The sequence below is a fragment of the Fringilla coelebs genome (genome assembly GCF_963513975.1).
Source record: "Fringilla coelebs genome assembly, chromosome: Z".
Lineage (NCBI taxonomy): Eukaryota > Metazoa > Chordata > Aves > Passeriformes > Fringillidae > Fringilla > Fringilla coelebs.
The window spans coordinates 13,189,342-13,261,201 of record NC_140031.1 but is presented as its reverse complement, the minus strand read 5'-3'; the positions used below and the strand labels follow the sequence as shown (position 1 = coordinate 13,261,201).

The following is a 71,860-nucleotide window of genomic DNA, read 5'->3' as shown; positions in this document are numbered from 1 at the left end:
CCAGCACTATCACCATCCAGGACATGCATTTTCAGATAAATCTTTGTTGGTACCTAAGGGACGCCTCAGAGAGAATGCCATGTGTGCCATATGATACCTGACTCTTTATACAGTAAAAATAATTATGGTCTTGAAATTAGGCATTACTGCCTTTTTCAACATAGCCCTGACATCAAGAGAGCTGTGTAGGTTGGGGTGCAGCTGCAGGTACCCACCATGCTGCAGGTACCCACCATGCTGCAGTCACAGGACACATTTTCCTGCCTGCCACTGCTCACAGAGGGTTGTTGCATGGGCTGTGGCACTTACAACTGCAAACCATCCAGACAGCTGGGAGATTCAGCCTTAGGTTTGCAAACTGTGGACCATGAAATACAATATCCCTACAGCTCTGCTACTCAAGGCAGAAGCCTGCTGCAAAAGCAGGTGGATTTGCAGCAATATCTAGGCTAAGGAGCTGGATTTATCATCCTTTACTGAAAGAAAAATTTTCAGAAGATCCCCAACATGCCAAAAAACCTGAATATTTGCAGCCTTTCTGTCACAGTGTTGCAAACCCCAGCTACCTGTGAAGAAGGTTCCAGGAGCTTCCAGAGGCATGCAAAGCCCAGAACGAGCCACAGGTAAGCTGGTGTCGTGCTGATACTGCTTCACTGTGGTGGTGATGGAAAAATGGGCCCAGCCCTGCTTTTGGGAGCACAGCTCAGTTAGACACACCTTCCAGCTGAGTCAGAATACAGGAGGTTCCCCTATTCTTCCCAGGCTACAGATGGCTTTAGCCCTTCCTTTAGCAAGAATGTGCCAATTTGGGTTTGGTGTTTAATCACAAAGCTTCTGTAGGGAGACACTGAAGCTGTTAAACTCTGACTCTAAAAAAACCAGAATCCATAGAGATAGCACTCTCTAAGTCTAACTTGTGCTTAAGCATTGAGAATCATCCCTGTGCTGGCAGACACCTGCAAAGGCCATAAATGGAAAACCACATCTGTCCAAACCCCATTCACTTTAGATCAGTAGGGTTTTCTTCCTTCGGTGTCATAGCACAAACCAATTAATTTTCATGAGTTCTATTTATGTGACTTCTGCATTATTTTCTACTTACATCAGATTATAGCAGGATTTCCTTGAAAATCCTGCCAATTACTCCTATGCTTGTATGATTACCTGAATGCAGATTAGATCTTCATTGTCATACAAATGAGAAATCATCCTAGCAGACAATGTTCAGGATGAATTAGATTTAAATATCTGATTAAAAGTCATAACTGTAGCTACTGATGCAATTAAATGAAAAACACTAATTAGAATGTAAATTGGTTGTTACAAAATTTCACCTCATAACTTTTGAATTTCAGTCAGTAATTAAGAACATTTGAAAAATTGCTTTCCTATTATGCAGGTAGAAGTTTCCAATTTGGAGCACTGTTTCTTGTTAAAATATACTATCAAATGTATCTTCCTTGTATATCTATACTAACTTGTCCTTTTTAATCTCTGTAGAGGTTCTCTACATACACATGAATCCATGTACACTTAATCAAATCACTTTTAGAAGTATGAGTTTACAAGCATATAGTTCCTTTCTTTTGGCCCTTTTCTCCTGTTAAGGATGCACTTTTAACACAAACAGAAAAGCAGCAGAAATGGGATTTGCAACACACTGGAAATAGCCACTCTAAAATCGATAAAGTCTATTTGCCTTGAAAGAAAAGGAGACTTTAATATATAATTTAGAGAATTAGATGATTCAAAATTCAAAACACTCAGTTCCCCATATTGCCACAGCTGTAATGTCAACATTGGCTGTTAATGAACAAATATCCTTGTGTCATCATTATCTTGCTCAGCTTTCACTTCTCCATGAGCCAACTTTAGTCTCAGTCCTGGAAGTGGTGCATGAGTCACTCTGCACTTTCCAAGGCTGGTTGCATTCATAAAACTGCAAATTTTAGTGTGGGATCTAAGTAGCCTAAACTAAAATCTGAGGTCTGTCCTCACCGGTGCAGGGAAAAATTCAAGGAAGACTTTGAATGCAGCTCCTGCACTGTAGCCATGTGTCAGCAGAAGTCTAACAGGAGGTAACCCATGTCCATTATCTTATCTGGTAGATTCTGGTGGTCCTCCAGCTCCACAGCAGAGAGACTCTGCCATGCACATACCATCCATGAAGCCCAGAAAAAGGGACAGGCCAAAGAGGAAAGTGTGCTGAGAAAGTCTGAATGGGGACCCCAGAGAAACAGACAGTGGAGTTCTACAGAGCAAATTCTGGTTCCTCAGCAAAATCAGATGGCTTAAGAACAGAGAAATTATGTGCAACAAGTGAAATAATGGAAAAAATCCTCCTTGCCCCTACCCACCGCCTCCCCTTACTTCAATTATAGCCAGTTTAATGATTTCACAATACTCTGTGGTATTGCAATATTTTCTTGGTGTTGCTCTTGAAAAGAATTCAAGTACATCACTCGTCACGACTGTGTACTGATTTAGCAGAAAATCAACACAGGGTCTCACTGCACTTCAACTTCCCCATACTGACAAGCCATGGGACCACAGAATTTGTATCCTTTGTGGAATTAATTATTAAAGAATTTAATAAAAAGTTAAAGTTTAAAAGTTAAGACTTTTAAGGAGTTGAACAGCAGTAGAGAAATGCAAATGTTTCTCTCAAAACTGTAGACTGGAAAGAAATAAGTAGAGGTAGTAAATGGAAGCACATACTACTACTCATTCCTTTTTTCTCTTTAATTCTGACATGGGCTAGGGTAGCTGCAAAATTGCCATGTAATGAGGGACCTGACCTCTTCTAACCTGACACCCAGGTAGGAAGCAGGCAGAAGTGGAAGAGATGGGCAGCTCCTGAGTCAGTTCCAGTGTGAATTTGAACTCAAGTTGGATAACACACCTCCCTCTCTTACCCTTTATTACACTTCTGGACTTTTTGCTGTATATATCAAGTAGGAATCCTGTCAACTTCTGTTCCAAAGTCTCCATTTCAGCTACATATTCCTGTTTTCAGAGACTAGTGATAGGGCTCCAGGACATTTTTGCTGCATTGAACTTGGATGTGCTTTTTTCACCTTATGCAAGAAGGCAACAAACTGAAATCTTTCAGTACCCTTTGAAACCTGTTCTTATGCTATGTTGCATATTCATGCTTTAAGTGTCAACAAAAATGTGCATTTACAGAGCAGATAAACTGAGATCCTTTAGCATAAACTGCAGGTGTACATCACCCCTCCCCAGGAAGAGTGATGCTGTCATCGTGGTCCTCCTGGGTGCCACCCTCTGAGGAACTAAGTTGACTAGTGCTAATTCTGATAGAAATTTGGGGTGTACCAATTAGGAATTAGACAGTCACAGTGTTTGCCATACAGACCACACAGCTGACAGCAGCAATGACAGGCAGCTTTCAAGAAGGATCTTTTGCCAGGCTGAGTCTGTGCTGGCCCAGCACATCTGCAGTGTATCTCCAGCGAGCACCAAGAGCAGGTGTCTGATCCTGAACACGGCTCCCAGGCTGAGAGCTGCCCTAGACCAGACACCTATCAGCTGTTTTCACAGCAGCTCAATCCAAGTTTATGCAGCTGTGCTCTATCAAAGCTGACCTTGAATGAATCTTCCTAGGGTGAAAAAAATCACTATTTTTCTATAAAGGCTACATTCATTTTCCCAGACAACAGGAAAAGGGTTCTCAAACAACACAGAAAGAAAACAAAAAAAAAACCCAAAACATGGTGATGTAAAAAAATTGTTTCAATCTCTTTCTACTGGTGATCTTTGTTGAGAATAATACAGATAGCCTGTGACACGTGAGCAGTATGGAAACTGACATGGAAGATGTTTTCTAAGCTCCAAACAGACACTCTGGATTTAAGTAGCAAGTAGCTGGATAACTTCTAAGAGAAAATACTGCCCTGTATTCAGATTGTTTGAATGTGTCATGAAACTTCAGGGCACAGAGAGGGTTGGAAAGAGGAGGTAAAAACATGGGACAGACAAAGGCGGGGTGTTATGGCACACAGATGCAACCTCTCTTGGAGCAGTACACAGTGAGGTGTGCATGGGCACTGGGGGAAGATGCAGCACAGGATTAAGAGGTTAAAAATGGGGGCTAATAAGATCACCCTTAGGTGAAGTTTGTATCAGCAAAGTAACAGAGCCATTCCTACAGTGGCCCTTCTAACAACCACTGGAATATTAGTGTGCATTATCACTCGTTTTCAGCCCACATACTTAAAAGGTGTTCCTTGTGGCAGCTTTATCAGTAGACTCTAAGCTGCCTTGCTATGAATTTTCAAGTTCTGCTTATCAGGTTTCTCCAAATTATGGAGAAATGCCATCCTTGTGGAAGATGAACATGCTTAAAAACATTTGTCCTGTCACTAAAACAACATGTGTTCTGTACAGAATACTTTTGCAGCAAAACTTTTTGCCCTTCCTCATTTCCTGTGCTCTGATTTGCATGCCTGTTGACTTTGTGAGATCTTGAGAACAGGGACTTCTGGTATTGGTACTTGGCTCAGATGGCCTGATGTAAGGTGATGGCTCAGTGTAAATCAGTGGAAGTCAAGTTCTTATTTACAAAATTTTTATATTTATTTAAATGTGAAATTTGAATTTTTAAGTATGGGTTTGTACCATATAAAAGAGTCTTAAAAAATATTTAAAATCTGAATTTGCACACTTGCTAGCCCATAACCAAGACTGAACATTTTGTACTTTCCAGATTTGGGGAGTCTCAAAGCTGAAGTGGCACAGCCCTCCATATCTTGTGAAACAGCAGTGCAACACAAGATTAATGGCTGCTCTATTTACAAGGGTCCACACTTAGCAACCTCAGCAGGGGAACACATTTCACCCTTAAAATCAATTCTGTCATGAAAGGAAGCAGTTTCCAGAAACACAGTGCTGGGGAGAACCATAAGTCCAGGCTCATACAGTCACAGACAACAATGTAAAAGAGATCTTTATTCCAGAAGGGCCCCCACAAACCACAAAATACTTCCCAACACCCTGTAACAAGCCTACAAGCTATGGTGCAAAACACCAAAAGCCACAAAGACTCCAGTGTGGCACAGGAAGAGGGAAGGAAAGCTCCAGGTCAGCACCACCACCTTTGACCTTGACAAAAGCAAAGCCCAGGGGAGAGGAATATTTTTTTAAATTTGTCTTTGGTAATGCCTTTTTGATCTGACAATTGTTAATCAAAACAATTTCCAATAAAATTGCCCTGTAAAATGTGTCCAAATAGTATATTTAATTTGGGAGAGACAACTATGTAGTGATGAGTCCCTAAAACTGTTTGCCTTCTCCCTCAGTTTTGTTAACTGCTGCTCTGTTTCTTTCTAGAGAGGCTGTGTGTTAGTGATCATTAAATGCCCAACAGTTTATACTGGAGTGTCCTTCCCTGTAAGCAGAAACTGAAAACAGTATTCCTCAGCCTACTTTGCCAACTGCATTTGTGAAAAACAATCAGAAAAATGTATTCAAGACACAAACCTGTGATTTTCCTTTTTCTATTTTAAATCTCTCAGATTTGGAGTGAAGCCCAGATTTGGATTTTGCCCTCTCAAAATATCCTGTGAGCATCTAGTTGGGTTGGTGGTTGGTTTGTTTCTGTGCTTTCTACACAATAAGTTATATTCATGGTTACATGTAACCCAACACATATTTTTACTGCATTTTCAAAAGGAAGGCCACAACAACAGCAACAAAAGTTTCATTCCAGAGAGATACAGAGCCAGCTTGGACTTGGCAGGCAAATGTTGCTTTAAACATGGCTTGACAGACCTCCCAAAACATAATGAATATGGCATCAGAATATGCTGAAATGGGAATTTTGGTTTGTTGCAAAATTAGAGTGTATTATTTTCCCTTCATTGCAGTTTTGCTGTCTAGTATATAGACTATTTTCTTCAAAAACTCAGAATCCTGCTGTTCTCAGTAGGAGTTGCATATTATGGCAGTGCTGTTGGAAGTCTTACTTAGAATGACTGAAATATTTTTGTAGGGTGTCAACTTCCAAGTCATCATTAATGTTTACAGTCTCAATAGAGTTTGCATTGCTATAGTAACTCTTAAAGGAACATTCCTAAAAGAAAACTAAAAGAAAAGGAAGCCACATTTTTACCAAACACTCTTAACATAGGTATTGTTCCTGAAATATATCACTAATTTATATTTTAAGCAAATGAGACCTAAAGAGAAAGAGGGCCTCTGGTATTAGCAAATCATTTTTATATACTGCCAAGTGATGGGATGAGACAGAACTTGGATACCTGCCCTCTCCTAAAAAACATAACTACTGTCTGCTCTGATGGAAGTAAGTACGGGAAAGAGGTTAAGGAAAATGAGGCTTCCTGTCAGCAATTTTTTTATGTGTGGAATTCTGTGACTATTATTACAAAAAAACTTAGTCTACCATGATTTTTTTATTGACCTCTATGCCAATTTATAGAAAGCAAAGCTGTATTTTGAGTAATCAGTGCCATGCACTGTGGAGAGATCATTGATATAGTAGTTTATGCCCTATCATGTCAATTCCTCAGCATGAGTTAGAGTATATGCAGCAATCATTTTCCCAAGAAGAAGCAAATTGTGCTTAACTCCATACATTTTTATAGCTGTATTTATTTAAGTGAATTTGTTCTACATTTCTCTAATATTTTACTCTACCAAAATCCAAATTTTTTCATAGAGCAGTAACCCAGTAATCTGCATTTATTAGGAAAATCTTAAATCCATTTTGCAAACCATCTGTCTTCTAGTAATGACAGTGTTCTTATCTTCCAGACTGCTTGGAATGCTACAGCTGGGGAGAGGCAATATGATTTGAATGTTCTCAGGTGTTTCAAATCATAATCATCTTATGACATGGCAAATGTTTCTCAACATTTTTTATATCAGTTATGACAAAAGGAAGCACAAAGTGTGCTTTGACTAGCAAAAAAATCAAACTCTGAAAAACAGCAAGAGAAAGCTTTTTAGAAGAAAAATTTTGCAAACAGGAAGCTAGCAGGAATGAGCAAAGTCCAAGAAGTAAGAGTCATATCCTAATGCTGATCTTACAAGTACCCTACAAACTTTATTTAGTTTGAAATTACTAAATGGCTTTGCCCTAGTTTTCCTGCTAGTCTGAGTAAAACAAAGACAAATTTATATGGTCAGGGGCCACAAACTAAGCACCAAAACTCCAAGACCTCAGTTGTCTAAGATAAAAACATTTCAGATTAAACAGGAATCGTAGTCTGTTAAAGCTCACTACCCCAAAGATAAGTCATAAGAGACCAGTTCAGGCTTTCAGCTTTCAACAGCTAAAATCATTGTTTTTCTCTCAGAGGGGAACACCAAAAGCTGAGCTTCCATTTTCTTGTATAGATTAGGAACATATAATTGGAGTTTGCATAATGATCCTCTGTGTCCTTTTCTGTTAACCAAAACCAAAAATATTAACCCTGGATGAAACACAAACAATTTTGGATGGCAGTAAGGATGAGCCAACCTGAACATAATATTATTAGCCAAACTTTGCAAATTTAGGATAAATGAAGTGAGCCATAGAATGGAAGGGATGGGTCAGCTTAGATGGTCCCCAGATCTGTCCCTCTCTTTGAACTGGAGATGTGTCAGCTCACAAACACTGGTAAAAGCTCACATTTGATGAGCTGATGCCAGAGACTGACAAACTAAAAAAGAACAAAAAAGGAAGAGGCAACAGTTTCTCTGTATTTCTCATGATGTGCTATTTACAAGGTGGAAAAGGAAGATCCTAAAATAGGAGTTGACAATTAGACAGTAAGGCTACTAAAAAGAAGCTATTCTAGAAAACTGGGATCAAAGACAACTGGAAAATCCCAGATGAAGGTGTAGCTCCAGAGATTTAGAGAAACAAGAACCAAGCAACAAGTGAAAGTAATATGTACTGCCTTATGTGAAAAGTGCAGGGATAGCTCTAAGGAATGCTGAGAAACAAATAAAGTGAGTAGAAAACCTTAATGAAAAGTAAAGGGCACAAAGAGGATTGATTCGTCTCCACAGACAACATTTCACACGACCAACATCTAAATAGCATAAATATCCAGTTAATTTTATAGAAGTTATCACCTCTGGTACCTTGAGGATGTTGAAATTGAAAGTATAGAAGAGCAAAATTTAGCCTGGGCACTGTTAGGAAACAAGTGAAAGCCTTTGCTCAAGCAGGTTAATTTCAGTACTTTTATAAGAGATCTTGAGCTCTAATTCCATTTTGAATGTCAAGTTACTCTGTAGCATAAAGTACCCCTCTTTTTAACCTCAGCTAATGACAGCAATTTACTTGCAAAGTGTTTTGTGAATACATAATAGAAATGTTATGTTGTACGTTGAGAGGTTCACTAAGAACATACTTCACTATGTTACATGTTTCTGACTTAGAGGAACAAGGTATGTGGACCAAGAGAAAGAAGATGAGCAGATAAAAAAGCTGTTTAAATCCTATCTCTCCAAAGGTCTGCACTGCATATTTTCATCCAAAAATGTTTTTGAAAGTATTTATGCTATCTTTTGAGTATTCTTACAGAAATATGCCAGAGCTGGCCTCAGTGCAGTGTGCTACTTGGAAATGCTACTTGGAATCAGGGTGAAATAACCTACATAGTGAACACCATTTGAGGAAGATTTCTGAAAGTACATGAGCACAGAAAGGTTGTAACCAAAGTAGCTCCTGTATAAACAACAGAAGAAAGAACTATGTGTGCTTCTTCTTTCAGATGACTGATCCCAGCAGTGTGGTTTCCTGGCCTTGACTATTTATGAGCTAAACACAAAAATAATATTACAGTCTCATATAGATTGACACCTTTTGGGCACTAGTTTGTATTGTTTGGGCTCCTCAGTTACTTACTCATTTACTTGGACAAATTCAAAGATGAAGCTCAGTTCCTGGAATTGCAGATAAATTTATTTAATCTCACACTCCCTTCTGCTCATTCAAAGTACTTCATAGCTACAGAGACAATCTTCAAAAATGCCACAGAACCCATATTGGCAAGGATGTCTACACCCAGTTATGTTACACTAAATAAGATCCTGTGGATTTTAATACATTTTTCTAGATTTTATAAGATCTAAATGGTGTATAATGCCTAATTTATGCAACTTTGCTTTACAAATCACAAGGGTTGAGGACAAGCTTTCACACTGACACAGACAGGGAATCATGCAGCACATCAAAGACAGGCTTCAATTAACTGAAAGGAGTAAGACTTGTTTTGTAAGAGTAGTTTTTAAAACTATCTAGATGATTTTAAATCAAGGCATTTTTACCAGAATTTGCAAACACAGCTAAGAAAGTCAACTGTCAAACTCCATTTAACAGGTTAGGAATAATGAGCCAGATCCCAGAAGAAGCTCACATGTTTGGATGCTAAATATTATGAAGCCCAAAAGTCAAGCACCAGCTGTGGACTCAAAAAACAGAGCCAAAATATGTAATACACAAAAACAGAAGGTGCTGCAGCCAGCCAACAGGAAACACTGCCAAGAAGAATGGTCTGAAATTCTCCCTCCCTTCTGGACATAACACCTCTTGAGAAAAAAAAGCACACCATAGCCAAGATCCCTTCCTGAAAGCAGGAATGTACATGCACATGTACCGTCAACCAGGCCACAGATTCTGGCCATGTTTCGTCAAGAGAGAAAGAACTCACCTCCCACTATTTAAAGAGCAGCCTCACAGTCAGAGAACATGGCTTAGGTATTGGCCCTTCTTGGTCCTGATGGCTGCCAAACAAAATACTCTGTTTATTTATCTAACCTGGGTCGGGGTAATGCGCTCTTTCAAATGAGATAATATTGCCTACCAATGTATTTTCTGCTTGGACAAATCCATGGTCCTAAGGGAAAACATGGCTGCAGATGAGAGGATATACAAAAAAAAAAAATGCTGAACCACTCAATGAGCCTCTTGTTTTGGAAGAGCTGGAGGGCTGCAGCAGGGGCAAGGCATATGCTTCTAGTCCTAAAATTCACCATCTCCTCCTCAAGTATTCCTACCTGAAGCAAGTCAGACAGTAAATTATTGCTGGAAAATATCCACTCGCAGCCACACATTAGTAGTCATCAGCTGAGAGAGCTGTTAGCTTCACCTGTTAGCAAATACCACTGAAAGCAATCTAAAATAATTGGGTTTACCTCAGTGGCTAAGGCACAGCCTGAGAGCAGTTTTACCTCATTTGAGTCTCAACAGCTCCTACACTTCTCCAACTCAATCTAAATTGTTGAACATATTACCAGTTTAAATCCCTGTGGCAGTCTGAGTCTGAAACACCCAGATTTGGGCCTCAAGAAGCAAACCCTCAATTAAATAATTATTCAAGCCTATCCTTGATTCCAGGATAAAATATTTTCAAGACAAGTTTGAGGTCTTTTGATGAACCAGCATTTGGGTATTGAGGTTATCAATGTGCATTTCCTGGAGATATGACTAGAGCTGTACTAAAATTAACTATAGATTGTAATTTCAGATTTTAAAACAGCAAGGAAGCTTTTTGCTTTGGATACTCTGTGGACTTTATCTTTAACTGAATTTATAAAAAGAAGTGGTCAGCAAGTCCAAGTCACATGAGAAACTTGGCTGAGAAGTCCAAAGGCTGAAGTACAAATTCTTCCTTCGTGTTTCCTTTGTCATACTTCACCTTTTCCAGTTGTCAGCAGTGAAGCTTCACTGAAAATGTACTTTCTAGGGCAGTTCTCCATTATATTTTTTCCCCACATATTCCAAAGTGAGAATGCTCTAGTTCATTCCTGTCAGCCTTTTTTTTTAACAGTAAGACACAAGTTTGCAGGTTCTCTTACATTCAGTCATTTATTGTGTGTCTGCAATGTCTGTAGCAGTGCAGGAAAGTATATGGGAGCAGACAGTTTACCTTATGGCAAATTCCAAGGAAGTATTTAAAGTTCAAATGAAATTCCAGCATTCAAAGTGGGAGGTTTAAGGAAAAAAATGTCCCAGATCTGTCAGTGAAAAGTTTAATTATGGACAAGATGACACACACATAGTAAAGCACACAAAGGCAAAAACATCTCGGTGGAAGCACATTCCAATAAAATCTTAAAAGATTACTTTAATAATAAACCATGCATTCCTGAGCAAGCCATCGCAAGATTAGCTACCAGATTGCTTTGCTGCAAGCAGATTTTTCACAAGCTGTTATTGATACCCCTTTCGAGGCATTAATGAAAGCTGATGTCTTCTGATGGTCTCTGCACTTCAGTGGGGTTTTTCGTGCTGCTTAGACAGTTTCCAGCCAGACTGGAATCCTGGTGATCCTAATGACAGGCTGTGGTTTGGGTAGAGTTAACATCCGGAAAGCTATAGAAAAACTCACTGAGGTGAAGGGTTCCAGCTGCAACTTCAAGATAATTTTAGACCTGCTGAAAAATGGCTTGTGTTTGGGAAGTGCTGAGGCTGATACTGTTCTGTACAAAAAGCAGTTAACTTACACAAAAAAATCCGTATGTGGGGGCTGAGCCTATGCCAGCAGTAGTAAAATTGGACACAAAAAAATACAAGAAAAAAGTCATAGTCTTGGGAAACAGCACTCCCTCTCTACTACAGCCATTAAATGGTCACTCCTAAAGTCATAACAGCCATTGTGCATTTGATTTTGGTTTTGCTGTGGAGAAATAATTTTACTTTTCATAAAGTATAAAACATGTCCTCATGTAGTGCAGTATAGATGAAATAACTGAATTCCTGTGGGGCTTTCTGCCTGGATTCCTCCTGCATTCAGAAGGCGAGGCAATCCTACTACATATGTTTAATGCAACATTTCTGAATTTCAGCATTTAGCACAACAATGTGGGACATCGGGGGAGGTGTTCTTAGCCAATTTTAAAAAAACATAGTGCATTCCTCCATTTTTATTATTTTCCAAGAAAACCATAACTTTTCAAGTTAGTTATTAACCACTTTTCAGTTTTTAAAAAAAAAGTTTTCCTGTGAGGCTGTTAGTGATGTTCCAAGTGCTGGTGCATATTGAAGGACCTCTTGCCATTTCTGTACTAGATGTAATTTCATTGCACCTCAAAAGGGCTCTTAAACTGCTCACTTCTGGCAAACAAAAAGCATTTTCCTTTATTCCACATTCAATAACAAACAGTATAAATAATATCTGTAATCATCAGCGGGACTAGTTAAGGTATTTTGGTGAAACGTTCCAGGAGTTTGCTTGGGCAAAACACAGCTGATAATCCTGCTTACCCCTGCTCCAGGCTGGCCTGTTTCATAGGATTTGCTTTGTTACTGCACCACGTTTAATGCAGGCACAATGTCAACCTTCATGTCAGGCAGCATGTGTGAGTCTCATAAAGGATGTTGAGCAAAGTATTATTCTTTAAAATACATACTGCCCCAGGACCAAGAAGCTCCAGTCCTGCTGGGGGGTGTTTAGCACAAGCTGTTCAAAACAATGTACAGGGCAGCGTCAGCTGTACAAAACCAACATTGTTAAACACGAATATAACTGTGTCCTAAGGAATTCAGATCTAATCCTGCAAATACCGATGTGTGTGTAGCCAGCAACCTGCTAATTGTAGCAAAATCCTCCCTGCTTCTGCGGCATGCACTTCCTTCTGTGAACACTAGGCTAGAGTACAAAAAGACGTTTCTCGTGTCCTTTTCGGTTAAAATTAGCACTTCTCAGATGAAAGGCTGATACAGGCAAGTGAGACACAAATATCAGCTCGTACTCACTTCAGGCACAGGGAGGAATAGCACGGTCTAGCTATTCATGAAGAATAAGAATACGATGCCATATCTAGAAAAGCACTGTATCATTTAGTAGCTTTGGATGATGATGTTTGCCAAATGCTAGTTTTGAGCCTTGACCTTCCCGGCAGTAAAATAAGCTTGTGTTAAATATTTCCATCTTTTGAACACTTCGAAATATCTATCAAATGTATTTAACCAGCAGGAAAACAAGAATGTATTGCTCTCTGTTTTCCTTTTTTTTTTTTTTTTTAGTTGAGTATTGGTGCAGACCCAAATGCACCAAAAAAAAAAAAAAAATTAAGCTAGGTTGACAGCCTTGAAAAGAAAAAAAAAAACAAACCTCATTCTGCTGCAAGGACAAAAATATCATATTTTTTTTATCAGAGGTTCTTTCATACAAGTTGGAAAACAGCTCTGGGGGGGAAAAACCCTGACAGATGTTTGAATAAAGATGAGTGGGAAGTACAAAGGTCAGGTCTCGATGTGACCCAGAAACTGAGTTGCACTGACCCAATATTTTGGTTCGGCGGGTCACAGATTAGGGGCGATGGAAGGTAGAGAAGGCGGCACAGGCTGTGGGTGCCACTCGAGCCCGTGCCCCCGCAGGGTCCCACGTCCCTCCCCGCCTGTCCCCCGTGGGGCTCCGTGTCCCCGAGAGACGCCGTGCGGGCCCCAGCTCCCTGCCGGCCCAGCAGCAGCGGCCGGAGCGGCGGCTCGCAAGGGGTTAAACTTGTGAGCACCGACACGTTGAGGGGGAGTAGCCAAGACCAAGCAGCAAAAACATCACAGCGCATTCCTGGGTAGTCGTCAGCTGCCAGCATCTGATTAAAACCATATCGCTCGCTGTGAGTGGCTAACTAATCTGAAGGCGAGAGTGCAACCGAATATTTAACCGGGGCCCCGGTCCCAGCCAGGCTACCGGCTGTGGTCATCGGATCATGCACGGAGCGGCACGGATCTAGCCTGTAAGGAGCTTTGCGCGCTGGACTCGGCTCTCGCACAGTCGGGGAGGGGGTGAAGGAGCTGTCACCGGGGAAAGGAGATTTTTTTTTTTTTTTTTTTTTTTTTTGGGGGTGGGGGGGAAGGGTTTGGTGGTTTTTGGGGTTTTTCTTTTGGGGCGACGTGACATTCGGTGCCTGCGGCGGGGCGCGGGGTACCCCTGTGGGGTGGGCGCTGGCACGGATGGGGTGCCGGAGGGGTGGCGGTGTGTGCCCGGCCGGGGCTCGGCGCCGCTCCCGCAGCCGCGGTGAGGAGCGCCGGGGACGCGCTGCGCCGGGAGGCGGCGGCGCCGGGGTGGCCCCGTCCCCGTCCCGTCCCGCGGGGCTCTCGGCGCGGCCCGAGCCGCGCTGCGGGCAGCGCGTCCCGGCTGGGGTGGCGGAGAAGCCGCCCGCATCCTCTCCTGGCTCCGGCGGGGCGGGCGGCCGGGGGAAACGCGGGAGTAAAGCAGTATAAACGCGCGTCTTCGGTTTTGTGCGTGGGGAGGATGGGCTTGGAACCATTAAATAGAATGACTGTGTAAAGTCTAAATTTCCCGGTTTTTTTATCCAGTTAGTTACAATAAATAATACGAAAGGATCTCTCGGGTAGCAGAGATAATGAGAGCACAGGTTAGGATGCTGTGAAGCAGGAGCAGGGCTCTGGTTTTGGATGGAGTGTCCTTGCTGTTTTTGATGGAACACTCTGTCAGCCAGTGAACTTCTGCATGCTACTTCAGTCTGCAGTAAACTGGGATAGCTGTAGATGTTGACGTTTTTCTGGAATTAGTCTTCTACTGTGACAGAAAACTGGCTTCTCAGGTGATGATACATCAAGTCTAATGTCCATTCTATGGTGACACTTGGTGCCAGTGCAGTGAGCCATAGGCAAATGCAGGTGTTGCCAACGCAGACAGATCTCCTCAGGTGGACTTCTGTGTAAAGAGAGGTTACCCCTCAAAAATGTTGAGACTGGTTACTCAAATGCTTTCTACAAATTCACTGGTAAGGCTGATGATTTTATTATTTTGAGAGTTGGGAATTTTTAAATCGTCTCCTAATTAAGCTAGTTTGCCTTAAAAGGGAACATTTGTTTCTACAGAAGTCTTTTGTAACTTTCATAAACAAGGCTGCCCAAACGTAACCAAATCTGAGAGCATGAAGGCACACTGTATGCTAAAGGATGGCCATAGGTATGCTCCAGGAAGGCAGCACCTCTGTAAATAGCCAAAATTAAAGAGGCAGAGGTGTGTCTTCTAGTTTGCTGCGAAGACTTGACAGGCAATGTTAAACTGAAAGGATGACATTGTGTCTGACAGTGACCTCCCAGGCAATTATGATGCTTTGTGTCAGCTTCCTGGACCTTCCTGGAGGTGGGTGAGGCTGCAGACATGAACTGCAGTCCAAAGACAATCTTTCCAGCTGAGCACTCTCTAAGAGGGTCACCCACCACATCTGTTCAAAGCATCACTGCAGTTGCATCCAGCACAATGTTTCTTGAGGCACAATCAGCTTTTCAAAATTCCCTGGATGGTGTAAGGATGTGGTCACATCTGAAACAGAAATTTTTATTAGTACTAGATTTGTTTTGGAAGAAGGACAACCAAACGGTAGCAAAGGTATGGAGGATGAGAGTGCTAAATCAATGACAGGTGAGTCATCAGAACAGAGGGCTAACTAATAAACACCATGATTTGGTGCATAGGAAACCTCAGTATAAAATGGAGTGAATCTTTGTGAAGGTAAAGGTGATTGTGTAGAGATACTTAGCAGCATTGTAGAAGGCATATAGCAGATTAGACAATGTATTTTCTCATTGAGAAGAGCATTACTTGTTAAACTACCTGCAGACTGCAGACCAGTAGCTGCTATAGATGTACCTTTTATTGCTCAAGGCCTCTATTTCTCAACCAGATATGCAAAGAAACACCTTAAGCAGGTGATTATAATGGATGGAAAGAGTAGATTTTTTTTCTCTGTGGGAAAGCAAATGAATGCACTTAATGTCAAGGAAGGGTTAATCCAATGTGGATGCTCAGAAATCAAAGTATAAAAGCCACAGCTTGAGATATGATGTAAAAGTGCACCAATATACTACAGTTGTTGGGTATTGTTGCCAAACCTGCTGATTTTTCTCTCTTATTGATGCTCTCCTTTCCTAGTAAACCTCACACTTTTAGGAAATTTGCGTGACCAGCTGGGATAACCCTGGGAATGCTTGAGGAATTTATTCTGCAAGGATAGCAATATGTGACCACTACAGAAGCATGAATTTGCCCATACAAAGCAATAAATTCCACATCTAGCCAGCTCGATTGGAAGCAGGGCTGATGCAAATTCTGCTTGCTGGCTAGATTCTCTCAAAAGAAGTGTTGAAGCAGCATGAAGGTAACTTGTAACCTGCAAGGATTTTGGAGAAAAACTTCAGATCTTGCATGCAGACAAATGGATTGTTAGTAGAATGAAGATGATACCACTGGGATCAGGGGCTGCCAAGAGGTCTTTGTGAGCTTCTGCTGTGTAACACACCCCAGGATAAGCCACTGCTCGCTACCTCAGCATGGGCTCCACAGAAGTACACCTTGAGGTTGTGTTAAAGAGATCAAATCAAATAAGCTATCTGAGTACTGTAACTGAGAAGAAAAACTGGCATTAGAAATCTGATTCTGAGGGTGTGCTTGGGTTCAAGGGTCTCAGGGTTATAAAGAAGCCAGATGAAGCACAGTGTCAGGCCTGGTCAATAAACAAGGGGTACCAGTTTCAACAGGATTATCTTGTTTACACAAGCTGGGCAATTGAGTGTGGAACAAAGCATCTTCTCCCATCCAGTTCTTCTCAGCCCTGGCTGATGGAGACATAGACCATTCTAGTCTCTCCTCATCTGGAAGACTCTGCCTTACATATGCTCTGGAGTGCTTGAGGATGAAGTGTCTCAGCTGAAATGCCCTGTAGATCTTTGCCCTTAATTATCTGTGTGATTTTAAAAGTTTCTAATATAGCTTCATAGCTGGTGCATGTTCCCTTAAATCTGAAAGCTCAGACATTACAGGGCCACTTAAGGACAAATTATTGGCCTTGGAGCCGAATTTCCTGCTGTTCTGTCAGTTCATGTTGCATCCTTAAGCAATAAGATGAGGATTATCTCTTCAGAAGAAAAAGCAGGTCTAAGAGACAGGGTAATGGACCTTCACCTTGACAGTCAGGAGGCTTCATGACAATGTCAGCTAGGATCTAGCAAAGCCTATTCAAATCCTGATGCTGATGTGCCACACACCTAATAATTTTAACCCCATGGCTAAAATGCCTATGGATGAAACTTTCCCCTTAGGAGGGGGCAGAAGAAGTTGGGAGCACTAAGGATGCCGTTTTAATATTACAACCTGTTTTTCTACCTTACAGATCTCTTCTGTGCCATGTGAGAACACGGTCATTTGTGCTTTGAGGCAAGAGACAAAGGTAGTGACCTATGAGTAAGGACTAGTTTTCTAGTAGGTCAAATCACAGATCTGTCTGCAAACAGTGGCTGCCCTGGTTGATGGGAGGTAAACTCTAGATCTGACACTTCTCCTGAGAGATGGGGGCATCCCTATATCCCTGCTGTCAAGACCATCACAGAGATAAGAAATTAGAGAGACCCTGGTCAAGATTGCTTTACAGTCTGGATTTACAAATTGTAGTGTAAACTTCCTCTAATGTGTGCAATTATAATTACTGGTAGGGAAACACTGTAGAACAGTCATCTATGAAACTCTATAAGCTGTTCACTAGGATACCTACTGTAAGAACTGTAGTGGAACTCTGAAATTCCTGGTTAATTGTTTCTTACCTCTGGTACAGATCTTTCTGTATCACCTTTTTAGATTTGAGTCTTGTGTAGTTATTCATTGCCTTTCTTGCTGCATGTACAATGGAGAGCTGGGGACCTTGGTAATAACTAATCTTGAAGGCAAGTGTAACACTTTTATTAAGCAATATGCTTAATAATACTTAACAAGACTGGAACTGCTGTAGAAGAGCCTACAACAAGTAGGCTCTGCAAGCAGAATTTTCATCAGTCTTCTCAGAATACATAATGAACATAATTTGCATCTCTTACAAGAGACAGTATGGAGTGACTCCTGTGGCAGTAACTGCTACAACAATTTGTGTATTGAGAGGCACAGTATCTGGGGGGTAGGTGGAGTGCTCTTCAGTTACTGCTGAGATGAATGTTCAATGATGGGCTTTTGGCTGCTCATGGGATAACTGGGCTGGGTAAGCAAACTGCAGTACTCAACAACGTGGCCAGGATTATATGGGTTTAGGCTGTGTGAATGCAAGAATGGTCCAGGAAAATCCTATTTATCATACAGATAAACTTGTGAACCAGTAGAGAACACACTTAAGAGTAAGCTGTGCAAAAAATATGCAATTTCCCTCAGTGCAGCTTGCTTATACCCAAACTGCAAAGAAGGATAACTGTGCCAGCAGCAGACAGTTAAGTGTATGCAGCTGACATAACCTATGATAACAGCTTCAATATGTGTCAAGTTCCTGCTCTGAGAAGGAGGGGTGAAAAGCATGATTATTGGCAAGAGTCCTTCACTATACTAGCAAGCAAGAAGATCAGAAACAGGCCTTCTAGGCAGGAGGGCTTTAGGAGTACAGTTGGAAATGAAGTGTTTGATTTGTTGTTCAGTTCAAACTCAGTGGCATCTGAGTAAACGCTAGCTGCCTTGAACAACTGCTTTGCTTCCATGTTGTTTGGTATAGCCAGTGAATCTCAACAAGGAATATTGGTAAAACGTTGAGCTGCAGGCACTGCAGCCACATTGCTTGAGATTCCTCATCCCATGGGCAGGTGATGCTTCCCTTAGAACTACCTACAGCAGACAGCTGAGCTCTGGCTCAGGTGCTGCTAATTTGTGAGGCTTCAGAGCTGGAAACTAGAGAGAGGTATAGAGGAGTGCTCCCTTGGCAGATTAAGAAATGCTGTCTTTCTTGAAGGCTGATAAGAAGAAAATTCTTGTGGATAATTTAAATATTTAATCTAACTAGACTCTGTTTCCAAAGTAATAGCTCTCTATCAAGAAAGGTATCCCAGTACTCCCTTTCAATTTCTTTCTAAGAGAAGAGTTTGGAGTTCAGATGTTGGTATTGCTAGTACTAAAAGTGAAGGATTTCTTAATTCAATAAATTAATGATTAGGTCACCATATCTGATTAACAGAGAGCAAAGGCTGCTATCAAGCCTTGCTGCAGCATGCTCTGTTAATCCTGGAACAACTCATAATTTATGGTGGACTAGCTAGATATCTGGGCACTACCTTTGGATACTGAAGTTCCTGGCTGAAAAATAGTTCTATCAAACACTATGACAGTGCTAGTTTCCTTCATCTTGTGATTAAGTCTTCAGGGAACCAGATAGCGTGAGCTCACTAAATGCTTCTCATTTGTGAATTGGTAGTGTTCCATGTGTTCATCAGGTACAGCTAATTTAAACTGGTCATTACTTCTCTTGAGCCCCCTGCTTTAATCTTCCTGCAAAAGATATATTTATTTCCTTGACAAGTGGAAGAAAAATCCAAAATAGAACAACTGCTGTACCTGGGTTGACAAGTAACTAATTATCTTTTCAAAAATCATGTGCTTGAAAGCATAGTAGAATGATAAAAAAGTACCAATCCAATTGCACCACTTGAACAGTGTGACCTGTTCAGTCTCAGCTGCTAACTTAGTGATATTCTCTTGGCCGTGATTCAAGTGTGTATGAAACACTTTCAGGAACTTGAATTTCTATGTTCTTGCTAAAAACCAAGAGGTTCACAGGAGACTGATGTGATGAGAACAGACTGTTCTGTTCAACTGATGAAATAGCAGCTGGCAAGTTGGCTGAGGTGAGCTCTCTGTGTGGTTTCACAGGCGTGATCCTGCACCAGCAATGGTACATGCCAACATCTGTAGCTGACATGGCCAATTAGTGCACTAAGATCTTTATCTGCTTTGTAGCTGGTACTAGGGAAGGGAGCAGCACAAGGGGGATTTTCCCTCTTGTGTCTAATGCTGCACTTCTATCCTACTAAGCAGATGAAGGTCACCCCTCCCTGTTTCTCATTACTGGTTGTATACAATGAACACAGCTGGACTATTTTCCGCATCCTGAAATAAGTTAAGTGATGTTGCAGTTTATTCCAAACTGGAATTGGTGTTGACAGAGGAAGCCCTTGGCATAAGTCTGCCTTTAATACCTCACCAAAGTACCAATCCACCTCTTGGGTAAGAAGACAAAACATCAAACAGGGCTTGAAAAGAAAGTTGCACATTGGAAGTTCCCTAAAGTAAAATCCTGTTATTCTAGAAATGCTTGGTCCAACAGGTAAGGGCCTGGTTTAACTAAATCACAATATCAAGCAAATGATCTCTTGAACACAAATCACATTTCTGCCAATCTGCAGCCTAAGCAGGACAGTTCAATCACATTTTTGAACTGAATGATGGGTGCATTACTAATCTAAGCCTTACTGAATTGTGGGAAGGACAATTAGCTGCCCTTGCCAGGCAGTGTAGTTTAATATGCTTTTCATCTGTCTCTTTTACAAGACAAACCATGGGACCTTTGGTTATACTCTGCAGTATAAAAGTATGTATTTAGTCATCTTTCTGACAAGTAATACTGCTCTTGCATTCCAGACATGGCTAAAACTGCATAGTTCCCAAGCTGTCTATGAACTTTCTTCTACTACTTGTCTTCAAGCAGGTATTAGTCATGTATGTGAGCACATCAGATATAACCTGCCTGTAGGTAAGACAATTACTTCTCATGGATATTAGCTGCTGGATATGCCAGTTCATAACAGAATAGTTTGATTGTTTTAATAGAGAAAACAGAGAGAAAGCATAGAGAAAGCACATTAATGCTTGCATCAGAACAAGCATCTGGAATGTTCCATCTAAATCATTGTAAACTCTTGTGTCATGTTACAGAAGGTTTATTCAACTTGAACTCTTTAGACACTGTCAGATACCAGAGCAGTAGGTGTTCTAGCAATGAAAGAAAACATTTAAGATTATATTTTATTTGAATCCTCAGCATGAGTCATCCTGTTCAAAAAGCAAAAGTCTGATCAGTACTTTTATGGGTTTGATTTATTAATGCATGCCTAGGGCTTCTCAAGGCTACTACCATTGAAGCAGGAACTGAGCAGAAAATGTGATAATCAGATAGGGAGTTGTTACATGTAAATGTCAGTCAGCCCTACAGGGGCTCACCCAAATGCACTGCTAGACTCTGATGTGAGCAGAAGGCTGCCAGTCAAGATGATTTACTGATAACAGACTATCTGGCTTTACAGCTTTGACTCTTGCTAGTCACTGTGTGAATTGCTGTTTACCCTTTAGTCTATTTTCTTAGCTTGAAAACTAAAATCTTGAATTCACTAACACAGCCTTCTAACCAGAAGAACCTGAGTAACCCTTGAAGAACAGTGGGGGAGGAAACAATCTGCCCAGAAGCATGTTCAGCAGTTGGACTGTTTCTGTGCTTCCTGTTACTAGTTCATCCTAACTATATTTCACTTGGCATTAAAAGCTTCTCTTGTCCTCTTCCAGCCTTACAGACTCTAATTCAAGGTTAATATTTACAGGCAATAACTCTTTAAGCTGAATCATGTACTTGTAGGGACAAAGAAGGAGCACAGGCTGTGAAGAGGACAAAGTATTGGGCTGCTGAGCAGATGTTTAGCTTATCTACCTCTGGCTTTTTGGGTGTCCCTAACCTCTTCTCAGATAATCTCTCATCAACTTTGAGACATTTATACTTTCCTGCTGAGGGGGAAAAAGCCTGTCTGGCGAGGATTCTGTTCAGGCCTTAGTTCTATGACAAATTACAGCCATAATGAAGATTCTCAATTCACTTGAGCACAGGACAAAAACATAATCATTAAGGATATCTATCATGTCGCCACCCCTTTCTCAAATAAAAGATATCTGTAAAAGCATCTCTAAGTGAAACTAAATGTTTCTCAACAAAATTGTTCGGCATGTTCTTCCAAGTCTTGCTAAAAAACAGGTATTTCAGGGATGACTTGTCATTACTCACAGCCCTCTCTGCAGAGAGTTCAGAGAAGACACCAACAGTGTCGTATAACAGAAATTATGAGACTGACTTTCTCAAGGTAACTGGGTAGAAATGGTGCACAAGTTTTGAATGGAGAGTAGTCTGACTTGAGACAGTTGATAGCAGATTGTACATCAAGGACTGTGTGTTGAGGGCTTGACATGGTGTATGTCTGAGGAGTCATCAGCATCCATCTGCTCTCCACAGGATAGTCCCTGAAGGAAAGGAGGAAGATACTGCTAGTGGTCTCTTTACAAGCCCTGTCTGGAGTAAATTTAAAAGTGGGTGAGAAAAATGTGTATGATATGTATGTGGTGATACAGGCAGAGCTTGGTGCACTTCTCTCAAGGTGGCAGCATCTGTAAATCTGCACTCTTTGGCTTTTTAGGACAGCACATTTAGCACAGCGATGACGATGGGCCATACAGCTGATTAGTGAGTAGTTCAGGTGTGGTGATACCAATGAACTCGTCTACATGGATGAAATTCCAACTGCTTTAAACTAAAAGTGCTGACATAGTTGCTGGGATAATGATCTTGTTCTTTACTATGCCAGCACATCTGAAGGCTCAGCTGTCCTTTCACCCTTGCAAACAAGCACATGCATCTCCAACCTTGCCACACTTGCTGGCTGACTCTTTTGAGATTATGTCAAAATTAAAGTGTAGAAAACAATTCTAGTCTTGTTGCCTTCCACCTGCAGCTGGAGTAAGGAAATTCTGAGGGGCTGAGTACTGTGAAAGGAAGTCCCCAAGAAAGAAACGGAAGATTTTAACTTTATTTAGGTTACTTGCATGTTAAGCACACCAGCACTTTCTACTAAGATAACACTTAAGTTTGTTGAAGACCTTGCTGGGCTTTAGCTTGAGTGTAAAGCCCAGAAACTGTATTTACTTGTCGTTGAGGCTCTTTTATAGCGAGCAGAATAGCTTACTGCTAGCTCAAGCTACATGTGTCCTCTGACCCCAGCCAAATTTTAAGGTGAAGGCAGAGACAATTTAATGCTAGACATGTGGCTTAACTCAGGTATCAAGAAGTAGTTATTTAAAATATGAACACATATTAAGGTTGCCTTTGTCTATCATTGTGTTCTTAGTTTCACTAATTTTGTTGTTTCTGAGGTGATTTTCAAAGACACCAAGTTCTCTGAAGGCATGATAAATGACCATCATGTACTGCAAAATCTTACCAGGAAACATGAGTTTTGGCAGCTCTCAGATATGAGAGTAAGTCCTGTAAATTAGCCAGAAGGCCCTCACTAATCTAAAATTGCATTGCTGACACTAACAATGAGCTTTCCCATAGTAAGTCAGGGTGTTTGCAAAGGTTCAGCCACACTTGTGTGTATCCCTGCCTGTCTTCCTTCACTGTGAGTTTTTTTGCTATCAAAAAAAAAATTGTTCTATAAATATTTGTGGTCTGATTTCCATACAATGGAGGCAGATGGCAATGATGATCAGAGATGCCTTGAATGCAAAGATACCTACTGCACATACAGACATAGACCAATATGCAGTTGTCAAAGTGAGGTCTTGCTTGTGCATGTTTGCTCCTTCCTAAGTTATTTCTTTTTTATTAACTCTTAATTTTACTTCAACGTGTGGTGCAAGTTGTATACCAACACAGCTGGGTGTAACTCTGCTGATTAGAGGAAGAAGGATCACTGACAGGCAGGATTCAGTGCCTTGAGGTTCTTATTTCTTCTTCCCAAAATGGAGCTAGGCAGAATGTCCTAAAGCTATAACTCAGCTTCTTGAGAGCACATCTTATTTCTCTCTTCTGGGCATTTTCCTTCTATTCTCTCAACAGTAATCTTCCATATAGGAGTGGGTGTTTAACTAATGATCCAACCTTAACTCTCCTTAATTATTTCTGAAGGACTTGATAAATCTAGGGAGGGGTACCTTATGCCTATGTCTAAAAGCTATCTCTACCCAAAACTATACTATCAGGCAAACTAGCTTAGTTACTCTGAAAGAAGAATTCAGTTGACTTCATTTTATCTGATTAAAATGTGGGTTTCAATAGGCACAATTTGTTTTAGCACTGTTGCAAGTATTCTGCAAAATCCCTGTGGGCTTAATAGTTGTCCCCTTGACCCTTTGTCAGAATGGACACACAAGCCACTCTTTCAGTGATAACATTTCTTAAATAACCATGGCTTGCTAAACAAACTCCTCCTCTAACATGTATTTCTACTCAGAACCACTTGAAACTTTCACAGCAACACCTTTGTTCCCTTGCATCAAATGTTCTCTAACTGTGGCTGGGTAAGTTGCTTACAGAGGAGAACAGGTATAGCTGACAGTTCTCTCCCATTTGAGCACCCTTATCTCTGTTGATTTACTTGACCAATGCTAAATGCAATTCACAAACCATCTGGTAAGAAGCTAGGTCTAATTTTGCTTAGATTAGCTAGTTCCCTAAAGGCCTTCCTCCTGGGAAAATGGAGATGGAGGCTTTCAGGGTGAAATTCTCTCTTTGGGACCTAGGAATTTGTGTTCTCCCTGGGTTAAGAGTCAGTTAAGAATTTATCCCCATTACTCACTTAGTGGCAAGCTGGTTGAGTCAGTCTAGTAAGCAGTAAATTGGAGGAGGAAGGGAAGGCAGGAGTGAGAGCAAAACCCTGAAAGTACATTTCAAGTAATGGGTAAAGCATCAGCTATTACTAAGGCAAGTGAGGAATTGACTATTGAGACTAACAAACTTCTAATTTGAGGGGCTATGCAATGCTTCAGTACTTGTATCTACATACAAATCGTGTCTCAAATGCTAGATAAAAGGCACGGCTTGGTCTGTAGCAGCTTGCCTGGATGTAGGGTGAATTAAAAAGGAGGCCAATTATTTAATCACCTAATTTCTTGACTGCATTTGTTATCCTAAAATTTGAGGGACTAACTGCAGCCATTGCAATATCCCAGACAGAAGACTGATAGAATGGTAGCAGATGTGGATGTCCAATTCTTTCTGGCTTGGTTTAGATCTTCATAATTCCATAAAGCTGCTCTGAGTGCCTCTGTTTGGTAGGAGTGAATGCTTCAGCTGTGTTGGAACAAAACATGGTGACTGTAAATTATTTTTTTTAATTTGTGTCTCAGAGGCAAAAGTATCACATGGCATAGAGGTAAGTCCTAAAAGTCCATAGTTTCTTGTAAATTTGCAGGGTTTTTTAAAATCTAAAGTTTACATGATTGCTGTTAAGACAAGCGTGTGGGGGCTTTGGCTTGAGGTTCTGCTGTGTTTTTACTGGAGCAGTCTGTCTGCAGTCTGAGGAAATTATTTGGTTTTACCTGTTGGGTGGTATAACCTCTGACTTTTGCTGGTTTTAAAAACATGAACAATATCTACAGGTGTCTTCTGGGTGTTCTGATGTCATCCTCATAGGCTTTTGGAACAGATCCTAGCAAATGTTTCTTACATTCTCTCCTATGCTACCTTAGAGATGCTGCTGGCTGTGCTGAACAAGAATAGACCAAAATACCTTAAAATGTAAAGAACAAGGTTCTTAAAATGTAAAAATGCTAAAGATTGACAGATTAAAACATGTTGGTGCAAGTAGAGCCCATTGATGTAGATCAGTGTGCCCTACTGCTTAGGTATTACTGAGGTGAGGGTTTATCACCTCCTGGCCATGACTTCAGGCTCTGTGTAGCCTGAGTCAGACTTGCCATATGATCACTTCTTACACTTCTAGGCTTTGTAAAGGCATCAATGTGCAGTGGAATTCAGGTTGACTAACAGCTCTAACATTTCTTCTTCAAGGTAAAATATTATTTCTGTCTTCTAACTGTTATTTGGATTTTTAAGCCTACAGTGAACATAACTGGCCACAGTCCCATCATGTCTACTGAAGCTGAAACTACTGCTACCAACAGCCAGCCTGAACAACAGGCTCCACCAAAGGCACAATCTTCAAAGAAGGAAAAAAAGAAAGGTAAGAAATGCTTACCACATGAAAACCTCCTCTATTCTGTGTCCTTAATCTTTTGCATTTGTCTATATTACCCTCCTGCTATTGCTGGATAACTCTGAGTTTACCATCTGACCAGAAGAGTGAGTAAATATGCCAGTATAATAAACTTAACCAGAAGTTAGACTTTTAGTTTTAAAAACTTTTTTCTAGCCTTAGGTTCTAAAGCTCTCTGTTCCACTGTTAAGTAATTTGCTGAGGCTGACAAGTAAGCAAGAGCCCAGAGAAGAGAGATTCTCCTGAGGAGGTGACCAGACCCTGGAGCATCATGGTAGCTGTTAGTCTGAACTTCACCCTGACTCCTCCCTACCCTCCAGAAAGGAGATTTGTGCTGAATACAAATTCTATTCCAGAGAAGCTAGAAAATTCATTCCATGAGAATTATTGTATATCAGATAATAGATTTTTTTGATGGCTTAGATCCTGTAAATATAATTACCTCATATAAAAATACATGCCTAGGTACATACTTGAGCAATGTTGAGCATGCAGAGAAGAAAAGCAAGCAGTTCCTAGTAGCAAGAACAGCAGAAATAACAAATGAGCTAAAATCCCAAATGCTTAGAACAAAAGTACCAGGCCTCATTGTATGATGGTGCTGATATCAGGTTCTAATATGTGAACTGGGAGGTTCTTTTTGCACAGCAAGAAGAGATCTGCTTACATCAGAACATAGGGATAACACCTAAAGGCCTTACTGAACACCCTCTATGGCCATGGGAAGTACCATTTCTGCATGGTGTTTTTTCTCAGTACCTATATCTACTTGACTGTTGCTTATCTGCATTTTAGTCTTTTTTGGGGTGAACAGTTGTTCTGAAGCCCCCAGACATTAAACACTGGGCTCTACTCTCTGAACTGAGGCCACATTCTGAAAGTGTACTGTGACCTTCAAGGGAATACCTGTCTTGCCGTGCACACAGATTGTCAGTCAGCTGTACTCAAGAGATAGCTCTAACATGTATTTGGTGTATACTTAAAAGGTGTATATTTTTTTTAAAGATCATGAATCTCAACATAGCCGTTTCCATCATAAAAAAACCAAACAAAACAAATAAAAAACAGACAAACAAAAAACCCAAAAAAAACCCCCAACTCTCCCAAATGCAAAAATAACCTCAAAAAACAAACAGACCCACCAAACCTTTTCTCTGTCTCCAGGGCCAGAAAAAACAGATGAATCTCTCTTGGCTAGATTCAAAGGTGATGGTGTAAAATACAAGGCTAAACTGATTGGCATAGATGATGTTCCTGAGGCAAGAGGAGACAAAATGAGTCAGGATTCAATGATGAAGCTGAAGGTAAGGGCTTGATCTGTTACGTAAGGAACAATCTCTGGTTAGCCTTCAAAAATCAAAACAGTCTCTTTGGCAAAACTTCAAATACAGTGTATTGGTAACATAGCTACTAACAGCGCCATCTAGATGGATGCCTGTACTGAAACCTCCAGCTCAAAGGACATTTTTCTGAAAGTCTGGGAACATTCTTTTGGGTCTGTAGGCATCCAATATGAATGATGGCAGTATGAATCTCATGACAAATTATGAGGTGGGTTTTGGAGGGCAAGGGGGGACTGCTGTGAAATTTAACACTGACCTCAAAGCACAAGTTGGCATCCTGTGTCAATGGTGACACTGAGAGATACAGACAAATTAAAAAATAAATTAATCCCTGCAGCAACAGAGTAGTTGTTCTGCTTCTGTAGTGCAGAACACTCACATACCTTCAATCAGACTGGAAAAGCAGGTAAAGATGCTGCCACTGCAGCAATTTTGTGGACTAAAATCTGTTTTAAAGCTCTAAAATATTTACGGGGGAAACCATCTAGATCTGTGGTATCACTTTACACCTAAGCATTCTTATGTTACAAGTTAAAGCTCAATCCAACAGAAGTGTTATCAATACTTTGCCATTCATTCTGTTTAGGGAATGGCAGCAGCAGCCCGTTCCCAGGGTCAACACAAACAGAAGATCTGGGTAAACATCTCCCTCTCTGGTATCAAGATAATAGATGAAAAAACTGGGGTAAGATAAAACTTAATTTCTTAATGTGGTTCTTGAAGCTAGTGAGGCACCTGGAAGTTAGACCAATGTGAACTAGATACTTATTTGGGCACTATATCTCACTTCCACATATAAAAACGGGCTAGTGAAATGTTTGTAATGCTGAAGAGTCCTCTCAGAGAGACAGCTGCATCCTATTGTGATTTATCAAAGGCTGATGAATCTGAGGTTTGGACTGAAGATTTTTAACAGTCATTCTAACTACAGAGAATAGCAGCTATTATATTTACAGAAATTTAAACCAATACTTTTTGGTTTTTTCCCAATTCCAGGTCATAGAGCATGAGCATCCAGTTAATAAAATCTCCTTTATTGCTCGGGATGTGACAGACAATCGTGCCTTTGGCTATATATGTGGAGGAGAAGGCCAGCACCAATTTTTTGCCATAAAAACAGCCCAACAGGTATGAATCAGACATTGTCTTTCATGTGCTATGGATAATGTTGATGTGTAAACATTTAACATGTGATAAGGGTCTAGTGTTTTGCTGGTAATACTACAAAATTCCTTTGGGGAATACCAGCATGTGTGGATAGATTTTATTGAAAGAAAGGCAATAGGAATTTACTGTGTCACCACTGGCTTTTTGTCTTGTACTGTTTCTTTGAAGCCCAGAATAAAATCACTGAAGTAGTCTTGGTTACTATGATTAACAATGCTTAACTTGTCTATGAAAGTCATTAGTGAGATGAACAGAGCCATTAGCACAGGCTTCCCGCTGTGAAAGTACTAATTCTTAAGTAAAATAGCCAGAGCTTCATTCTGAATTAACAGAAATATAGAACTACATTAGTCTACTTCACATGATGCTTTGCCTTGTGCAGCAGGGAAATCACATACTCAGTTGCAGCAATGATTCTGGGGCCTGTAAGTGGCAGGTCTGGTCCTCCTAACCCTACCTTGTTGGGAGGGATTCTGATCCTTTTGTGATAAGCTCCTCACATGCAGAAATCCTGTGTGCAAGGTTAGTCTCTCTGAGGGGAATCTCAATACTGGATTCTGGAAAAAGCTACTTAAAAATACCACTAAGAATTATGCAGCTTCATAAACGACCTGAAGTTAGGTATTTTCTATTTATCAGCTTGTCTTTATAATGATTATATAATAATCACTATAATGACTTCATGAGCCCAGACTTCAAAGCAAGAATTTTTTTACCCATTCCTGCCTGCCCTCCTGGGAAACCTGTTGGCAGCTTTGGACCCACTACAGCTCCTCCACTGAGGAGCTCCTTGTTGGAGCATGTTAGTACTTCAGTAACAGCTATAAGGCCTTCTTTTAAGTCTTTTTATTAGTTTGTCAGCATTCTGACCGATAGTTGTATTGATTTCAGTGGAATTGTAGGTTAAGCACAAAAGCCTTTTGTACGTACTCTGGAGTCAATTCCTTCATTTCACTACAGGGTGCTGCTTGCCAGCCTCTAATCCCAGCCAGGCCTTAGACAGCTCTTGACTTGCTGCTGTGTGTTTTTGTCACAAATTTGTGAGTAAGGAAGTAAGTAAATTGTTTGTAAGAAGTTCTGCAGCTCTAGCTTGCTGCAGCTATACTCCTTGGTAAAGCTGATGATTCTTGCAATGGCTCTTCCCACAGCTGCATGTCTAGACCCCTTGATTAGGAGAGGATGGTGCTCAGGTGAAAGCAGTGAGGTCTGTACAAAGGATTCTCTGCTTGTGCCAATGGTAGTGGCTGAAGATGGGGAGGTGTTCTACTCCAGACATTGACAAGCTGCTTTACTGCCTGACACAAGTGTTCCAAAGCACTGTATCTGAACTCACCACCATCTCAATGACATCCTTGCAAATGGATGTGCAGGGCATGCTGTGCCTTTCTAATTCACATTAAGCTGTCATCATGTCACAGATCCCATTTAAAGCTGGTCTCTAAAGCTTTACACATTTGAGGCGACGATAATCTTACTTTACGCTCTCCTTGCTCCTTGGCTATTTGTACACTGTTTAAAATAAAAGTAGTATTATATATAGAAGCTTTCTCCGTGTTCAGTGCTAGAGTTGGTAGCAAATAGACAAATGCAAAATGTTGTTCCTCTCAAGAGACTACCAGAAGGCCTGGATATATTTTGCGGTGCTAGGACTTGCCATGCATTTAAGTATTGCTATCAGCTTTTTAGCAAAAACATAGCAGGTTAGCACAAATTCATGTACAGCCACTTCTGTAGAGCGAACAACAGTTCTACACTGGTTGTGTTCCATTCCCCTTGGATTATGCATAAGCAGAATCTTATGAAGACTAAACAAGTCTTTAAACTCTTGCTTTTCCTATTTTCTCAGCCTAGGTCTTGCACCATTTAGGGAAGTTTGGCTTGTTGCACAGATTGCAGCAGTAGAAGTCCAGGTAAAAGTAGTACAGGCCTAAAGTCTACATTCTTTTCCAGGCTGAGCCTTTGGTTTCTGATCTTAAGGACCTCTTCCAACTAATTTATAATATGAAGAAGAAGGAAGAAGAAGAAAAGAAAAAGGTGAGTAAAAATCTAGAAACTTCATGAGTCTGCATAAAGCTTGTTTCAGTTTTGGCTGGCTTTTGCGCTCTTGTAAGACTTGATACTAAGCTCTAAATCCATAAACACTGGAAGCTATTGGTTGGCACTTGTGCCAGCTGTCTGGCTGCCTAGGTCTGGTGAGCTCCTCTAAGTGATAGACTTTTGATATTCTACATGATGTTTAGGTATTAAAAGTCTTCTTTTTTGTTTAGAGTGAAGAAGTAAGTAAGACTGAGGTAGGTCACTTCCACTCAGGCTGTGTTGATTAGTTGTGCTGCTGCACCACATCTAACTTTTACTTTCTTTATGCTGCCAGCATTATGAAGGCAATGTCAGATGTTCAATTACACCAAAATGGAAGTGAATGGGGTCTGTGGATCTAATACTGAGCAGTATTCTCTCTCATGCTTCCCTTCCCTGTCACTTGCTTTTTAAAGCCCACAAGTTCCTTGCTTAAGGCAAATTTTGAAATTCCAGTTTCTGACAGTCATCCATCTGTTACAGAATGATGGTGAAGAACTGCCTGCTGATCAAGCTGACAAAATGAAGCCGGTAGGTTAAATTTCAAAGCTTTTTGTTGATGGCATTAAAGAGTTCATAACTGTCCCCATATTGTGTAGGAAATGCAGTGTTTATAGTGTTTACTGCGGATTTTACAGTAAATCTGCATGGCGCTTGATTCTTTTTCTTGCGAGAGCTCTAACAGATACCAATTCTTTCAATGTTTCTGGTTTCAAGGGAGTTGACCAGATGGACTTGTTTGGGGATATGTCAACACCCCCTGATATGAGCAGTCCCGCAGTAAGTAGAGTCTAGCTTACTTGCTTTGCCTTTTTCTTTGAAAGCAAATTTAGTCCTAGTACTAAGTACTGGTTTTACTGAGACATCTGCCTAGCAATCACTAGGTAGGGCCATAAAAGTACCTACTTAACCACTAGATGTCATTCTAGTACTTAATTCTACTAACATCATTCCAGTAGCTCTAGCTCAAAACTTGGCCTAATGGCACAAAAAAGCACATAAGCCTTATTACAGCTCAGTGACCCCAGAAACCCATCGTTTCAAATCTGGCACTGTAGGCCACCAGCAGCACAATGCAGTTGGTGCAGTCAACCCAGCCAGTGACCAAGCGACCTTCTCCTGCATGCTTGGTGGAGAATTAGCATGTTACCTTCCACTAGCTCTTCAGTGTTACTCTGAAGCTGGGACTGCAACTTGAAATCAGCTAAGGCAGCGTGATTTCACCACTTGTCAGAACTAAGGACTAGAACTCAAGCAGGGTCTTTGACTCAAGTGAAAGCCTAGGTGTAATTAGTTCCTACTCACCCTACAGTCACTAGATTGAAGAACAAGCATTATGGGATCTGAAAACAGATGTTTCAGTATTAGGTTTCAGGGACCAAATAGCTGTAATTTTACTATAGACAGCAATGCTTTCCTGTGTGATTTTGAGTATTTACTGGTATAATGTTTTGAATACTAGGATCTCTTCTTTTGCAACTATTTTCCTTGATCTTTTTCACTGTGCAGCAAAATCTACGTATAACTAACTTCATTTTTCTCTCTGAAAAAATAGGAAGCTAAAGAGATTTTGTTAGTGGATTTTAATTCTGAAATTGAGACCAAACAAACCTTTGCAAAAGAGGATCTCTTCTTGAATGGCATCACAGCCTCTCTTCCACAACCAAAGGCACAGACACCCTTCTTGCCTGAGAGTTCTTTCTCTACCAATCTCAGCTTCTTTCCTACACCTAATCCAGACCCTTTCAGTGATGATCCTTTCACACAGCCAGCCCAATCTGCACCACCTTCATTTGATTCTCTAAAATCTGATCAGAAGAAAAGTCCAACTACCTTGACATCAGGGAGTAATGGTGATCCAAATGGTGATATTGACTACTTTGATAAACAGTTTGACCAGATTTCTAATAGAACTGGCAAACGAGAAGTACTAACATGCCAGTGGCCACTTGAGAGTAAGTCACCTGCAGCAAGAATTCCCAATGTGATACCAGAGAAAGAAAGGAATGGCTTTCCTGAAGCCCCAACAAACCTGTTTCTGGAAGGTGCTTCCAAAGGAACATCTCTGCAGAATGGAGTAAAACTGGATTCTGAAAGCAATATCCAACTCACGCCACATGAACCCATAACAATTAGCCCACCACCACAGAGTACCAAGCCAGGAAGAGGAAGGAGATCCGTCAAGGTGAACAGCGTTCAAATAATTTATGGGGATATGCATGATTTGCATGATTTTATTTGGAGAAGCTGAGTGAAGGAAGCTTTTCTTTCTTATTACTGCGTAACTTGCTACCTAGCTTCACAACATGTCTGCTTCTGCCTGCCCTGCTCACACTAACCTCTCTGCAGCCAAAGTACCTTCTAGTATCTATGAATGAATGCTTCATAGTAGCTATGGTCACTAAATTCTATACTCTCTTCTTTAATGCTGCCATACTCCTGTAAAGGTCTGGTAAGTATCCTGCTATGCATATTAACACTTGACATCAGGCCAGAATCTGTTATGATAGCAGTATAACCTTTTATGATAGCAGTATGCCCATCAACCTAGGGTCTTGTAACAGTAAGGTACTAGTACTAGCTTACCAAAACCCAAGTGGTTTCTCAGTATTTGCCTACTGAAGGAAACTTCAATGACTTGCCTGATTAGGCAGAGTGTGGCCCTGGATCAGCTTCATTTGTCTTGTACTCAAATTATGAAAAACTCCTGGCCTTGCCACACCCACAGGGGTTTCTGCAGGCTAAGCAATGTAGTTTAAAGGGGTAGGGTGCAGAGGGAAGCTCACTTACAGCAAATAATTCAGCCATTTTAAGTACTGCTCTTCTGCTGTTGACTTGTGACTACTACATATTTTACCTATTTAATGCCATGTATCTCCATAGGCATGAACAAAAGGGTGAAACTCTATATGAAACTCCTATACTCTAAATGATATATCAAAACTCCCTCCTCTGCTTTAGATGAAAATAAGTCTTCTTTGGACTCTGGACTAGGGAGCCCTGATTGTGCTAGCATGTGTTCTGCCATGGCATCTCACTTTTTTTTTTTCTTTCTAGACTGCATCAGATGACTTGTTCAGCTCAGACTTCTTTGTGCCATCTACGGAGAGCCTGAGCTCAGGGGCACAGGCAGCAGCTCCACCGACTAACCCACTGGAGCTCTTCAAAAAAAGTTCTACCACAGCATCTCCACTGGCTACTCTAGGTTAGTTTGCAAAAGTAAACATTATGTTCTACTCAGAGATATCTGCTAACACCAAAACATGGATTCTAGTTTTCCTTTACTTCTTGTCTAGTGCCATACCCTTTAACCCATGCACTGTTTGCCCTAAACTATTAAGTTCTGCAAATGCTAAACTCTGCATCCTCAACTGAATCAGGATTAAAGCAGTTAACTCTTTTAACTTTGACAGCAGATTCCTGCTTCAGGTACACATGGCTCAAGTGAGCCAAGCATAACTTGTGAGGTCAGGGTAACATTGCTGCACAGTCTTAATAATCATTTAAACAGAAGCAACTATATGGCAAATCCACCTGTCACTTCTGTGCTAGAACTATGTTTATCCTTCCCTTACAACAACCTCAATTTTGTCCTTGCAGCACTGAAGTGCAGCAAAGGGTTTAATTTTTCACTTTCTCCCACCCCCTTTCCCCAAATGATTTGATTTCTAAGCGCAAACCAAGAGATTTTTGCAAATAGTACATGAAAATCTTTTGCTGGTACCATTTATGGAATTGATATACTCCTGCTTGTGGTCTTCAGATATCTGAAGTGCTGTGTAACACAATCTCCCCCCAGGTGGCTTGCCAGTAACTTCATCACTATGGACCCCACAGACAGTTTCCTTCACTCAGGCTACATCAGTCTTTCACGGGTCAATGATGCCTGCTCCGTCTCCAGGATTCACTCAACCACTTGCCTTTGGTACTCAGTCAGTGCCAGGCTGGAACCCGTCTTCATCTTTTGGTGCCACACCCACTCAATCTTCTGGTCTCTGGTCACAGCCAGCACAAGTTACACCCAGTTCTTGGGCACAGCCAGCTAGTGCTGTGAATCCCTTCCAGAGCAGCATGTTCACATCTCCAACACTCCCAGCTCCGTCACCCTCAGCACTGCCCTCCATGTCAGCAACAGCGAGCCCACCTCAGCCCCCACCCCGAACTACACTGCAGAAGGAGTTGTCCAAGAGAGAGAGTGATGCATTCATTGCTCTGGATCCACTTGGAGATAAGGAAATGAAGGATGTCAAGGAAATGTTCAAAGACTTCCAGCTGACAAAGCCACCGGCAGTACCAGCAAGGAGAGGAGAACAGCAAAGCCTTTCAGGTGCTTCTGGAGTTTTCAGCAGTTACTGTAGTAGTAAAGTAGTCATTTCTAAAGATAGTACATCCAAATCATGATGAAATGGCAGCTAGCAAGCTGTCTGCCAAAATGACTGGTTACGTTTTGGAGTTAATGGTTACTGAAATAGAAGTTTGAAGGGCTGGCTCAACTAGAAAAATCAAAGATTTAGCAGCAGCATGGCTGAACACTGACACCTAGTGCCTAAATTATTAGAACGAGGTAAACCTAAGTCTGGACGATGACAGAATTTCCATCTGATTTAAGCTTAGTGAGGGACAAGCAGGAGTTAATATTGTGACTCAAAGTCACTCTAAGAAAATTCCAGTTAATTTTTTTTAGTGTTTCTAATTAGATGAGCTGTGGTGTTGCTATACAAGCACACCTGAGGGGTTGTTAAATCTGTCAAGTAATTATAGCAGTATGTCTCTCTTTTTTAGAACCACCAAAGCCTGTTCCTCGACAAAGTGCGTTGCCAGCTGAAGGCCTGTTTGAAAATCAAGATAAAACAGACCCTTTCAGTGCCTCATCAGTAAGTAGTAAAAAAACCTAACAAAACAAACAAATAAAAACCAACACAAACTACAAACAAACACCCTAACACCAAAATGCCCAAATGACATCACCACCACAAAAAAAAAAGCCATCAAAACCCTTTTATTTCTCCTTAACTGTGGTGCTTATGTTTGAGCACTAGTTTAACTCTGGCTTTAGAGGCCATACAACAAAAAACTTTTGCATCTTTGAGGCTAATATGTGATCTAGCAGAGGGTATCTGTTGCAAGAAGGTTAACAAAGGTTAACAAAGCATTATTCTACTTGGCTTGGCACCACAACCAGTTTCCCATGGTGCAAAGTTCTGTGGTACAGGGACACTACAAAAGCAGACATGCTCCCCTTTGGTTATATATAACCCTCATTAGAGCAGACTGAGCCGTGTGGATTGTGAAGCTCTCTAGCTGAACAAATAAGAGGTTCCATGTTCAGGACTCCATAGGGAGAGAGTGGCTTCACCAGATCACTCTGTTTGGGACCGAGCACTTGAAGCCCTCAGTGAAAATTCTGGAGCAATACCAGAGTGCTGACTTAAGATTCTAGCATTTGACTAGAAAATATCTCATCATGACTCTACTGGCTCCAAAGGAGTGTTCAGTAGCAAACTGTTTTCTGAAAAAGGTCCTTGCCTTGGACTGGCATAAAAGCTAACATGGCTTAGAGCCCCCTTCTCTTGTTGAAGCAGTACAGTAAATGTGTGTTTAGCAGGAGCTATGAAGTATTCTTTTCAGGTCTTTGACCAGGAAATAGCTCATGGAACCATACAGTGTAAATCTGGTGAAAACTGGAAATCCACTAACAGCTTATCTCTCTTTCCTTAGAAGGAATCTCAGAATCCACCTTCTGGTCCTTTTGATGATCAATTTGGCAACCCATTTGCATAGATCAGGTAAGTCTTCCACTAATAAGCTAACCTACTTCATCCTCTGAAATTTATTGAGGAAATGTTTAGTAATTTAGTGATTTATAAAAACTGCATTAGCTTCACACTAATGCTCCCTGAAATATGGCAAATAGTGCTTGGCTGCTAGAGTACCTCTTTCAGACTTGTACATAGCTGCACCCTAAGCCTAGCCATCTTCACTTTCTTAGAAATAAAGACTTTATTCTTCTACAGATTTAAATCCCAAGCCCACGATAGAACTAGATTTCCTTTCCTTGAGGAAAATTAATGACTATATACATGCTGCAGAAATCAGAGGAGCTGACTTTAATACTTTCAGATATCATTGGGGGAATGTTAGCATAGAGTGCCCTTTTTATACAGCATACAGCTTTCTGGAGTTTAATCACCTCAACAATGGCAGTTTTGGCCTCTGGGTAAATTGGAATAAAACTAGAATAAGGCTGCTAGACTCATACTCTGATTTTTAATCAAAAGCTGTTACAAGCGCTTTTGTAGCTAGAAACTAATGTAATTTGAAATTTCATACCACTGACTGAAGAGCATGATCTACTGATCCAGCAAATCTTCTGCCATACCTTTTAGTCTTCTCCTGAAATACTGCCTAGCTTCTGATAGAAGACAAGTGTTGGTATTTATTGCTTTAGTTTTGTTCTCAGTGGCTCTGCTTAAGCAATAAAGCCACAACTCATAACCATCCTAACACTAATTCCTTTCTATCATACTAGGTGTAACCAGAAAAGGATAAATGGAATAACTGGACCTCTTCTCAACGTGATTTTTGTGTTTCACTTTGCTGTCTGCTATTCTTGCTGATGTTTCGTGATGTCTGCATTCTAAAATATATCCAGGTGGATTGAAGCATGGACCCTCAAAGAACATGCTGTGAAGACAATAATTCAGGGCAAAGCAAATGGGGATATTGACTCACGCTGAAAACCCAAATTCAAATTGGTGGATGTTACCTTTTCTTTAGTTCTTTGCACTCCTCTACAGAGAGGTTGGCAGCACTGAGTAATGTGTCTTGTACCACTTCCCTTCACATAGCACTTACTGTCCCAAAATAGAGGAACTTAATGTACCTAGGGGAGAGATGTTGCCTTTGCATAAGGGTGTAGAATTAGTAGTTGAAACTCACACTTTAAACAACTAGGTCAGTTGCCCACGATGACGGCAGCAGCCTGTTGTAAAGTTAAGTGGATGCTATGGAGTTCTAATTGGTGACTGGGCAGATCACTTGGTCTCTTAACCACAAAAATGTAACTATGTGTAGAGGAAAATAATCTAATATTGGTCTATTTAACTAAAAGTAAAAGCATCATTCCACCATAAATGTGTCATTAAGGGACTGCGGAGTCTGTAACAGCACTGCTGAAGCCCTGAGTACTAGAGGCCTACACTGTAAGCTGAAAAACTTCTTGCAGAACATTTAGGTAGCTGTGGACACTAACTGTTGTCTTGGTGCTAATATGGCAGTTTTCAGGGAGGGAAAACTACTAGGATTATTTTCCTATTAAGGTGGCTTGGCAAACAAATTAAACAAGCAGGTAGGGTTCTTGCTTATATCTCTGGGAATCCCTGATGTGCTCAGTTTAATTTGTCACTTGGTGTACTGGGGTACATTTCCAGCATGCTAGAAAACAAAAACACCAAAATGGCTTCACTCCATGCCTAGGCTCCTGCTGAACAGGTGCACCACCTCTGTGCCATTAATGTGAGGTAAAAAACATCATCTCTTGGAAAACTTGCCTTTTCTCAAGAGCCTCTTTACTAATTGGTTTTACTAACCAGTTACAACTGCCTGTGACAGCTGCATTCTTGGCCAGTGGTGATGACTGATGTGTCAGAAGTTTTTCTGTCAATGTTAAGTATAAACTTGAAATGTTATTAAATCAAATGCCTAAGCCATTGCTAAACTGGAGAGCTAAGAAAGTCAACTTGAATACCGCCTTAGTATCCAATTCAGCCAGTAATGCAATTAGTCTCGTATACAAACTTCTCTTGCACTTTCTGTAATGCAAAAATGTTTTTAAAAATTAAAAAAAAAATCATGAATTTAAGTATTTGTCTCAAACTGGAAATGTAGAAACTTATTGATGTTACACTGTTATATAAAACTGTAGTACCTGTTACTTAATGGCATTAAAAAGAAGCAACTCTTCATACCAAATGAACATCAGTGTGGCTGTTAATTCTGTCCTCTGTAACTCAGTCTTGTCTTGTGGTCTAGTTGACATCAGAAATTCAAAGCCTGCTGAGAATCATTCCTCACAGGCTTTGTAGCTGTCTGATGGCAAAGTGTCTTTCTGCAACTTCTTGCATAGGACCAGTTCAACAAATGCTGTGCCATCTTAAAAAATAAAAATCTCAAACTGATTTAGTAAAAACTGTCACTAGAACTTTGTCCCTTTGGCTGCTCAGCTGCTAAAGATGCTGTCTTGCTTCTTTCTGCAGGACTAGAGGAGCAGAGTACTTAAATTGCATTGCACTCAGAAGTTTCAATAATTCAGCTTGTATATTCCAGCTTTGCAGGAGATCTAAACTGATGCTGGGATATCTCAATTAGAACATCTTGTGTTCAGAAGAAATTATATAACTCCATTAATAGAGATAGATTAAAAAAGAATAAATCCATTAGTAAGGTGCTGGTTTAAACTTTTCTTCCCATTTTTAATATTGTTTGATGGTTAAGGGGTTAGAAACAACTCATTACAAGGGATTTGTTCTCCAGCTTGAAATATAGGTCTTAAGGGGATTTACAGAATCACAGTGGGGCTTTTGGGGGTGTTTTTTGGTTTGGTTTTGGGGGGTTTTGGTTTGTTGGTTGGCTTTTTTTGTTTTGTGGCTTTGTTTGTTGTTTTTGGTTTTTTGCTTTATTTTCTTGACTGCATGGCAACATATAATTTAGTATTAAAAATAAAAGGACAATTGACAGCCTTAATGCCAATATGAAGGAATATATTTAGCAGCATTTGAGTTAAGGATTTAAATGACTGCTGTTCAGATTTTGAAATAGCCATCAGGATGCAGTGCATCCTGCTCACAGGACCTCCTACAAGCTGGCCAAAGAAGCTTGCTGGTCTGCCAGCTAACTTTGAATAGTTGTTTACTCTGAGTCTCTGTCTTAAAGAGCCATGAACTGTGATAGCAGTTTTGATTAAACAATACAGTATTACAAGTGTCTGTGTCTTGCATTCTTGCCTAACAAATGTTTTTTGTAAGTGGACTCATCAAGCTGGGCTGAGGCTGCAGCAGATGAAGATTTCCTTAAATTAAATAATCCAAATCAAGGTTTGATCAGGGGGGAAATTTGCCTGCCTTACTTTACACGCTTCCCTCACCCTGCTACAAAAAACAGGGAATAGAGAAAAATAAAACTGCTTCTATTGTATCTTTCAATTACCCATGGTAATTTGGAAAATCTTTACCTCGGATGGTTATTTTAAGATTGTATCCAAATATGTAATTCTTTACAGCTAAACAGAAGGTTATTTATGAGTGACTTGTGATTGTGTCCAACACACGATGCCTTAAATCTGGATTACAGCAAACCACTGAAAAGGAATGGTCTTCTAAAGAGCTGGCTTGTGGTTTGAATTTTTGTGACAGAGTGAAAGCTAAAAGAGTTTTAGTCTCATTCAAATCTAGAAAAAATAATGTCTTGGTTTTTTATATAAGCTTTGTACTTCAGTCCTGAAGTACTCCAAATGAGGATTCCAAAGCTGTTATGCACTGAACTTGCTCTTGTAAACAGCTCTGCTTTAGGAACTATTTGTTCTTTACATGAGTCACAGTTACAACAACTTTTTCACTAGGCAGTTAATGGTTCTCTTAATTCAATACATAATGTCTTTCTTATACTGTTATATAAAATTGCTTTATTTTTAACCTGCAAGTGCTTAACAGTATTTTCCCATTTGGGGAAAGAGTGGAATTTTCTGAAAAGTGGACTTTAGAGCACTTACAGTAAGGCAGTTTTGGGCAGTTACTGGCATTCTTCAGTACACACTGTTTTTTGTTTGTTCTCTTGATAATAAATAACTAAAGGAACAAATAAATAAATTACAGGTTCAGTCACAATAATTCTAGTCTGCTCACCTACAAAATGAGAACCATGCATGTTATTCTGCAGCTTATAGCCCTACTATGCAATGTAGAAACAGGTGCCTCAATTTGGCAGGAAAGCAAAAGGTAAGTGTTCTTTTTCTTCTGCAGCTGTCTCCACTGTTTCATTTCTCTGACACAGAGCATAAACACCCAGTGTGGATATTTCCAATGGTACCTTGCTCAGCTATCCTATGAAAAAACCCTACTTCTTGCTGTATTTTGAGAAGTCACACAACAATGGTTTATTTGTTTATTTTGGATATAAGTGACACAATAAAGGTGCCTATTGAAGCAGTTGAAGGCATGTTTTTGCAGGCAGGTAAAGCTCAGGTAACTTTTTTCTGTTGCATGCTGTGTGAAAATACCTAACCTCAATCTATTTCTTCCTGAAGCTGAACAATTTCATGCTGACAGTGCTCCTCTTAATATTTAAAGTTAGACTAGCTATTTCTAATATTTGGAAATACAGCCTTTGTGTTTTCACTGCAAGTATCACTAGGAGGAGAACTGTTGCCCCAGGCCCCCAGACAGGTAATAATTAGCATTGACCCCATAATTGCAGAAGGCTGATCAATTGCTTTATTCTACTACATTATACTAATTAAGAAGCTTGTAACCCTTACAGACAGTCCAACACATCTTTGACCTAATTGGTAAATCCCTCAAAACACCATCCAGTGTCCAGTTAAGAAATCACCCTTTGGTAAACAAGTCTCCATCACTTATTCCACATGTGCACAGCAACAGGTGCAGCAAGCGGAGATAAGAATTGTTTCTCATTCTTTCCTCTGATCGACTCACAGCCTTCCCCAGGAAAATGCCTGGGGAAGTTGTCTGTTGCTCTCTGGCCACAGAGAGCAAAGGCCTAGTCCCTACCAAATAGTCATGTGAAAAAAACTGAAGAGCTGCTCTACCAGAAATTTTTCATTCACAAGAATGGTGAAAACTAAGTGATGAAAAAACGTGAGCCGTATAATAGATATATGTTGAAGCAAGTCCAGAGGAAGCCATGATGTTAATTAGAAGACTGAAGCACCTCCCCTACAACAACAACTGAGAAAGTTGGGGCTGTTCAGCATGGAGAAGAAAAGGCTGTGTGGAGATCCTACAGTACCCAGACCTTCCAGTACCTGAAGGTGCCTACAGGGTACCTGGAGTGACAGGATCTACAGCGACAGGGTGAGGACCTATGGGTGCACTCTAAATGAGGGGCAAGTATAGTTAGATATTAGGAAGGAGCTCTTCACTCTAGGCATGGTGAGATGCTGGAACAGGTTGCCCAAGGAGGCTATGGATTACCAACACTGGGAGTGTTCAAAGCCAGGCTGGGTGAGACTTTGAGCCAACTTGGTCTAGTGGGAGGTGTCCCTGCACATGGCAGGAAGGTGGGGATAAGATGATCTTGAAGGTTGTCTCTGCTCTGGATGCAGCCCAGGACAAGTTTGGCTCTCTGAGCACAGGGACACACACCTTTCATGAGACAGGGCTGCCCAGAGCTCCATCCAGTCTGGCTTTAAATGCTTCCATGGATGGGCATCCACAACTCCTCAGAGCAAGCTGTGCCAATGCCTCACCACCCTTACAATGGAAAACCTCCTCTTAATAACTAATTTAAAACTACTCTCTTTTAATCTGTTCCCCTTTATCCAGTCACTCCATACTCTTGTAAAAAGGTCCTCTGCATCTTTCTTGTAGGGTCCCTTCAGATATGAGATGGCTGCAGTGAGGTGACTCCTATGCTGCCACTTTTCCAGGTTGAACAATCCCAATTCTCTCACCCTTTCCTCACAGGAGAGGCACTCCATGCCTCTCATCATCTTAGTGGCTTACCCTGGACTCTCTGACAAGTCCAAATCTTTCCTGTTCAGAGGACCCCAGCTCTGGATGCAGTACTCCAGGTGGGTCTCAGCAGAGCAGAGCAGAGGGGCAGAATCCCCTCCCTGCCCTGCTGCCCACGGGGCTCTGGCTGCAGCCCAGGACACGTTTGGCTCTCTGGGCTGTGAGTGCCATGGCAGGGCATGTGCAGCCTCTCACCCACAGCACCCTGAGTCCTTCTGGGCAGGGCTGCTCTGGGGCTGCTCATGCCCAGCCTGTGCTGGTACCAGGGGCTGTTCCTACCCAGGTGCAGCACCAGCACTTGGCCTTGTTAAACCTAATCAGATTCCTATGGACACATTTCTTGAGCTTGTGCAGGTCCCTCTGGATGGTATCTCGTCCTTCAGAAGTGTCAACCCTTTGTCTGTGTCACTAATGAAGTTACCAAATAACACTCGGCACCATATGGCCTCCTAAGGAGCACCACTTGTCACTGATGTCCCTGGGACTCCAGGCCATCTCTGGATGTTACCATAAAACCACTTTCTTATCCATCTATCAGTATGGAATTGGATCCATCTCTCTCCAATTCAGAGAGAAGAATGTTGTGAAGGACCATGTCAAAAGCTGTACAGAAGTCCAGATAAATGACATCTGCAGCCCTTCTCTTGTCCACTGATGGAGGCATTCCACCATAGAAGGCCAGATGGGGCAAGCACTTGCTCCTTATGTTTTGATGGTTATTTTTATTTTAACATTCAGATCCAATTAAAGCACAGGTTTAGCATGCTCAATTAGAAATGGTCCAGACAGAAGATTTGATTATTAGAGAGAATCCATAGCAGGTAACATTGGCCAGCAGCTTGGCTCCTCAGCATACCCAAGGCTGTGCAGCTTGAAGATGGTGCTAGCAACTACTGTTAGCAAAGTTATGCTCTCATTTGATGCTATCATGTCTTCAAATACAAGAGAGATGTGCCTTATTTCTTGGTGAGTGATAATTATCAAATCACTCTTTTTTGAGTCATCCCTTTTGTAACTGATGAAGTCAGCAGTTCTCTCCTCTGAAGTATGACCCAACAACGAATCACCAGAGCAGGGTGGCCTGTGGGTGTTTAGAGAGTACTGTGCAATCCAAGACAAGGTGCAAACTGTTCTGTGTACTGATTGTGAAATGGCTTTTGCTTTCCAAAGAGTACTCTTCTGTCCCTCAATAAAGAGTAGCAGAGAAGGTATTTTGATTTCCATGCCCACCTCTGAAGTTCATGCTCTCAACTGTCACCTTCAGTGATGTTCTTCAGTAGCTGAAATATTTTTACCTCCTTTCCTATTTAAATTGTGTGACAGCCTCTGTTTCAATGTGGTTTTCCAGTAACACTTTTTCTTCAAATTTAATGTGGAGATGACAAGTTTACAAATTTTTGCAGCATCTTGATTCTTTTAAACAATATTTTTGAATCTATGTTCTTTTGATTTCCCAGATAATCTTTACAGTGGACGCATTAGTGGGGTTTCAGAGTTCATGAATCATTTACAATGAGATTTTTCTGAATTTTTGTTTGTTTGTTTATCTAACCTCAAGTAAATTCAAAACCCTAAAGTTAAACCTGCAGTAAATCATGTGAACCTCACACACTCTGCTGGAGAAGGCCTATGAGTGTGTGAACATCATTCGATGAATATTCTTTGCAAAGTTGCTTAATTGTGATTATCATAAAATGATAGAAACACTTAGGTTGGAAAAGATCTTTAATTATGTAAAAAATATTGCTACCTGAAAGTCAGTCAGAGACTACCATCAGTTCTTGTTTGCAGACAAGGCTTCCATTTACATTGGGGACTTCAACTCAATCTTTTCTGCCTGTGATTTTTACTTTAGACTCTAAATAATGCCTTACAACAACCTCTGGGAAAATCTTTAGGATGTGAAGTAGCTTGAGTTTGACTGCTTTTTTAGGCACATGGCTGCTTTCCATGATTAATCCTTATTGCCTGTAAGGGGTTTTGACTCTATTTTTACAGCAATATTGTAACAGTTCAGAAACATACTTCAGGGTAAATTTGTCTAGCATCAGAATACTTGGTAATTGCTAAGAATAAGATAACTGTCTGCTTCCAGAAACACCATCAGATGCATCAATATATCTTATAGGTCTAGCATCTAAGGTTTCTCACTCCTACTGTCTTTAAGGACAACTTGTCAGTCTTCAACCCAAGATGCCAGAATAGACATTGTTACTCAGAGGTTTGCACTCCTCCATCAGTAAGAAAATGGAAAGGCATCCTGGAGATACAGTAAGGAAAAAGCTGATTCTCATCCATTTACCAGAGCAGTAGATTTTCATTTTTTCACATGTTGATTCTACTGTCATGCTAAGGGGTGGGAAATACATAGAAAACTCTACAGAAACTTTTAAGAATTACTTGCTTAGTATGGGGTACCTGTAAGGTGACCTACTTACAGATGGAAGAGTTGGTTTTGAAGAGGCTAGGGAGCTACATCAAATTTCAAATACAATACAACTTTCCAGAATTTCACAGAACTGCTGAATATATTGAAAAGCCTAGGTTGAAAGGAACTAAGGAATTTCTGGAGATCTTCCTTTCCAAACAGGACTTTAGATTAGCTTATCCAGGAGTCCTGACAATAGTGTTGCATATTTCCAAGGAAGGACATTCTACTATTTCCCTGGCTATGTTTAATAACTGTCATAGCAAAATTTTGCCAAGTCTGTGATCCCTGAACTGGTTAAGGCTTGGTGGCTGAAAAGAGGTAGATTTATTTTCTCAATAACAACTTAGTACATATGTAAACTTAACATAGAATAAATGGCACCAGAAAGTTGGACAAACCGCTATCTTAGTTGTCCAAACTGCAGATTTCTTAATCTTATGGAATCAGGTTACATTTGTTTGTACCCCTGTGATATTTGTACGATGTAAGGAGGTCAAAGAGCAGAGGGCAAAGCCCTGCCTGCAGTGAAAACCCACAGGTACCTCACACTGCAGGAGCTGCAGATCTGCACACCAGCTGGGCTCAGCAAGGCAGGTCCCATTGTAGAGCAGAGGCAAGAGCCTTAACTAGGAGAGCTTAAGAGAGTATTGCTCCACAGAGGATTACTAATCATCAAATTAGCCAAATTAGAATAAGTTACTAAAACTAAAAAGGCAAGTCAGACTTCAATATTCCTTTATTCCTCTGCTATTTACCACTGAAGATAAGATCACCAGTAAACTCCTAGCCTTGGCTTTTAAACTTGACATAAATCAAGTGTATGCTTTAATGGTCAGTTTTTAATATCTACCAGTGGGTGCTTTAAAGAAACTTGATTGCTATTAAGTAATGGCCTTACATGTACTGAGAACTGGAAGCTTGATGATATTTAAAACTGAGCACCAAAATGACAAGTCACTCTCAAAAAAATAGGCCTAACTGCAGGAGTATTCAACTTGGCAAGCTGAACATGTCTGTTTTTTCTAGTAAGGTGAGTTACCTCGTTACCAAGTAATACCTTTGTTAATGAGTTTCCTTTCAGCTCTGGAAGGCATTTATGCTTCTACCCAGGGTTAAGATCAACACCATCAAAGTCAATTAGCTAAAATCACTAAGATGTATTGAAGTGCTACATCCATTTGAGATGTGCTAGTCTTTAGCTTTACATATTGGGGAGCTGTCTGAATAGGAGAGTGCAGATGTTTTCTGTGCATTATGGTTTCATTCTCTTCAATAACATGACCCACCAGAAGAGCATTTCTATGCACTAAGATCTATGAAGGGGGGAAAGACCCGGCTTATTAAGTCTTCAAAATTGTTTTTAGTGTCATTTTAAACCACCAAAGAATTTAATATTAGGCAGCTGTTGATACATCGAAATACTGCTATGAAAGTGAAACAGAAATCAGCTTGAAGGTGGTCCAAAGCATTGGTCTGTGGTTTAAATACAAACTCAAGTGATTTTAGTATACTGCCCAGGACTGTACTGGAATGTTTTGTTTGACAGCTCTTCAGAAAAAGCTTTCCACAGAGGAACAAGGGAATTGAATGCTCCATCTCCAATAGATTGCAAACTGAGCAGCTGGAGTGCGTGGGGGCCCTGCGACCCATGCACCAACCAAAGGGTAAGCTGTCCTTGGAAGCCTTTGTTCCAAAGTCACAACCAAAGGGATATCTGTCTGCCTGTTGGTTATGAGAAAGTGTCAGATTTCAGCTCTTAATACTGTATGTTCATGATTTGATGAAACCCATAATAATGTCAGATTTTGAAGCCATTGAGAAAGAGAATACTACATCCAGCTGTGAAATACTGTTCAAGTGTTTTCATTCAAAAAGGTTTTTTCATAGAAAGTATCTATTTTATTTTGGTCATGTGTGTGTTTCTGTTTAAAACTTTATTTTTCAATACATTTTTCCCTTTTTAAATAAAAAAACCAAAAACAAAACAACCAAAAAAAGAAAACAACCAAAAAAACCCCACCACAATTTCTTTTCCACAACAAATTTTTATTTTCTTAGGGGCATTCTTTTAGGGCTTTAAAAAATCAAAAACTTGAAAACATATGAAATATAAATGATTAATTTCCACACCGGAGAGAGAAAAACAAAATAGTGAAAATTAGTATCTTTACATACTAGTTATAATTATTATTTAAATGTTATTTTATTCATTAACTTTGTCTGTGGATTATCAACAAAAATTTCACCAAAGATGTTTAGTTTTGAAAAGCTCTAAGTTCAGCTGGAAACCCTGAAGTTCTGGTAGAGTTCTCTTTTCTCTCTGAGCAACATTAATATTTATTTTTTTTTCTTTCAAGTTTCGCTCCAGACGTATTGAAAGATTCGGGCAGTTTGGTGGAAAAGCATGCCTGGAGGCCCTAGGAGACACACAGACCTGTAAAACCAGCAAAGCCTGTCCTGAAGAACTAGAACCAGACTGTGGTGCTGACTTCCAGTGCAGTTCAGGTGGGTTTTGTTTTCATGCCATAGCAAGTAAAGCAGTAATTCAGAGACCACATTTTAGTTCTGTGAATAAGATAGATCATCCTCATGCTAGCATTTAAAAACAGTCCATGGACAGGTGGGCTCAAAACCACAGCAGCAAAACCACTTAAGAAGGGGTAGGTTCCTGTCATCTTCCATTTTAATTTGCACCTGGTTTAAATTCTTCTGTAACTTCTACTCCATGGTTAGAAGCTGACCACCCTGACCATATCCTTTCTTCTAGCTTAACTGCCCCACTTGCTACTGGGTCACTAGGTTTTACAAAAAATCACCAGAAAAAAAAAACTAGGACTGAAGCAATCTTAACAGAATGGATATGGAAGTTTACCAATCTAACTGGCATGGCAGATGCTAGTTGGAGCCCAGCAGGCATCTAGATCCAAAATAAGATATAAAATTGTAAAGTGATACAAGGCATACAAATATAGTGCTCAAGATTCATCAGAAATCAAAATAAAGTAGGAAAAGTTAATAGTAGTAGAAACTAGTCAAAACAAAAACAGAGAGATGGTAAATGAATTGAAGTTCCAAGCCAATTTTTGTGTTGCTTTTAACTCAAAGACTGAAAAGTGCAAATAAAGCAATTGAAACTTAGAAAGTAAACCTTTAACTACTAGTTCACAGAGACTGTGTGGCATTTACAAGTGAGGTTGATGATTTCAAAGTGTTGATTTATTAGGCTACAATTAATTTACTAAAGTCTTTAAATCCCGTAGAAAAAAAAAAAAATCTTTGTAAAACTTGTGATATGTAAACTCAGAAAAGTTACTACTTCCCTGTTTCTTTAGAGCACAAATCACTACAGTTTTGGACACTACATGTCCATATTATTCAAATAATATATCCCAAACACCAACAATTTACATGATTTAGAAAGAATTTTTTGTTGATGTTGAATTGATATTTCCCTGTATTCTCTTAACACAAATAATAAAACTCCAACCAACCAAATATTTGATCTTTACTATAGAACAGTCTAGGATGCAGCAATCTTCTTCAGATGACAGCAGTTCTCCTGCAACTTACTTTTCTCAGTCATCCTACTAACTTGCATATAACAGTAATATGTAGGTTTTTATTCATTTGAAAGTGGCAGAGCATAGGATTTCAATCCCTCCAGACAACAGTAGAAATACACATAGAGGAAGACCTTAATAAAGTGTGGCTGAGGGTGCCATTTACAGTCCATCTTGATAAAAATGCATTCAGGCAATGCTTTATTCCTTGATCAGGTCGATGTATAAAGCGAAGACTTGTGTGCAATGTAGATAATGACTGTGGAGACTATTCTGATGAAGATGACTGTGAATCTGACCCACGGTCACCATGTCGAAACCATGATATTGATGTGTCTGAAGTTGGCAGGACTGCAGGACAAGGGTATGTAGTAAAAGGTAGTACTGGGCCTAGTGAAGAGTTTGGGATTGTGTCCAAAGCCAGCTGAAAAAACTGGGGCACAGTGACATTCCCAAAAGTGGAATATAAATCATGGTAGCATTTGTATTCAGAAATGTTAAGCAGCCTTTGCAAGTACATTTAACTACCATTTTATTTTGTATACTTGCTTGGATAACACATGCAGTGTAATATTAGTAAACAGAATCATACATACATGTCACATGAATAAATTTACATTTTATTTAAATGTAAATTTTATACGTATATAGATTTGTTTCTAATTATATTTCACAACCAATCAGTAATTGTCAAAGACTTTGCTAAAATACATGTCTAAAAGGTGTCTTGGTTTGGAAAGACAGGTGCCTGCTAAAGGAGACAGGAGCCTCCCCTGAAATGGAGAATGCAAACCCTCCCCACCCCTCCAAATTGCTATGAATTTTAAATTAAGGGGCTCTCAGGCAAAAAATATGGGAGCAGGAAATAACAGTTCTTTAATAGGGAAGGAAAAAATAAAATTATAAAATAAAACAATGCAATACACTAGGAACAACACTGACAGATTCAGAACTCAACCTGACACCCTGTTGGTCAGGGTGTCAGTAGCAGTCCAGTTGGAAAAGGGCTGCAGTCCTCCTGGAGTGCCAGGTGTGGTTCTGTTGGAGCAGGGGAGTCCTGTGGGAAAGGGGTGTATTCTTCCTCCTCAGATCTGTTCCTCTGGGAAGTCCAGTGGAGAAGAGCCGTGCTGGTGTGTCAGCATCTCCAGGTTATATCTGGGTAGGAATGCTTGGCTCCTCCCTCTGGGTGGAGCATCTCACAGTGGGATGTTATAGTTCTTATCAGTCATGTGGTGACATTCCATAGCCTCTTATCAGCAGATGTCCCCTGCTGAGGGACCTTGATTATGATCACTCAGAGAGAGAGATAAGGAGCATTGCCACTTGACACCAGACAAAGACCATGCAGATGGAAATAGAATACATCTTGCCTTGCATCTGGAACATTATCCACCCCTTATTCTCTTTCCATCTGCGTCACAATGAAACCTTACACACAGTTGTCACTTAAGACTAGGTTTCCCTGTGGTACACAACGGCTTTCTCCATCTGTCTGCATTACTCACCAAGTGTAACCAGGTCCTTGAGCAAAAACTATTCCACGGATGGGTTTGTCTTTGCCTGAGGTGGGAGTAATCCAAACAGTCTTTCCTAAAATACCTTTCATGTGTACAACAGGGACTTTATCTCCATCCACAGTGTGCTGGGGTTCAGACTGGGCAGGACCAGCTCGATTGATGGACCCTCTGGTGTTGACCATCCAGGTGGCCTTTGCTAAGTTCATTTCCCAATTTCTAAAAGTCCCCCCTCCAAGCACCTTCAGGGTAGTCTGGAGTAGTCCATTGCACCCTTCACCTCTCCCGGCAGCTGACGCATGATAGGGAGTATGGTATACCTATTCAGTACCTGCTCCCTGGCCCAGGTGTTGATAAGGCCATTCTTGAAATGGGTCCCATTGTCTGACTCAATTCTCTCAGGGGTTCCATGTCTCTAAGGACTTACTTTTCAAGGCCCAGGATGGTGTTCCAGGTGGTGGCATGAGGCACAGGGTAGGTCTCCAACCATCCCGTGGTGCCTTCCACCATGGTCAGCAGGTAGCGCTTGCCTTGGTGTGTCTGGGGCAGTGTGATGTAGTCGATCTGCCAGGCCTCCCCATACCTGTACTTGGGCCACCGCCCACCGTACCACAGGGGCTTCACTCACTTGGCCTGCTTGATGGCAGCACCTGTCTCACAGTCATGGATGACCTGTGAAATACTGTCTTTGGTTAAATCCACCCTTCGGTCTCGTGCCCACTTATAGGTGGCATCTCTACCTTGATGACCTGAGGCATCATGGGCCCATCGAGCTAGGAATAATTTCCCCCTATGTTGCCAATCTAAGTCTGTCTTTGACACCTTTATTTTTGCTGCCTGATCTACCTGTTCGTTGTTTCAGTGTTCCTCATTAGCCCGACTCTTGGGGACGTGGGCATCTACGTGTCGGACTTTCACGGGTAGCTTTTCTAACCGAGTGCAATGTCTTTCCATTCATCAGCAGCCCAGATTGGTTTTCCCCTACACTGCCAGTTGGCCTTTTTCCACCTTTCCAGCCAGCCCCACAGAGCATTGGCTACCATCCAGGAATCAGTATAAAGGTAGAGCTTTGGTCACTTCTCTCTCTCAGCAATGTCCAGGGCCAGCTGAACAGCTTTGAGTTCAGCAAGTTGACTTGATCTACCTTCTCCTTCGGTAGCTGGAGCAACCTGTCGTGTGGGGCTCCATACGGCTGCTTTCCGCTTCCGGTTCATCCCTACGATGCGACAGGAACCATCAGTGAAGAGAGCGTAGCGTGTTTCCTCTGCTGGTAGATGGTTGTACGGTGGAGCTTCTTTGGCACGTGTCACTTGCTCTTGTTCCTCTTCATCAGCAAGACCAAAGTCTTCACCTTCCAGTCACTTTGTAATTATCTCTAAAATCCCAGGGCGATTCAGGTTTCCAATACGGGCGCGCTGCTGTGTGATCAGAGCAATCCATTTACTCCATGTAGTGTCAGTGGCATGGTGGGTGGTGGGAGCCTTTCCTTTGAACATCCACCCCAGTACCGGTAGTCGGGGTGCCAGGAGGAGTTGTGTTTCCGTGCCAGTCACCTCTGAGGTGGCTTGAACTCCTTCGTAGGCAGCCAAGATTTCCTTTTCTGGGGAGTGTAATTGGCTTCGGACCCTCTGTAGCTTCGACTCCAAAATCCCTCGAGTCTCCCCCGGCACCTTTTGCCAAAGGCTCCAGGACAAGCCATGGTTCCCGGCTGCAGAGTAGAGTACGTTCTTCACCTCTGGTCCCGTCCTGACTGGGCCAAGGGCCACCGCATGAGCAATTTCCTGCTTGATCTGGGCAAAAGCTTGTTGTTGCTCAGGGCCCCAGTGGAACTCGTTCTTCTTGCGGGTGACCAGGTAAAGAGGGCTCACGATCTGACTATACTCGGGAATGTGCATCCTCCAAAAGCCTATGGCACCCAGGAAAGCTTGTGTTTCTTTCTTGCTGGTCAGTGGAGACATGCAGTGATCTTGTTGATGACCTCAGTGGGAATCTGACGTCGTCCATCTTGCCACTTTACTCCCAGGAACTGGATCTCTCGGGCAGGTCCCTTGACTTTGCTCTTCTTGATGGTGCAACCGGCTTCTAGCAGGATCTGGATGATTTTCTTTCTTTTCTCAAATACTTCCATTGCCGTGTTCCCCCACACAATGATGTCATCAATGTATTGCAGATGTTCTGGAGCCTCACTCTTTTCCAGTGCAGTCTGGATCAGTCCATGGCAGATGGTGGGGCTGTGCTTCCACCCCTGGGGCAGTCGGTTCCAGGTATACTGCACGCCCCTCCAGGTGAAAGCAAACTGAGGCCTGCATTCTGCTGCCAGGGGAATGGAGAAAAACACGTTAGCGATGTCAACAGTGGCGTACCATTTTGCTGCCTTGGACTCCAGCTCGTACTGGAGTTCCAGCACGTCTGGCACAGCAGCGCTCAGCGGTGGAGTCACTTCGTTCAAGCCACGGTAGTCCACAGTCAATCTCCATTCTTTGTCAGACTTGTGCACAGGCCAGATGGGACTGTTGAGGGGTGAGTGGGTCTTGCTGACCACCCCTTGGCTCTCCAGCTCACGGATCATTTTGTGGATGGGGACCACGGCATCTCAATTCGTCCGATACTGCCGGCGCTGCACCGCCGAGGTGGCAATTGGCACTCATTGCTCTTCCACATTCAGGAGACCTACTGCAGATGGGTTTTCTGACAGTGCAGGCAAGGTGTTCAACTGCTTAATGTTTTCTGCCTCTACGGCAGCTATGCCAAAAGCCCATCTGAGTCCTTCTGGGTCTTTGTAGTAGCCATTCCGTAGAAAGTCTATGCCTAGAATACACGGGGCCTCTGGGCCAGTCACAATAGGATGTTTCTTTCAGTCTTTCCCGGTCAGGCTCATCTCGGCTTCCAAAAGGGTCAATTGCTGTGATCCCCCTGTCACCCTGGCAATAGAAACAGGTTCTGCCCCCACATGTCCCGATGGTATCAGGGTACACTGTGCACCAGTATCAACTGAAGCATCGTATTTTTGTGGTTCTGATGTGCCAGGCCATCGGATCCACACCATCCAGAAAATCCGATTTTCCTGTGCCTCTCCCTGGCTAGAGGCAGGGCTCCTCTAACCCTGGTTATTATTTCTTTCCTGGGCATGCATGGTAGAAGTACCCTCAAGGGGATCTGACATATCATACTCAGCAGCTCGGTCATGAGAGGCAGAGGCTACCTTCACTTTACTGGAGTTCCCTCGGTTAGTGTTTCCCTCCTTGAGTTGATGTACCCGTGCTGCCAGGACAGAAGTGGGTTTTTCATCCCACCTTCCCATATCTTCTCCATGGTCCCGCAGAAAGAACCACAGGTCAGCCCATGGGGTGGACCCTCTCTCTCTAGCTGGGGAAGGCTGGGCTCTGAATCTGGGGCCTGTCACTCACACTGGTGCAATGTGGGGATTGTTCCTTCTCACCGCCTCCCTCATCTCCTTCATCTCCTCTCTGAGTTCTTGGACCACGGCAGAGACATGAGCCTGCATGGGGCCATTGATCATACTTTCATAATTCCTAAGCTTGTTTGCAACAGACCCCACTGTCTCTCGGTTGGTATCAGCATTAATTGTGGCAATGAAGGTGGTGTACTGAGATGGCCCCAGATTTGCCAGACTCCAAAGCATTTGCCCTGTGCATCTGACCTGATCGGGGTCATTGTCGTGCTGTCCATCCCTCCCAAAGAGTACCTCCAATACTGCCACTTCTCTCAGTTGTTGGATCCCTTCCTCAAGAGTCTTCCAGCACATTCTATGGTGCTGCTCCTGCATTCTTTCCCTGTGGACAAACCTCTCTCTGACACTTATTAAAAGCTGCTTCCAGAGGGAAAGGCTCCCTTACAAAAATCTGATTGATACCTGAGTCCTGAGTCAAGGGTCCCAGATTCCTTGCCTCGCCACCATCCAGCTGGACACCTGTGCCCATGAGATCCCAGACCCGAAGAAGCCAGGCTGTATAAGCTTCACGTCCCCGTTGTACAATGTCTTTGTGCAGATTACGGAGACTTTCATACGTCGGGGACTCGGTGATGATTGCAACCTCTGGCTCCCTGTGGGCTGTGAGGGCCCTCCCCTATCTGGGTGCTCTGCTTTTGTCTTTGATCTCCTTGTTTCTACAGGGGCAACTGCTGCTGGCTGTGACTGCCTCTGCAGTTCAGCTGGAACCTGGACAGTTGTAACATCCATGGGTTCTGCTGCTGCACTATTAGACTCTCCCTCTTCAAGGCAGGGGGAGGGATTCTCACCAGCTGGGGAAGTGTATTCCTTCAGCATCTGGCCCATCTCACATATCTCCTTCACCAGACCCCCCACCCAATCTGGGTAGTTCACATCTGGGGTGGGCTGTGGGGTAGGGTCAGGCTCTGGGGCAGCAGCAGCCCTAGACTCTGGTGGTATGTTAGGTTCTGGGGTAGGTGTCAGGGTAGTTATCCAGGTTAGTCTCCCCCTCTCTCTAAATGCTAAACAGAACAGGTGTATCAGCAACACCAGCCACTGTATGACATCATTAATATTTAGAATGGATCTGATCCCTTCAAAAACTGGTGGGGTGGACCTGAAAAGATGGTTAAAGGGTTGGGAGAAGATTTCCCCCGGTGTCATTTCCTTACAGCAGGTGCCATTATTAAAGTAACCCCAAAAACATACAGTTAGTGTGTGATAGGTGTGAATCCATGTGCCTGCTTTCCAGAGGAAGTTAAAAATCCATGAATTCCTCACCTTATTCACCCATAAGACAAACTGGATAATAGCCACAGTAGCCTTGGTTATAGGACTCGTGTTTAGATAAGGGCCTACAAATGGGACAAATACAGCCACGATCACGTGCCACCCAAACCAGGGTACGCTGGACCACAGGGTGGTGCCTAACAGGGTTTCTATAGCCGCACACAAAAAATTAGATTATTCAAGAACTGTTGCCCTCGAGCACCACATTGGGCACCAAAATCTGTCTTGGTTTGGAAAGACAGGTGCCTGCTAAAGGAGACAGGAGCCTCCCCTGAAATGGAGAATGCAAACCCTCCCCACCCCTCCAAATTGCTATGAATTTTAAATTAAGGGGCTCTCAGGCAAAAAATATGGGAGCAGGAAATAACAGTTCTTTAATAAGGAAGGAAAAAATAAAATTATAAAATAAAACAATGCAATACACTAGGAACAACACTGACAGATTCAGAGCTCAACCTGACACCCTGTTGGTCAGGGTGTTGTTGGAGTCCAGTTGGAAAAGGGCTGCAGTCCTCCTGGAGTGTCAGGTGTGGTTCTGTTGGAGCAGGGGAGTCCTGTGGGAAAGGGGTGTATTCTTCCTCCGCAGATCTGTGGAAGAGGAAGCAGCTGCTGTTCCTCTGGGAAGTCCAGTGGAGAAGAGCCGTGCTGGTGTGTCAGTATCTCCACGTTATATCTGCATGGCACTGCTTGGCTCCTCCCTCTGGGCGGAGCATCTCACAGTGGGATGTTATAGTTCTTATCAGTCATGTAGTGACATTCCATAGCCTCTTATCAGCAGATGTTCCCCGCTGAGAGACCCTGATTATGATCACTCAGAGAGAGAGATAAGGAGCATTGCCCACTTGACACCAGACAAAGGCCATGCAGATGGCAACAGAATACATCTTGCCTTGAAATCTGGAACAAAGGGAGAAAGTATCTCTTGACTATTTATATAATGGGATGCCTTACTGCCTTACATGTTATGTGCAGCTTTCTTCCAGTATTTCATTGTCCACTTCCTGGATCTTTGTTGTTTACAGCAATCCTCATTAATCTAAGTTAAAAATTAATCTTTCTGTTCTCAGATCCTGCTGGATCTCTTTCATCTCTAACAAAAGAACATGTGACATATTGTTTACCTACAAATAAAGTTAGAAGGCAGCAATCCAAACTGAACAGAAGATAAAAATATACTACAACAGCAGAGTGTGTTTAATAAAAATTATACGTCCTTTTCATTTAATTTCTTAATTAAATGAAATTATGAATTAAATGAAATGCAAGAGCAAAAGTGCTGTTTATTTAGCATGGGGAAGTAAACCAAGCATAAAGGCAATTTTAGAAGCTTCTATTACAATCTGTTACTAAAATCTTGCATGAGAAAATGTTCTATAGAGATGCAGTAAAGATGGTGGTGACTGATGGCTTGCTTTCCACTTTCTACACTCAGAAAGGTGCACATACATTTGCCAGATGTAAATATTGGAAATACTGAAAAGATTGAAATGTACGAAACAGGCACAAAAGGGCAAACAAATTAAACAGAATCCTTCAAGGAGTTATTTTTGAAAGTATTTCTTATACATTAGTATATAGATATATAGAGGTATACACAGCTGATGCACCTGCTCCCTGGTTTTGTAATGATTTAGATTTCCTCTCTTATGCTCCAGGAAATGCTGCCATTCCACTAGGTCACACCCTGCAAGAAGAGACAATGCTAGGAGTAGCTGTATACTCCTTCTAAACATTTGATGGGTGTTGTACATGCTTGACAAACAAGTGCCTACCAACTAATATAAGTTACTAAAAAATACATATAGCTGTTGAGATGTACATTTTAAATCTACAAGGATTGCTTTCTCACAGATGTACTTGTCAAGAACAAATGTTCTTTCTTACAAATACATTGGTAAGGAAAAATAGTTTTTTATGCCTAAGACTTTCACCGTGTTTGAGGTTTAATGTCTTTTATTTATTTCTCATATATGAGCCTTCAAGAAATTTACAAAATATGTAACTATCTCCAGAGCACAGATGAGCAACCACAAGAAATGAGACAAGTTGCTTGGATGGAGCAAGTTCCAGTTCCACAGCTATAGTCTTCATCTGTGACAGCTTTTCAGTAGGCAGGGCATTTGTGCTGGCATGCCTTCTTTTGAGTACAACTTCTCTTGTATTTCTCTTGTAGAATCAATGTTTTAGGGATGCAACCAATGGCCAGCCCATTTGACAATGAGTTTTTCAATGGTCTTTGTGAGCGGGTGCGTGATGGTAACACACGGACATACTACCGCAAGCCGTGGAATGTGGCTGTTCTCACCTATGATGTAAGTTTAAGTCCTTTGCAAGACAGGATGTGTTTAATTGAATGCCAGCTCCTGGGATACTCTTGGAAGACTCAGCTTATCTCTTGAGCCAGACAGCAGGTTTTTAGGCTCAAGCTTGTGCTAAAGTCCAGAGTAAAAGAGGTTATGTCATGATTTACTTTGGCAGTTAAGCTCAGTTATGCCAGACAAATTCCCACATCTTTGTGCTGCAACTTTGCACAATAAATGGAACTATCTTTCTGGAATGTCTAAAATACAAGCAGAAGAAATGAACAGAAGATGTACAGAAAGGATTAAGAAACTCAGATTTTACTAGATAGAAGACAAAATAAGCTGCATTTTAAAGGACATTTTCAACTACTGTCTGTTGTTTTCTCATACAACCTTTTTTCTATCTTTTCTCAGACAAAAGCAGACAAAACTTTCTCATCTGTGTACTACCATGATCGTGTGAAAATGTTACGAGAGGTTTTCATAGAAAAACAGAAATATTTTAATGTTGATGCCTCTCTGAAATATACACCTACTGATGGGAGCAACAAAAATTATTCAGAAGGAAACTTCAAATATGACTACAGAAAGAATTATACTTTTAATTCCATCCTGCAAAGCTACAAAGAAAGGGTGAGAATAATTCTTCTAAAGGTTTTACAAATGGTACAGTTTATGCAGTGTTAGAATTAGGCAATAATAATCTAAGTATTCTAGCCAGCTGCTGCTTTTTTTTTTTTTTTAAATGAAATACTGGTGACAATAGGGTTAAGATTTCAGACACGGCCAAATGGCAACTCAAAGTATCTTTTTTTCCCCATTGTTTAGCTTTGACTAGCAAGCACCCTCATCTTTATCAGGGGCCTGGTGTTAGAAAGGATCAAGATGTCTGGTCTCATCCTGATTAAAGAGCAGCTCTGATCTAGTGCAATGTGGGCAAATTAGATCAAGTCCTATGATGAAAAATTGCCACTGAGTAGGCCTATAATACATAAACACAAAATAAATTTTAGGAATAATGACCAAAAGGTCAAATCTCAGATATGTGGGTGCATCTGTACTAATAAACTAGCCAGGACTATAGGGAACAGGCACCAACTCTGGTACAAGATAATCCACAGTTTTACTAATTTGCTGGCACGACTTAAATCAGTGCTTGATCTCATAAGCAATGCCCATCTTGCACTTCCCCACAGCATGTTTGAAGGGAATGTTCTGGTAGACAGTCTGAAGAAAAGCAAGCACATTTTGGGATGGTGCATAAGCCATACCTCTACCTGCCCTTTGAAACAGTGGAAAGGCCCTATCCCATTTTATTTGATAGTAAAGAAGTAGCCTTAGCATTTAGGGAGGTCAAAATGAAATAGACCACAAAAAGTGATGTTAGACATGCTGTTGTTGAATCCCAGGCAGCAGATAAGCCCCAGGCAGCTGCTTCTTCACTTCCCCACCAGCAGCCTTGGGGAGATAATGGGAAGAGTAAGAGCAGGAGAACTCCTGGGTTGAGATAAAGTTTAACAGGAAAACAAAACCCATGCACACAAACAAAGCAAAACAAGGAATTCTGTTACTGCTTCCCATTGAAAGGCAGGTGTTCAGGCATCTCCAGAAGAGCAGGGCTCTATCACATGTAATTGGATTTGGGAAAACAAATGCCATCACTCCAAACATCCTCCATTTCCTCCATTTATAACCTGCTTTATATACACAGCCCAATGTCATAATGTATGGAAAAATCCTTTGGATCAATTTGAGTCACCTGTCCCAGCTGTATCCCCCACCTCCCAAGCACCCCCAACTTCCTTGCCAGCACAGCTGTACAAAAAGAAGAAAAGGTCTTGGCTGTGGGTAAGCAATGTCCAGCAATAACAAAAACATCTCTGTGTTACCAAACCTGTATTCAGCACAAAACCCAAATATAGTCCCATGCTTGCCACTGTGAAGAAAATTAAGTTTTTCCTCAGCCAAAATGAGCAGAACACAACATTATGGCTTAATCCAGCAGCTGTATGCCAATGGAATTAACTGATTAGGTTACAATTTTCCACACATTATGCCAAAGTCTGTGACTACAATGTGCCATCATATACAAGGCATGTCAATTCCATAGAGCTGAAGTGTACCATGTGCAAGGCATACTAGATTTGCCATACTAGATTTGCAATCTAAAGTGCCTTAGATTTACTAATTAATATTTTCAAGATTGTCAGTCTTATTGTCTAGGACCCATTCAGAGCTCTGGAGGTCGAATAGATATAAGGGAAAGCTAAACTAAGTTTTATCACTGATTAATTGAAATAATGCTGAAGACAAAGATCTGCACAATAAAGATAAGCTGCACCCAACATTGCCTTTGTACTGGTAAGAGTTTTCCTGCTATGGAAACAAACCATTTAAACCTCAAACCATGAATCTTCATGGACATAAAAGATTAAGCTCTATAGCTCAGAGGGTTTCAATGTCTGCTTATAGTCTAGTGGCTTGTGATAGGACCTTTGGACTCAAGTTCTTGCTGAGAGATCAGTTCAGAGAATGAATCACAATCTGTCACAAGAAGAGTTCTACCACTGCAAAGTCATGGGGCTGCAGGGCAGTGGAGTAAAAGTCCCTGCATGAGACCCCTCCAGGGCCCACCTGAAAGGTAAAGTCATAATCCTGGAGGTGTCTGGAGGCACCTGTAAAGAAACTATGTATACTTGTTGGCAGGAATATTGCACCTACAGAAATTTCCTCACAGTGATTTAGGTACCTGAAGATTTCTGCCAGTCTTAAGCAGCATCTGAGTCAGCAGTTTAAGATCCTTTTAATGGTACTGGATAACACAATGGTCAGGAGCAACGTCCCTTTTCCATACCTCCTATTGGGCACTACTATTAAGGGAGTCACATAAATACTGCAAATAATAATGGGGTTTAGAAGGCATGTGTTCCCGGAGAGTCCTAAGTGCAACTATTTCACAAGATTTTATTTTGCAAGTTATGGGCAGTAGCTAGGTCCTAATTTATAATATGATATAAAATCACCTGGAGAGTAATTTACAAAAATATCAGTTGTTATATCTAGACTTACAGTGTATGTATAGACTTACAGTGTATGTATGGCTCAAATACATAACATGGAGTTTTTTTCCTCATTATTTTTCCTATTATGATGTTGGTTTGGGGTTTTTGTTTTTAATTGGAACTGTGCTCTGCTTTCTAATAGTGAGGAAGGTTTTGTTTTTAATTGGAGCTGTGCCCTTCCTTCTGACAATCTTAGAATAACAGGGAAGTGATCCAAAAAGAGAGAGAACTTAGGTCTGCTCTGACTATAAACAAAGAGGAAACTCCATCCAACCTGAGTGGGCAGCTTCTGCTATTTAGCAAGCCATGTAGAACTACTTTTCAATGTTACAAAAGTCAGAAAGCCACTTTTCACTAGGCATTGTGCCTCAAGAGACCTGTTGCCAAATAGATCACAAAGGGCTTGCTGAAATAAGGGAAGAGTTCTACAAAATTGGAAGAACTAAAATAACTCTCTTGCTGCTTCCTCAGTTTAGATCAGAGAGCTTTCTTATTTTTATAAAACAAGTTTGTCCTGTTTCCATAATATTAGACTGAAAGCCATGAAAAGTGCAGCAGCTTCTTTAGAAGTAAAACAGAATAAATTTTTGTGCTGTGCTGCATACCAGAATGGCACTCTCTTCTCTTTTTTTCTCCCTGCATTCAGAACCAAACCTTTCTGCACGTAAAAGGACAGATTCAGCTGGGAAGGTTCCAAATTCGGAGTCGTGATGTTCGTCTCACGGACAGTTTCCTTGATGATTTAAAATTTCTGCCTGCTGAATATGACAAGGGGGAGTATTTCAAATTCCTAGAAGATTATGGAACTCACTATGCAGTCTCTGGAACTGTAGGAGGAAAATATGAACTTGTTTATGTGCTGGATAATTATGTTATGTCTCGACTAGGTACGCTTTCTCTTGACCTTGCTATGACAAAGTTCCCAGACTTTCAAAGACACATGTGATGGTAGATCTGTGTATGTGGAAAAATACTGAGAAAGTACAGTTCAGTGCAGGCTGCTTGTGGCACACCAGTGACATTATAGAATTACATGAGATTACAGAGAAAATAGTCAACCTTTATAACTTACAGAACTATTTGAAATATCTCTTTTAAGTCTGTGACTGAGGGGGCCAAAGAAACCATAAACAAACCTCGTGAACACATTAGCAGTAATTGCATAATTCACAAGAGATCTTACCCAAAGCCAAGAAAACCTACCTAAACTCTAAATGCTATTTGGTAACTTTTTGTGGTACAATCACTCTAAGAGTATGGTGGTGACAAAAAATAAAGAATAAATTGAAGTGCTTTCTAGATACCACATGGAGCATATGAGTGTGTTGAAATTGATTTCATAGCTTTCAACATCGACACTGGAATATTCCATGCCCTGACTAATATAGGAAATTAGAAATGTAATCTTCTCTCATGTGCAGTTCAGTTATATGTGGGTTTGTGCTGGATTAAAGTGATCACATGGGAATAAAGTGAGAAAAGATAATTGTCACATTGATTTTGGAGATCAGAAAATGAGCACCTGCTGTTTGCACCACCAATATCAAAACTGCTATCAAATAGTCAGGCTATGAAAAAGGACATGGGACAAATATGTCACTTTCACTTCCCATTATTAGTCTGTTATCCCCTCAAGATTGTAGTTCTGAATTTTTTAAGTCCCAATTTTAAGCAAAATTCTTTCTGAACACAGTGCTGAAGTGGCAGATGATATTGGATTTGGGTTCAATAAGGAGAAAGGAGATGTTGGAAACAGTGGTAGGTAGAGGTGGATTAGAGTTAATGGAAAAAGCATGCTTTTAGGAGATCAGTGGCCTTGATTAATTTTATGGGGAAAAGGAGTGGAGAAACATAATTGAGGTTAGAAGAGAGAGACTGAGAGAATTCAGTAATTTAGTATATAAAATGAGTTAATATTGAGCAACTGCAAAAGACAAAATTTCAATATAATAAAAGGAAAAAAATGGCTCCTAAAGGAACCATTTTCATGAACCATCTTCTTGAACCTGCTTTCAACTAGATACAAAAAAACCACAAATCCATTTTTTGGTATTTTCCGAGTCACCACAGACCTCACCTGCATCTCTTCAGGCATTTCAATTACAGTCATCCTCATATTCATTACACAGACAAAGAAAAAGTAAAAGATAGATGGCAAGAAGAAAGCCACAAACATTTCTAATAGGCCTGAAATGTTCTAATAGGCCTTAATATTCTGTAAAAATACTAATATTTTGTTATTTATGCTTATTCAATCCATCTAATTACCTATTTCTACTTCCAGGAATCACTGTAGAAGATGTGAAAAAATGCCTTGGCTATCACTTAGATGCCAATATTGCATATGAAAACATACAAGCCAATTTTAATGTTGATGGTGGTAAATGTGAACGTATTCATGCAAAAGACAAATGTAAGTATATCCTTGATTTATGCTATATCTTTTGCTTAAGGAAAGATAATACCAGCTGCTTCCCCTGAATAATCAATATAGTTATTGCTGTTAGGGAAGAGACAAATCCAGTAGAGCAATACAGGTGAGATTCACATTCTTCCATGCTTCCAAGTCAAGACAGCCTGAGAATGCATTCCCAGCCTGCACACACATGAACACACCAGCATGGCGCATACATACACACACACATCACTGGCCACAAATAAATACAGACAAAATAGAGACAGTGCTCAGGCAAACACAAATGGTTTCATCTTTTTTTCCTCTCCATTTAATCAGGGAGAAGTCTTCCAGTGGGCAATCTCACAGAATCACAGGAAAGTTGAGGGTTGGGAGGGTCCTCTGGAGGCCACCTTGCCCAAGGCAACACACACCTTCAGTTCCCCCACAATACTGATATATAATCAGTACAGATAACTTCAGCAGTTAACCTTAAATATCCAGCTGAACCAGCAACTGCCTTGTTAGCCTCTCTGGTTAGTGACAGAGATGTATAACACCAGGCCCACAGTTCCACTCCCATTGCTGGTGCAGACTCTCTGATGCACTCCCGAGACTGGCCTTAGGTGCTCAGCTGATCCAGCAGTTGGCCCTTAGACCCTCTTACCTCCAGTTGCCTTAGACAGAAGTTCACTCATATGAGAAAAGATCTCAGTCAAACCCAGAACTGTGAGATCTCTCCAGTATTTGGCCTAGAAACCCAGTATCCAGCTCTTCCACTTTTCTTATTCTGGAGACGTAAAAGCATAGAATGGTTTGGGTTGGAAGGGATCTTAGAGATCATCTAGCTCCAACACATCAGTTTGGAAAGGGATTCAACACACTAGATCAGGCTGACAAGAGCCCCATCCAACCTGGCCTTAAACATTTACAGGGACAAGGTACAGTTTCTGTCAGTATGTAACCAAGTAACACTATTGCCCTCCTCTCTCTTTATAAGTCCCCTTCAAGTACTTGAAGACTGCAATGAGGTCTCCCCAGAGCATTCTCTTTTTCAGGCTGAACAACCCCATCTCTTTCAGCCTGTCTTCATAGGAAATATCTTCCAGCACTCTGTCCACCTCTGTGGCCTCCTCTGGACTTGTTCCACAGGGTCCACATCTTCCTCATGTTAGAGACCCCTGAGCTGAATGCAGGTGGGATCTCATGAAAGCAGAGCAGAGGGGCAGAATCCCCTCCCTGCCCTGCTGCCCACAGGGCTCTGGGTGCAGCCCAGGACACGTTTGGCTCTCTGGGCTGTGAGTGCCATGGCAGGGCATGTGCAGCCTCTCACCCACAGCACCCTGAGTCCTTCTGGGCAGGGCTGCTCTCCACAGATTCTCCTCCCAGTCTGTGCTCAGGCCGGCTATTGCTTGACCCAGGCATAGCACCTTGCTCTTGGACCTGCTGAACTTCATGAGGTTTTTGTGGGCTCACCTCACAAGTTTGTCTGGGTGTCTCAGGATGGCATCCAAAGCTTCTGTTGTGCTAATGACTCTGTTTTGTGTCATCTGGAAACTTTCTGAGGGTGCACCTGACCCCACTCTATTGCTGATGAAGGTACTGATGAGAATCGGTCCCAAATAGAGCCCTGAGGGACACCACTCGTCACCAGCCTCCAGCCAAACATAGAGCCTTTGACCACAACCCTCTGGCTGCGCCCATCCAGCCAGTTTCTTGCCCAGCAGTAAGTCCACCCTTCAGGTCCATATGTGTCCAAGTGGGAGATAAGGCAGTCATGTGGAACTGTATCAAAGATCTTACAGAAGACCAGGTAGATGGTATCTGTTGGTCGTCCCTTGCTGACTGTTGCTGTCACTGCATCATGGAAAGCCACCAGATCTAGGCCACAGCAACAGCTGCTCTGGTACTTGGCTCCCAAGCCACTTACTCAGTATTCACCTGCTAGTGTGGCTTGACACCTGCTAGCCATCACACCCTGGCATATCTAGGGTAGGTCATGTCTGACCAACCTGGTCTCCTTTTATGACCAGGTGACCCACCTGATGGATGCAGGAAAGGCTGTGGATGTTTGTTTGGACTTCAGCAAGGCCTTTGACACTGTCTCCCGCAGCACACTCCTGGAAAAGCTGGCAGCCCACGGCTTGGACAGGAGCCCTCTTTGCTGGGTTAGGAACTGGCTGGATAGCCGGGCCCAAAGACTGGTGGTAAACAGTGCTGCATCCAGCTGGCAGCCAGTCACCAGTGGTGTCCCTCAGGGGTCTGTGCTGGAGCCAGTCCTGTTCAATATTTTTCTTGATGACATAGATGAGGGGATTGAGTCATTCATTAGTGAATTTGCAGACGAGACCAAACTGGGAGCTTGTGTCGATCTATTGGAAGGAAGGAGGGCTCTGCAGGCAGACTTAGATCAGTTGGATGGATGGGCAGAGTCCAATAGCACGACTTGTAATAAGTCTAAGTGCCAAGTTCTACATTTTGGCCACTACAATATTACAAGCTGGGGACAGTGTGGCTGGACAGTGCCCAGGCAGAAAGGGACCTGGGGGTGCTGGTCGACAGCCAGCTAAACATGAGCCAGCAGTGTGCCCTGGTGGCCAACAAGGCCAGTGGCATCCTGGCCTGTATCAGGAGCAGTGTGGCCAGCAGGAGCAGGGAGGTCATTCTCCCCTGTTCTCAGCACTGGTGAGACCAAACCCTGAGTGCTGTGTCCAGCTCTGGCCCCTCAGTGTGGGAAGGACGTTGAGACGCTCGAGCGCGTCCAGAGGAGGCAACGAGGCTGGTGAGGGGCTGGGAACACAAACCCTGTGAGGAATGTTTGAAGGAACTGGGGTTGTTTAGCATGGAGAACAGGAGGCCTAGAGGCAACCTTATTGCTCTCTACAACTTCCTGAAGGGAGGTTGTAGACAGGTGAGATCAGTCTCTTTCCCCAGGCAGCAGCTGACAGAACAAGCCGACACAGTCTCAAGCTACATCAGGAAAGCTACAGGTTGGATATTAGGAAAAAGTTTTTCACTGAAAGAATAATAAAGTACTGAATGCTCTTCCGAGGGAAGCGGTAGAATCACCATCTCTGGATGTGTTTAAAAAAAGACTGGACATGGCACTTGGTGCTATAGTCTAGTTGAGGTGTTAGGGGATAGGTTGGACTCTATGATCTTAGAGGTCTCCCAACATCATTATTCTGTGATTCTGTGTATTGTCACATGCTCCAGGGGTTGCCACCACAAACACCAGGTGCCTATCAGCCTTTGTCCAGCTCTAGCTGCTGGCACACAGGGCACACATGCATGCACACAGAATAGAGTCCCTTCACCCTAGGAAAGGCTTAGAAGGACCCTTAATGGTCCTTTAATGGTAGGCCAGGACAGACTGCAAAGACGAAGGACAGTACACAGCAGAGTAGCACACAGCTCAGTCATTTGTCTATATGCAATCAGTCCCCTTTTTCTGCCTTTATCCCTTTATTTTCTCAAGTTTGCTCCTCCCAAAGCCACCCTGAACCCCTCGTATCTTTTCAACAGCACTCCTGTAAATATATGCTAAGAATTTAAGTTCATGCAATCACAAAATGCCATTCTTTGCATCCTGAGAGCCCTTCCCTTGACTCACCTTGCTGCTGATTACTCCTCAGCCCCATCCTACAGGGCTAATGGCTCTGCTGGAACAGTCCTGGGAGGAATCAAAGCAGGGGCTCCCTTTCTCTGATTACCCTGTTTGTGTTCCCCTGCCTGTCATTGTTGCCCCCAGCTCCTCATAAGTGTCTGGAGATGGGCTTTTTTCTATTCCATTTCACATGGAATAAAAATTGCAAAAAAGGAAGGATATTTACTCCTAAGTGCATAAGAGGGAACTATTTTCAGTGCTCTGCTCTTGTATTTTAATTATGAAGCAAAAGCTCCTACAATTCTAATTCCTGCCCTATTTGGGTTTAGCTCAGGGGATACAGTAGAATTGCTCATTATGTTTGGCTTGTCATCAAAGGACTGTGATCTCCATAATGTGTATCAGTTCGCCCTATCCTTTCTTTTCCTTTCAGATCTAGGGTTTTCTAATTTAACTGCAAAATTTAAGATTTTCTCCCACATAAGCAGTATGAGCAAAGAGATATTGAATTCTGCTACAACCAAGAGTTCTCTGTATAATCAGTTTACAAAGAGGGACTGGCTGCACTAGGAGGACAGCTGTTCTTCCAGATGCATGGACATTAAGCCATTAAGCATCCTTCTTCACCCTCTTTTTTTTTTTTTTTCTGCAGCAGAAATGAATGATAATGCTGTCATTGATGATGTCCTTTCCCTAGTTGAGGGAGGGAAGATTGATTTTTCAGTTAAAATCAAAGAAATGTTACTCCGAGGAGCCAAAGCGGTTGATGTAGAGGATTACATAGAGTGGGCTAAATCTTTGGTTGATGCTCCAGTAGTGGTACAGCAACGGGTAAGTACAGCTTCTTCAAAGCTGTGGCTTTTTACAGTTTGAAAGCTTTTGTTCTATGATGGAGGGGAGACTCTGAGTTTATAACGAACTTTCACACATTGCCTTTATGTTAACTGTTTCTTCAGATTTTTATTCAAGTGATGGTTATATCAAAAGGATTCAGAACTTTGGAAGAGTGTGTTATGCATGGGCTTTTTTTCTTCTACAGCCTTCTCCAATACATACACTTGTTCCAGTTAAGATAAGAGATGCATATTTAAAGAAACAAAATTTGGAAAGGGCAATTGAAGACTACATTACCGAATACAGCGTGTGCAAATGTGAACCCTGTAAAAATGGAGGCACCCTTGTGCTGGTAGATGGAGTCTGTACATGCCTGTGCTCAAGTTATTTTAAGGGAATTGCTTGCCAAATTCCCAAATCCACATTAGTGAAAGGTGAGTAAATACTCCAAATAAACTAAAATGAGCATATCTGCATATGCGGACAAAATGAGCCTTCATGAGAACAGAAGCATTTCATAGCACTCCTTTATACCTACTGCTGTCAAATCTGTGTGGAAGGTAAGGTAAGTTACTGGGTTCTTTTCACAAAGAAGGTACTCTAATTTGGAGTTCACTGTCCCACATACATTACTGTGTTTCGGAATGACACAAAGTTCATTTAAGTACAAAGGAGTATTGAAGCCTGGTGCAGTGCTGGTAAACTGATTTCAGGCAAAAGCAATCTCACCATGTCTCAAATTATTTTGTCTTTAGTTTTCTGCAAAAGCTTGGTGTCTGCTAGCACATGATCATGTTTCACAATTACTGTGCTAGTTTAATATTAGGTTGGGGAAAAGAATGCAGTTCCACAGCTGACAATATAAAAAATTTACTGCGCAGTAAATTCATTCTCTGTGGCTAGGTTTTTAATGCACAGGTGCCCAAAATGGACCTTAGAGCTTGTTTCCTAGCATGAAAAAAATGTTGATAGCCCAGGGTTCTTAAGCACTGCCACTGTCAAACGCATTTTAAAATGCCAAATCTTTGTGATGGTTGTGTTCAGGAGGCTGCAATGATCTGCAGAACCACCATAAATGAGTTGAATGATGGTCTACCTTGAAAGAGGTAGATGGCCTAATCCTGTATGATGTCTTCATGCCAGTTGTGACTGACGGAGGCTGGAGCTGTTGGAGTGCCTGGTCCACCTGCATCAATGGAGAGAGCACGCGAACTCGCCGGTGTAATAATCCTGCACCAGAACCTGATGGCAGACCATGCCAGGGAGAAAGTATTGAAAAACGGCCCTGTGAAGAAGGGAAATAGTTATACTCCTCAAAACCAGGTAAGCAGCCTCTTTATCATGTTACTGCAGTTTAGAATAAATTCTCAGCCAATATTTGAGGCATTTCAGAAATGCACTTGACTAAGTGATGGGTAAGTTCACTTACATATTTCACTTAAATCTATGATTTGATACTACCTTTGATCAACCACTGTGTATTGAATTTATGAATGGTTAGATTTGTATTTGAATGTTTTGACAAGTAATGTTTGACAAGGACAGGTATAAGTAGTATAAATTAAATAAACCAGCAAGAGGTAGATTTTAAATAGATTGAAGACCCATCCTTCACAAAATGGGCATACCAAAAGTAAGTATGCATTTTAAAACCTCAACATAAAAAATAGAAGGTTATTAAAAGTAGATAATCAAGCTCACTCAGGATGTCTCTCAAGAGTCAATTTTTGCAGGATTGGAAACTATGGTGGCTGGACAATGCCCAGGCAGAAAGGGATTTAGGGATACTGGTTGACAGCCAACTGGACATGAGCCAGCAGTGTGCCCTGGTGGCCAAGAAGGCCAGTGGCATCCTGGCCTGTATCAGGAACAGTGTGGCCAGCAGGAGCAGGGAGGTCATTCTCCCCTGTTCTCAGCACTGGTGAGACCAAACCCTGAGTGCTGTGTCCAGCTCTGGCCCCTCAGTGTGGGAAGGACGTTGAGATGCTCGAGCGCGTCCAGAGGAGGCAACAAGGCTGGTGAGGGGCTGGGAACACAAACCCTGCGAGGAGCCACTGAGGGAGCTGGGGGTGTTCCGCCTGGAGAAGAGGAGACTCAGAGGTGCCCTTATCACCATCTACAGCTTCCTGAAAGAGGCTGTAGTCGGGTGGGGTTGGTCTCTTTCTCCAGGCAGCAACTGACAGAACAAGAGGACACAGCCTTAAGCTGCACCAAGGGAAATATAGGTTGGATGTGAGGAAAAAGTTTTTTATGGAAAGAGTGATAAAGTACTGGAATGGTCTGCCTGGGGAGATGATAGCCATCTGTGGATATCTTTAAAAAGATTGGATGTGGCACTCAGTGCCATGATTTACTTGAGGTGTTAGGGCATGGGTTGGACTCTATGATCTTGAAGGTCACTTCCAACCCAGTCATTCTGTGATTCTGTATTCTAGGAACCTGCTATGTGTTTCCCTACTCTTGGATATTCCTTAGGTCAGTCTTAAATTTGGGGTATGAAGCTAGCCTTTGCTTGATTCAATGAAGCTGGTGTTATTAAAACAAAAACAAACTTCATAAGCAGCTTAATTTTATTCCTGCACTGTATCATTAACATTTATTTCTTCAGCCATGAGAGCAAACACCACAATGATTATTCATGACATGCACATTTCACCAATGTTTCCTCTGCTATGGCATAGAAAAAATATTAACCTTATTAATTTGGCTTCTTCACAGAATCACAGAGCCTCAGAATGGATCAGGTTGGAAGGAACCACAGTGGGTTATCTGGTCCAATCTCCCTGCTCAAGCAGGGTCATCCCAGAGCACGTGGCACACAGTTGTGTCCAGTTGTGTTCTTCACTACAATTCTTTTACATTACTGTCATATTTGGGACACAATAAAATCATGATTTCAGTGAGTTATGAGAGTAAAAGTTCCTTTAAATTTTGACCAAATATATATGTTGTAGCTACTATCGCCTATCACTTCTTCACTATTTTTCATCTTTTTTCAGAAAACATTAATGGATTCCAAACCGGTTTCACGAATCACAGTTTCTGCTGGCCAGCTAGCTACACCAGGACAGTGTAATGATGTGATTTAAAAGTACCTGCAGCTTAAATGATCTGTAATCAAAACAAAGTAATAAACTATAAACATATTAACAGAGAGGTGCAGATACAGTAGCTGTGGTCAACCTTTTATTTGTCTGTTGCTGTCATTAGAATATGAATGTGCCATCTTTGTTAGTCAACGGAGTGTCTCTTTATTAATGTTTTTTCATAATTATTTCTAGCATGTCTTCAAACTGATTTTCAAGAAGTCAAATCCAGCACAATTATAAGAATAATGTATATAGCGTCATTTGCTTGATAGTATATTGTTAGAGAAGAACTTTGAAGAGTCATTATCTTCAGCAAAATGCCCTTGGAGATTTATTTCAGCCCTATCTTTTACCTCTAACTCATGGCACAGATCACCAGGATGTTTATGAAGACATGCAGCTTCACTAGAGCTATTATGCTTGCTCTAGTCACAATATTTGCAGAACAGTTCATCATTGTGTCTTGACTATGTCAATGAGTTAAAGATTTTATGACAAAACAGAGGCACATAACAAAGGGATAGAAGAATTTTCCTATTATCTTCCAGATTTTTAGCAGAAATTCCAAAACAAGGAAACAAGGTTGATGCAATTGTGTTATCCCTGAACCTACCTGTCTGTCTTCCTCAACTTTTTAACCCAGCAGACAATTACTGGAAAATTTGTTTGGAATGAGGAGGAAGAATAGTTCTCAAAGAGGTATCATTTAAAAAGGCAGCAAGCTTGGGAAAACAAAAAGCAATCAGTGTCCCCTTTGAGGAAAAGGTAACCATTTTAACTCAGCTATACTACTAGACATTGGAAGATCCCCTTGGAAGCAAGATATAAGGAAACAGTTAATAACAAAGACATATAAGGCCTGTTTGGAAATACAGAAATAGTAGATGACATCAGATCAATGAGATTAGTCCCTTGCATAGTGGCAGTCCAGATCTGGCTGAGTCTCCTGGAACATTCTTTACCTTCCTGCTGCCCACCATTCACCACTCTAAAGACTCTGAGTACCCAAAATTAAGCATCACAAAAGAAACCAAGAGAGAAAGCAGTTAAGCACAAAATTAGATGGAAAAAAGACCTTTCACTGGTCCTGCCACTGTGAATAGTCCCTTCAGACCGAAGAAGTGGCAACAGGTTTCTGCCAATTTATGTTCACATGTGCACCCAGCATTCCTGCAGTCTTCCTGTGACATTTCAGAAAGCCTCAAACCTGACAGGCTTTTTACTGTATTGTGCACCTGTAATAAAGCACCTCTTGGTGAAGATCTGGTGTTACTGTCTCACAGTGGGAGTAGAACTCTCCACCAAGAGTAGAGCTATTAGATATCTGGAAACTTTTAACAGACATAGCAAACCCTAGAGAGCTGGTCATGAAAACATTCCTACATTAAGAAAAATACTAAGAGAATAGGTTTAGAGTAATCTACCATAATCTAAGATTTAACACACAACGTAAGCAGACATGGTGACCAAGCATCTTTCCAGTACAGTTAGTAATCTGTCTCTGATAAGCAAATTTTTTTCCAGCAGAATTTTCCCTGTCCTGTTATTAAATGTATTTCCTAAATTGCTCATGTACCACAAGCAAGCCTTTCATATCTCCTTCCTCTTCTATGCTCTTTGGAAGATCATTTCTGAACATGAATTATAATATAATTCTCACTTTAAATGTAGTTGCAATTTATTTAGACCTACTTGATTTCAATCCCATATGTTTTGGTATAAATACTCCTTCTTCCTTGATACTTACAGACCATGTCATAACTTTTCATCTCCCCTTTCTTACATTACCCAAGGTAAGCTCTTCCAGTGTCTTTTCAGAAGCCAGGAAGTCCTACTCACGCTCTAAGTCTCCACTTGGTCACTCAACATAATTGACCAGAGCTGCACACAAGACTCTAAACAAGCTCTCATCAGTCCTCTGCACAAATTCTTTTCCTGCCTCTCCCAAAAATAATTTGCCTAATCTGCACTCCCATTACGTGTACTTTTGACGTGTGCATGCCATGTTAGTGACTCATTGTGTCCCTGGCACAAAGCAAAAAAATTTCCCTCTAGCATTAAGTATGACTTTGTAATAAAAATTTGGTTGAGTTCTATCACTCCAATACACAACCTTTTCTCCTCTTTCCTGTATAACCACTTGATTCCCCTCAGCATGAGAACCACTCAGTTTAGAACACCTTCAGATTCCATCAGTATAGTCCC

At 41.5% G+C, this 71,860-nt stretch overlaps 2 protein-coding genes across 6 annotated transcripts; both read left to right on the top strand.

The window, feature by feature from the left end:
- Positions 1-13,579: 13,579 nt before the first annotated feature.
- DAB2 (DAB adaptor protein 2) lies at positions 13,580-38,333 on the top strand. 4 transcript variants are annotated; one of them, XM_084225363.1, is made up of 15 exons: positions 16,062-16,113; positions 17,125-17,181; positions 25,627-25,753; positions 26,951-27,090; positions 27,716-27,814; positions 28,126-28,257; positions 30,247-30,330; positions 30,856-30,903; positions 31,090-31,152; positions 31,928-32,557; positions 33,430-33,577; positions 34,172-34,699; positions 35,155-35,246; positions 36,091-36,158; positions 36,902-38,333. In XM_084225363.1, the coding sequence occupies exons 1-14, from the start codon at positions 16,108-16,110 to the stop codon at positions 36,151-36,153; spliced, it is 2,217 nt and encodes a 738-aa protein (XP_084081489.1). In that variant the 5' UTR covers positions 16,062-16,107; the 3' UTR covers positions 36,154-36,158; positions 36,902-38,333. The 4 variants fall into 4 exon arrangements, with proteins under 4 accessions (XP_084081490.1, XP_084081489.1, XP_084081488.1 ...); XM_084225364.1 differs by lacking the exons at positions 16,062-16,113; positions 17,125-17,181 and adding an exon at positions 13,580-13,716; XM_084225362.1 differs by lacking the exons at positions 16,062-16,113; positions 17,125-17,181 and adding an exon at positions 22,967-23,045 and having other exon boundaries at positions 36,094-36,158.
- A 1,945-nt stretch (positions 38,334-40,278) lies between these two features.
- On the top strand, positions 40,279-69,737 carry C9 (complement C9; the record flags this gene model as incomplete). Of its 2 annotated transcripts, none has more annotated exons than XM_084225091.1 (12): positions 40,279-40,364; positions 46,097-46,214; positions 46,908-47,055; positions 48,327-48,474; positions 56,539-56,677; positions 57,083-57,301; positions 60,377-60,617; positions 62,015-62,143; positions 66,385-66,563; positions 66,772-67,000; positions 67,710-67,889; positions 69,566-69,737. In XM_084225091.1, the coding sequence occupies 11 exons, from the start codon at positions 40,279-40,281 to the stop codon at positions 67,868-67,870; spliced, it is 1,797 nt and encodes a 598-aa protein (XP_084081217.1). In that variant the 3' UTR covers positions 67,871-67,889; positions 69,566-69,737. The 2 variants fall into 2 exon arrangements, with proteins under 2 accessions (XP_084081217.1, XP_084081218.1); XM_084225092.1 differs by lacking the exon at positions 69,566-69,737 and adding an exon at positions 69,285-69,322.
- Between the last annotated feature and the right edge of the window lie 2,123 nt (positions 69,738-71,860).

What these genes read in the sequence shown, in the direction of transcription:
- DAB2 (XM_084225361.1), top strand. Translation starts at nt 22,974, where the DNA reads ATGATAAATGACCATCATGTACTGCAAAATCTTACCAGGAAACATGAG. An exon ending in GGCAGCTCTCAGATATGAGA is followed by an intron (nt 23,046 to 25,626) that starts GTAAGTCCTGTA and finishes TGGATTTTTAAG; the next exon opens with CCTACAGTGAACATAACTGG. An exon ending in AAGAAGAAGAAAAGAAAAAG is followed by an intron (nt 30,331 to 30,855) that starts GTGAGTAAAAAT and finishes CATCTGTTACAG; the next exon opens with AATGATGGTGAAGAACTGCC.